Source organism: Nesoenas mayeri, assembly GCF_963082525.1.
Source record: "Nesoenas mayeri genome assembly, chromosome: 2".
Classification (NCBI taxonomy): Eukaryota; Metazoa; Chordata; class Aves; order Columbiformes; family Columbidae; genus Nesoenas; species Nesoenas mayeri.
The window spans coordinates 70,561,799-70,633,887 of NC_137543.1; the positions used below are offsets into that span (position 1 = coordinate 70,561,799).

General features: G+C 37.9%; 1 protein-coding gene across 2 annotated transcripts; it reads left to right on the forward strand.

Annotated features, from left to right (window-relative positions):
- The first annotated feature begins 5,696 nt into the window (after window positions 1-5,696).
- On the forward strand, window positions 5,697-50,314 carry GALNT1 (polypeptide N-acetylgalactosaminyltransferase 1). 2 transcript variants are annotated; one of them, XM_080364286.1, is made up of 11 exons: window positions 5,697-6,211; window positions 13,430-13,604; window positions 27,938-28,104; window positions 33,614-33,821; window positions 35,425-35,595; window positions 37,030-37,147; window positions 38,169-38,349; window positions 45,339-45,478; window positions 46,586-46,684; window positions 47,435-47,569; window positions 50,021-50,314. In XM_080364286.1, exons 1-11 carry the CDS (start codon window positions 6,073-6,075, stop codon window positions 50,165-50,167), a joined length of 1,680 nt encoding a protein of 559 aa, XP_080220412.1. In that variant the 5' UTR covers window positions 5,697-6,072; the 3' UTR covers window positions 50,168-50,314. The 2 variants fall into 2 exon arrangements, with proteins under 2 accessions (XP_080220412.1, XP_080220413.1); XM_080364287.1 differs by having other exon boundaries at window positions 13,436-13,604.
- Window positions 50,315-72,089: the final 21,775 nt, after the last annotated feature.

Consider the following 72,089-nt stretch of genomic DNA (forward strand, 5'->3'; position numbering starts at 1 on the left):
TCTGAATTGCATTTATGCCTGTTTCAGGTAGTATATGTAGTAAATTACTAGACCTGTCTGCTATCATGCTTTGAAGTTTCACATGGCAGGTCTTTCTGGGCCCTACAGAAGGGATCGTACCGGCCATCCTGTTTTTACTAGAGTAGGTAATCTTGGTTTTATTTTGTCTTGGGTTTCATCATTTCAATTTCCTTGTCCCTCCAGCAATTGTTTTTCACATATTTAATCTTTGTTAAATGGGGGTAAACTATATTTCTAGGATAATTAACATTGGGTCCATACTAAGTAGTTATTAATCTGCAAATTATAATTTTTATTTGAATAGTGCTAATTAAGAAGAGAATCAGGAAGGATTGTGAAGTAGTGGGAATTCCTTGAAAGTGATGACCAAATGCTTGGTAGATTTCTTGGAAAGTTTTGAGGAGACTTTATCAAGATAATATATGCTGCTTACAAACTCATTGGAGAAACAGTTAAGTACTCTAATTTGCAAAATTAACTACAATCATTTAACTTTTGGAAACAGGTTTTAAGATGTTTCTGAAAAACATAGGCACCAAAATAACAATGTCTTTTAGTTTTTTTGCAGTAGCTGGAAGAAGAGCTTGCTTTTGAAAGCATTTCTACACAGTTTGGAAATGTTATTTCCTTACTATGTATCTTAGAAGTAATTAGAATTAATCATAAAAGTTTAAAGGTTAAGTAAAGACTAGGTAAGTAAATCAGTAGAATCAGAGGTTCAAGTGCACAGTGACTTAGTTCCATAGAGTTATAAACAGTTTGACAAAACTGTGGGTGGAGTACATACCTGTTGTTCCATTCTTGGCATAGCTTTTCTGTGTGATGAGCCAGATTTTCGTCTCACAAGAGCTTCTACTTTTGTAAGTGTATTTATGCATTCTAGTTTAACTCTAGGAAAGCCTTTAGGAGCACGTAACTTCTGTTTTTCTGTATTAAGTTAATCCTTGTCTTTTCAAGTATAGTCAGCTACTCCTATGTTTCTATTTTATTCTTCCTTCATTCCAAGTTCTACCAGTTTTAGAAACATAATTGATAGGGTTTTTTTCAAATGGTCAATTTAAAACGTTGACTTCTGAATTGAAAATTCACTTCTGATGAATTGAAAGTGTAGTCTTTCTGCACAGAGCAAGAAAAATAGAAATTGATTTTACTGACCCACATTTCTCAGATTTTTTTGAAGAGTAGGTGTACATTTATTGAATTGTTCTCATACTGCTTCAAACTAGAATGAACTGTTTTCTGTCATCATTTCTTCAGAACTTCCTGTTGCTGGATTATACTGAACAGGTGCCTTTTGAATACTGAAACCTTTCAAAATCTGTCACACAAGTGTAGCTCCATGAAGAGTACTACTCTATGTTAACTTCCAAGCAGAAGAGAGTACTGGCATCCTTGAACTTGTGAATATTTTTTTGCCTAGTGAAGTTTACCAGATGTGTCTATGTTTTGGTGAAGACGACATACCATACACCTGTTTGCCACAGACTGACCTTCTGATTAGAATGTTTTTTAGAATGCTTTTTATAACATTAGAATTAGAATGCTTTTTATAACATTGAAACTAGGTAAGACTTTGTTTATCCTCAAACTGACCTATTTACTGAAGAGCTGATGGTGATGAGCTTCCTGGAAGCAAGTACTAAAAACAATTTAACAGAGGGTGGGCCAGTAAAAACACAAAAAAACACACCAGCAGAGTAGCAAAAGTGGTTCTGAAACGTGAGTTTAGTGCTGGCATCACTTCTGTTTTCAAATATAGACATACTCAACTGGATAAGCCTCATTAATAGTTCAGATGTATGGAGTTTTAAGCAATGCTTACATTGACAGCTTGCATTTGCTTCATTTTTTAGGCATTTGCTCAAAAATCCATACATATGCCTAGTATGTTACTTTAGAGTATGCCAGCTTCTTCTCCCTCATTACTAAATAGACTGAGAAGCTGAAAATTCAATTTCATGTAGGCCATCAATCTTTCTTTAGATGCTGTTCAGTTAATCACTTCCCATTTGGTTTAAATTGATATTAGTAGTTTAGAAATAGCAAATGTTGTGTCAGGATTTTGATGAGCCCTTTCTTTGTGCCAACTTCAATCTATTTATATCTGAAGGTTTGGAAGAGAAACTTTACATCAGCTTTGTCTGTTTAGGTGCCACATCTGGTGTAGAATCCTGATTTAGCCGAATAACAGTGATGAAGTCCTTTGTCAAGTCTGTTACAAAGTCATATTGAAGACTGATCACTAGTATAAACAAAAATGAAATTGATCTAAAGATAAAAATGACTGAATGTGTTGTAATGAAAAAATGAAAAAAATAAGTATTCTTTCCCATGCCAACTGTGTTAGTAAAAGAGGTGGTAAAGTGAAACAATGTACTTTATATGAGAAGTAATTTTAAAGATGACCTTTCCTATAGTGTCAAGTGTCTCATTGATTTTTGTCAGGGGAAAAAAAAAATTGCTTGACCTTCAGAAATAATAAGACTTGAACATACCCATTTTTCTTCCTTTCATTTTATTCTTGATAAGTTACAGCCTTCTACTCTTTCCAAGGTGTTTTTAATATTCCTTTTGCTTCCATGGCATACAGGTTTTGTTCTCTATTATCCAATATTTTGAAGGGAGAAAAAATACCTGGCTTTGCAAAAATCTTCAGTTTTATTACTTTGCTCAGTAGCAGAGGCAATTATTAAACCTATGCATTTTGGTATTATTGCTGTGGTTACTGGACTTGTTTATAGGTGCAGCTGACTTTCTTTGCTGTAAGAATGTACTGCTGTTTCATGTGAAAGTTGCCATCAGACTCCAAAGGTTTCTTTCTGCAGAGCAGCTTCCTATCCTGTTGACACCCAGCCTATACAGATAATAAAGTTATTCCATGCTGAGTACAGGACTTTGTACTTGCATTAGTTGAACTTCTTTAGGCTTTCAACCTGCCTGTTTTTGTAGCTGTTGGATATCCCTTGGACTGGCCACCCATGGCTGTTCCAGGGTATTGTCTCGAGGTATCATCTGCATGTTTCACCCCCAGCTGGGTGTCACCAGCAGCTTTGCTGAGCGTGTATTTAGTCCATCTGCCAGGTTCTCGTGAAGACTAAACAGTATCAGCTCCAGTTTTGACCTCTGAAGGACACCACTGGTGAATGTCTGTCAGCTGTACTTTGTACTGCTGGTCAAAACCCATAGAGCCTGGTGGTCCAAGGTAAACAACACTCACTGTTCTCCTATTGTTCATCAAACCGGTCCTCTCCTTAAAGCAATCTGCCAGGTTGGTCAAGTATGATGTGCCCTTGGTGAATCTGGAGAATCTGTTCCCAGTTGCCTTTGTTTTTTGTGTGTGTCTGTAGGTTCCTGGAGGATTTGTTCCACAATCTTCACAAGGGTTGAAGTGAGACTGACTAGCAGATGGCTCTCCAGATCCTCTTTTTTCTTCTTGATGGTAGTTTTGTTTTGTTTTGTTTTTTCTTAGTCCTGATGCAACGCTTGGGATCACCATGACCTTTCAGAGATGATAGAGAATGACCCTGCAGTAAGATCAATCTGTTCCTTCAGCACCCTCAGATGCCTCCCATCTGGTGCCATGGAGTCGCACACATCCGAGTGTCTTAAGAGGTCCCTGACTCAATCTGTCTGTACCGCACATTGATGTTTACTCCCACAGACTCTGCCAGTAGACTAAAATCTGGGACACTCGAGTAAACCTTACCAGTAAAACAAGGAAGGCAAAAAAGTTACCAAGTATTGTAGACTGTTCCACACCTGTTGTTAGCAGGTCTGCTGTCCCACTGAGCAGTGGATCTGTGTGATTCTCAGTCTCTTTTGCCAGAATCTTTATAGTTGCCTTTGCCTTTTTTTTTTTTTTTTCTCTTCCCTTTTTTCCCTGCTCTTGTTTCTTCTGACCTTTAACAGCAGGGTTCCATGCTCAGGATATGTTTTTATATTCTTCCAAAGTAGCTGAGTTTCTACCTTCTGTGTATTTTGCAGAAGTACAAGAGCCTCTTCATGAAACTGCTTGCCTCAGTTTGTCACACAGATTTTGCTCAGCAGCCCTCTTTCCCCAAAGCAGGTCTGTTGGTCCTAGAAACCTGCCTTTGACACTAGCCAGGTGTTGGTAGGCTGTCTGCACCCCTGCCTGAATCTTGCCCTCCCACTGGAGCAATTAAGGAGAGCAGTATCTGGGTCCCATGCCTGTTGCCCTCTACCCTCCTGGGCTCTGCAGTCATTGCTTATGTGCTCAGGTTCATACCTGGCAGTATCATTAGTTCATACATGGATGAATAGCCAAGGGTTGGTAGTCTAAGAGCTGAACTCGGGAAGACTCATCAGTCTTTCAGCAGCATCCCAGATAGTATAACTGTTTTGAAAATGCACATCTGCAGGCTTTCCTTTTGTTGCCACAAGTCACTGATTTCCTGGACCTGTCCATCACGCAGCTCTCATCTTGGGAGTCTCCATCCACCTATTCCTTGAGTGCAGTGCCTAGCTGTTTCTTCTTCCTCACCTCATGGGACTTAGGTTTGTGGTGCTGCAAGGTCTCTATGAAGACCCATTTAACTACTCTTCATTGTTGCTCATGGTGTGCCAGTCTGCTCACTTTGCCCTGCAGCCCCTTCCACTGAAGAACCAATGCTTCAAGCAGAGCAGCCCTCTTGTGGATGAGGCCACCACTACCCATCCAGCACCAGAAAGAGGTGCCTAGCATTTCTTACAGCCCAAGCCCTGGGTGGTGAAGTCTTCTTCCAGAGCTCTGAGTCAAGACTGGTATGCAGAGGGCAGTTACTTCAGCAGAGTTTCTAGGCCCCTTTGCTTCACTGCTCTACTGCCTGAATTCTGCTGGTAAGCACACAGTGGAAGTGCTGTCCTAAAACCAGTGGTAAAAATACAGTGTAATTCATGAGACGGTAAACTGCCCAAGGGAGTGAGAGCCTTTGTGTAAAGGTAGAGGGAAGGGCCTTATTGGTGGTAACCACTGTGGGTTGAACTTTTGCATTGCTGTCTCTTAATCACTTCCCTGAACTGGCGACGGATTCAAAGCATTCACAGTGTCTCTTTGACATTTCACTGAACTCTCAAAGGAATTTTCTTTCATTAGAGGCAGATATAGTGCCAGCCTGTGCATTTTAAAACACTTGATATAGTTGGTATTTTTATGGACAGAAAGTCTAGATTACAATTCTCCTGGTGTTTTGTTAATTTGAGGACCCCTAAGTACTGTGCTCCTGTGTGTTTTACTCTTTCTTTTATAGCCTAATATCTCACAGGTCTGAACTTCAAGAAATATGAGATTATTGACAGCTGGTTGAACAGGAGCCAACAGTGTGCCCAGGTGGCCAGAAAGGCCAACAGCATCCTGGCTTGTATCAGAAATAGCGTGGCCAGCAGGACCAGAGAAGTGATCATGCCACTGTACTTGGTATTGGTGAGGCTGCACCATGAATACAGTTTCAGGGCCCTCATCAGAAGAAGGACACTTCTATATAAAATACAGGCATTTGTAGATCAGCATTCATAGTGATGGGCCCAAGAAGTCAGTGTGTGCTACACAGCAGGAGCATGAGGAATATTAGCCATGGGCTTCATGCAGCACAGATTGATACCTTGCTTCCTGAGATGTTCCTGCTTTTCATTCATTGAGCTTGTTCTGATCTGCAGAGGTTCCAGAGAATTCCTTTTAATTTCATTAGATGCGCATACCCTCTTCTCTAGCAGCTCTACTCTGTTTTGGTCACTTGCAGTTTCCAATGATGACTGTTGACGTGGTAAAAGACTGGAGGAATGCTGCTTTAATATAACCTGTTCCCTAAATCTCTTTGGAGTGCATAAAGCATTCATTTTGATACATAGAGCATTTGGTAAATAAATCATTACCTCTAAAATGTAGTTAAAAATTCTGCTTTTAGCTCCTGTCCTTAAGTAACTTTTTGTGACTTTTTTCTTTTGTTTTCTTTTTTTCCCCAGATATAGAAGAACGTGGTCTCTCAAACTGGATTAAAGAAACCTGTTGATATTTTTATTTATACTTTTTTATTTTTGTATTTGACTTGAAGTGCCATGAAAAAATTTGCATATTGCAAGGTGGTCCTTGCCACCTCTTTGGTTTGGGTCCTTCTGGATATGTTTCTATTGCTGTACTTCAGTGAATGCAACAGATGTGATGAGATAAAAGAACGAGGCCTGCCCGCTGGAGATGGTAAGTTTTCTGCCTGAGTAATCTTTAAATTGTGCTCATTTAAAATTGCACTTCTTTTAAACATTTATTATTTTTTTTTTCCCTAACAATATAGCTTTGCATCAGCATTTAGGTATCGCAGAATGTCCAATCTTTCTTTAAAGAACTAGGGAATAAGCACGTTGCTTGAGCTCTATGTTGCAGACTTAAATGCTTACTTAAGGTGTAGAATTTTAAGCACTGATGTATACGAAAACAAATAATGAAACTATGCAACAAGCAGTTCAGGAATGTAAGCTATGTTAATCTAAAGCATGTTCTAAGTTTCCACCAGTAAGGAAACAAAGGCACTGTCAGCTTCATTAGACTTGGTGGTAAAACAAACCAAAGCTAACCAACAACCAAACTTACTTATCCCCCTTCCCCTGGAAAAAACAACAACAAACTAAAAAACAACACAACACACAAACCAAAACACTCCTCCCAAAGCAACTAACAAAAAAAAAAGCGCAAACAAAAAAACCCCACAAAAACCAACCAAGCAACCAAAAAAATAAAACCTAAGCCAAAATTTGGCCAGTTACTCTAGCAATAAGGGACAGTGAATGTTGTAATGAAAACAAATTTATGAAAATAACTAGAATAAACTTGGATGTAAAAGTGACAAATATCAGAGCATATGTATGTGTGTGTGTATGTACACATGCAACTGTATGTGACTTTTTATTTGAAGGGAGAGCTGTATTACTCAGTACTAAAGCTCTTCAGATAAGCTTTCAGTTTTGTTACTGGCATGTTAGTTTTTGGGAACCAGTTTTATGAGCAGAGTGTGGCTTTTTAAAAGCCCGTACCGTTCATGTTGCCAACTCTGTTTTAAGGACGTCATTGTAGTTGATCACATGGGAGAAAGGGTTGGTGCAGGGAGAATTCCCATCCCTGCAATGTCTCAGTGTGGACATTTAGAACTGCAGGCAGCTGTCACATCCCGTTCATTTGTGAAACATCCAATTTTGTGCTATGGTGTCTCTCCCACCAGAAAGGCTGTGTCTGTATGTTTCGCTGCTGCTGTAGGAAACTTAAGCTGTGATGCTCAATGTTAAGTCTAATCAGCCAACTGTACTTGAGATTAATTCATGGATTCTGTCACAAAAAACTTTTTCACCTATTGACATCTGGTATGGACAAGTTTGAGCTGCCTGGGAAATTTTCTGAAATGTTTTAAGAACAGCGTTGCTTTGTTACAGGATAACACTGGGGAGATGTTGGGGCTAAAACCAGGCAGATAAATCTCCAGAAAGAAGAGCAATGTATAGGAATGTCAGATTTCTGTGCTTAGTACCTCAAAACTGTTGTTTCCACAACTGCATTCAAACATTTTAGAGAGGTTTTAGCTACCTGAGCTTTGCAAAAGATATTTAAATTTTCAGTTGCTTGCATTTCATCGTTTGGGTTTCTTTTTCAATAAGTGGAAAAGAAAGTGATAAAAAAATGGAGGTTATATAGAAAGTATGTCTTCTATAGGAGTTCAGTCTTGTCTTTTTTTGATCTTCAGAAGCTGGGAGGTTTTCTTGAGGATAAAATAATGACTGTTATTGTGGTGTTGAAGAATGGATCCACTGTTTGGATTCCCACAAAGGTTTTAAGCAATACTAAGCCTATAACTTTTGTCAGGCTTCTTTAGGGCTGTCTTGCAAACAGAACTTTTTTATATATATCGTACTTGATTTGATATATTGATGATGTTGAAAGTTCAGATGACTTTACACATAAAGGCATTGGGGGTTCCTTCAGGTGAGGGAAAATCTGCAGTTTTTAAAGATTAGTACTTTAATTTTCCCCATGCAACATTATTTTTACTTAATTTGGTAGCTAAGTACAGTCTTCATTCTGGCTTTTCCCTAACCTGTGTGTGTATTAAAATCCTTAATAACTTTTTCATATCTTATTGACTTGTAAAAAACAAAACAAAACACAAAAGAAAACAAACAAAAAAAACCACCCAAAAACCAAACCAACCATCAAAATCTTTGTATATAGTTTTGTACAATTTTTTTTTCTTTTTTTTTTTTTTTACAGCTGACTTGTAGTAGGGTTTTTGCTGAAATATGTCTGCTAGAAACCATAGTTGTAGTTGACAGTGACACTTCCTTTTAACCTAGTTGCATGCCTGATCTTAAATATTCTCATTTGTTCCAGCAGTGTACCGATTTGGAGTCTATAGTGGCTTTTTTTCCCCACTCAGAATGCCTAGAATCTCCTCAGATAACATTGAGGCTATTTTTCCTGTGAAGCTTTTATCAAAATCTGCTTTATCACTTTTTTTCCCCTATTAATTTCCATAATTGATTTCATTTTCTTGATTCAGCATAAATTATGTAAGTGTTCTGAATTTAATGTCCTTTTTGTCCATGTCACTCTGGTATATAGCTTCTCTTTGAAATTCATGGAAGAATTCTGCGGCAGTTAATGAACCTACTGGACACACAATGAAATTTTTCTGAAGAGTTTGTAAGTTTATTTTAGGCTGTTCTTGCCTAGTTGGAAAAATCAGTCTTCAGATATTTTCAGCAGGATTTTGAGGATAGTTTTGGACAGTCTAGGCTTTCACAAAGTCAGGATGTTAGGTTTTTAATACAGAAAATGGGGGGAGTTTCTTCTTCAGAATAAGTCTTAGAGCCATGCTCTAAATTGCCTTTGAGGAAAAAAAAATCTTTCTCCTTGGTATATAAGATACTAGCATCTTAAATCACAAGCTTCAGCTTATGTGTCTAATGTTATATCGTAAAGATACAGCTGTCCTGTTTTACCAGTGGTTCTGTCATGGTTTAACCTGAGCTAGCAATACAACCACGACAGCCGCTCACTCACTCCCCCACCCCCCCAGTAGGGGAGAGAATCAAAAGGGAAGAGAGAAACTTGGATTGAGAAAAACACAGTTTAATAAAACAACAAAATACTAATACACTACTAGTAAATATATCTATAAAACAGAAATAAAAGATACTCAAGGCAGTTCCTCGTGAACATGCTGAGCAACCAGTCCCAGGAAATGGCACTTGGTCCCAGAGCTGATCCCAAAGAGAAAAGAGAGGAAAAAGGCAGAAAGGCTCAGAGACCTCTGCAAAATGGTAGAAGGACGAACTAAACACCCCGACTGAGCTGCTCTGGCTCCGACAAGAAAGGGCAAAAAGAAAAACCAAAACAAAAACAATGCCCACAAGAGAAAGCACCCGAGAGAGTTAGAAGAAGACCGAACTCGTCTTATATCTCTGAAGCATGACACTAATGGGATGGAATACTCTTATTGATCAGTCTGGATGTCAGTCAAGCTCTGCCCCATTCATGACCCCTTCCTCCATGCCTCACACCTGTGGGCAAAGTGCTCAGAGTGTCCTAGGCTCTCAGATCAGTGCAATTAAAAACATTAACTCTGTGCTGAGGTGTTATCTTCTTGTTCTCAAACTAAGTCCAAATAATGAGCTTGCTATGAAAAAGAAAGGTTTCTAACTGCATGAAGAAAATTAACCCATTTTCAGTCAAACCAGCACAGGTTCAAAAGTGGCACATCTAGGTGGTGCTTCCCTCTTTGTATTAATAATTACTGATTGTTGATCAGTTAAACTCACAAAGGGTAATAGCTGACAATGGAAGGCTGTTGCTGTAAGTTTAAAAGTTTTTTAAGAGTTGGAAGAAAAATCACTGAACCTTAGTAAGCATTATCCATGTTATGAAGTAGTTTTTTTTCCAACCCTGAAATTCATAGGATATCTAGTGGAGCACTACTGTTTCCAGATAGGGATTCAGCATTGCAATTTAGATTTCACAGCCTGGAATAGAACTTACTGGTAAGTGTAAACAACTTCTAGGCTTAAAGAAAAGGTTCAAGCTGTTTTTTTAACAATACAAAAAAGGGGCTAGTCCTATAAATAAAGAAAACAAAACACAAAAAAACCGGGTAATACTCTGGTTTTACTAATAAAGATTTTTTTGTGTGTGTAACTCTGTCTTATTTCTGTAAGAAACCTGTGTGTCAGCTCTTAGGTCTTGACTTAAATGAAGACCAAATAAGTGCTTCCTTACTCTCAGTTAGAGGCTTCTTAAAGGTATGACTGCCAAGGAACTTCCAGCTTTGGCACTTGATGCAGTTTCTAAATAAACTTCCAAACTCCTCCTTTTCCTATTTTTTTTTTTCCTCCAAAGAGCATTCGATTTGTGGAATGATTAGAAGTCCTGCAAAAACAAACAAACAACAACAACAAAACAAAACAAAAAAAACTACACACACACAAAAAAAACCAAACAACTTTAAGACCTAGGACTGGTATTGCAAGAGTCTTGTGATTTCAGCTGCTTGCTGTTTACACTCTTTTCTTGGGGCAATGACAAATTTAAACTAGAACCAGTCATTTTTGTCAAGTGCAAATCAAGGCCTGTGTTCTGAATTTTGAGCTTTTGTAAAGATGGAATATTGGGAAGTTGTGACTCGCTTCTGAATATTCACAGCTGCATAAAAAATTCCTAAGAAAAATGACACAGACCTAATTTTTGAAAATAGGAACTGTTCATCATAAATCAGTCTTGTTCTGTTAAGGCTGAGGTGTATGTAAGAGACAATACTTCTCTAAACTTCTACCTGTTCAAATAGCTTTCTTTTAATTGTGGTAGTTTCTCCAAACATGACTGGACTTGTTGTTTTGGTCAGTTTACCACTGTTGTAGCCCCTAAACACATGCCAGGGAAGAATCCATCCCTTTTTCTGGTTTAGACGGTCTTAGATTTTGAAGTATCTGGTTTTCATCAGACATATTTCCTGGTAAAAAGGAGTTGTAGTCCATAGACATAAAGAGTTCCTGATTTTTTAATGAAGATCTGGAAGAGATCAAGCCCTCCTTGAACAAATGGTTTACTGATACAAACAAGAAATGTCTGGAAAAACATTACTAGATTTCCTGTCGGATCAGGTGATGATTAAGTCATTCATTTAGCTCTGAAACTTGTAGCTGTAAATGAAATTTCTGTTTGTTAGAACTATGTCATCAGTGCATGTCTACAGCCCTTCAAAGGAAACATGTTTTTCATAGTTAACTGACAAAAAAGCACTGTGGTTTGAATTTTTAACAATGCATGTGAGTCATTTTGGGAGGGTGTTGTTGGTTTGTGTTTATACGAAAACTACATGCTTTTGTGGGAAAACAGAAACCTGAGAGAAGATGGTTAATTCTTCTTGGAAAGTCATCTCTGTGCGTGCACCACAAGCTTGCCTGTCTTTGCATTTAGTGAGTTCCGTAAAACATAGGTGGATCGAGTAGTTAGCTGTTGCTGGATTTTTCTGCACAATGGAGTACTTTATGTAAAACTTGTAGTCAAGTAGTATATATTTGCTAATGAAATTTAAAATTCAACTGATGAATCTGTGGAATTTGTACACCCACTTATAACTCACTGATATGCTAAACTAGCCTCTAACAGCAAGATCTGCAAATGGGAAATATAAGTTTTAAGTTAATTTAGCTACTCAGTTTAGCTGGTTTAGTCAAAGTTAAGAAACAACTGAAACTATAAATGAAAGAAGAAATTATTTACTTCTACATAGCAAATATGGTAGGATAAGACATTGACTCTTTATAATGCTGAAAAATACGGCAAATATTTTTGAACATACATTCAGATATCTAATATGCTAATATCTAAAAGCTATGTTGAACACTCATCATTTAATCATTTTCTAAGTCAACCTATATACTAATTGCTAGACATTTAATGAAAAGTTATGTCAGCTCATGTAATAAAATAAAGTATAATATATAAAATTAAGCCCAAATAATTGCCTTACTGTATACCATAGTTTTATGTTGATTGCCTCCCCAAAGGCACAAATTGTAATTTAAAAGGTTATGCAATTGCAAATAAGCAAGCTTTGATGCGGCTTCAACCACACTTTCTTAGGAGGCAAAGATGCACAGCAAACTGCTCAGGATCTGCTTGGACATACTTTATCTGTTTGAAGTGTATGGCTGGCTGGCAGCTTCTAGAAGTCTATAGCTCAAATGGCAGTCAAGGGGAATTTGGTAAAAAGAAAGCTTGTCTGTGGTGGGAGGATTTTCTCTGCTAAATGTCACTGCATTAACGCAACTAGTGCAATTGCCTCAGGTACTTCAAAATGAAAGTTTCTCAAGGAACACATTGTGCTAGTAACCGATTAACGCGAAAAGCAAACTAGCACAATGTTTCAGTTATTAGTATATATGTTAAGTCTTAGTGTTTCAGCAAGGATAGAAGGTTTGAGCTTTTTTAAAAAACTTATTCTTCACATAGCTATTTGCTCTTGGCAAAAGCTTTAATTACACTGTGTTATCCTCAATGCAAATTAAAGATAATTTGAAGCTAGGCTTATTACTGAGAGCTTTTGGTGCTTTTCTTTTAAAATACTTCCTGTTCCTCTGTTTAAATCTTAAATTACTATGTTTTAAATTAAAATTTTTACTAAATTTGATAAATAGTAATGTATTTCAAATTCAGTATTTGAGCATTTGAAACATTTAATTCAGGAGAAAAGTAAACAGGAGTTTTCAAAGAAAATGTAAGAGGGTTTTTTTTATGTTTTAGTTTTACACTTAAAAAACAAAACAAAAAATACAACCAAACAGAAAATAATAATTGAAGGGTTGGGCTCCTTTTCTTTTCCCACTCTCCCTCAGCAGTTTGATCAGTTATTTGATATTTAAACATGTCAAGTATTACTGTTTCTGTCTAGAGTACTAACATTAAACTAAACAAAAACATGTTGACTTAAAATAATGTTGCTAAAACAAATAGAAATTATCTATAAACTGTAAATGTGTCATTTTGTCAAAATAAAAATGTGGAAATAAATGTAAAGTTACATTTTTCCTTTACAGGTATTTTAGTAAAGATTAAATTCAACTTCTACTGTAAAGTTTGTGTGTGCAAGAATAATCTGGGATATAAATGTCGGTTGTTCATGAATTTTAACAGTAAAGACAGTTAGGACCCAATGATGAATAGATCTAAACCTTTACTGTTTTTTCAAATGAATTGTGGTGTCTAAGAGTTTAACTACTTCTGTTTAACTCCCAAATATGAAGATTTGTTTTCACTTCCAGAAGCTGCTGGGTTTAGAACTCTGTTTTAATTAGGAACACTCCTACAGTATAAAATAAAGTATAAACAAACAAAAGCAAGTGTAAAAGTAGTTACCAACGTTTTATTTATTCTTAGTTCCAGAACCCATACAAAAACCACATGAAGGACCTGGAGAGATGGGGAAGCCTGTGGTCATTCCGAAAGAGGAGCAAGAAAAAATGAAAGAGATGTTTAAAATAAATCAATTTAATTTAATGGCAAGTGAAATAATTGCACTCAACAGATCTTTACCTGATGTCAGGTTAGAAGGGTAAGTGCTTTATGTTGTATTAAAAATGTACTCTACTTAAATGAAGAATGTACAAAGAGTGATCCAAAACAAGAGTTCAGTTCTGTAAGATATTACTGTTGAAGTGAAAAAGTAGGAGGATTTCCAGTACATACAGTACTTATTTGTAAAATAAGATTGAACAGTAGAAACCAGTTTTCTCCAGTGTTATTTAACTTTGAATCTGATTACAAGTATGAAGCCTGTTCGGGGAATAGAAATTAATCTGGTTGAAGGAAAACAAAGTTAAGACTTGGCATTTCGGGAAAAAATTACTTATTTGAAAAATTCATGCACTGCTTGTAATGAGATAGACTAAAATTCTGCATTATATGAAATAGAAACAATTTGATGATGAGAAAGAAATACTTTAAAAATTTTCTTATCTAATGAAATGTGCAAGACCTCATTTAGATTGCATTATATATTTTTTTTAATACTAATCTGGTTTATTTTTGATCTTGCCTCTGAAATATTGATTCTTTCAGAGCTATTTGAGTCATAAGTAATTAAAAAGAAAATTGTAGCCTTGTTTTAAATAAAACTAAGATTGCTTTACTCTCCTGGGGCTACTCTGGCACGGTAGCTGATGACTCCCCCTTCCCCTAACCCCTCTTGTTTATGAGAGGGACTCTCAAGTTAAGTCAAGCTCATGAAATAAGATTTTCCTAATCAATTATCTGCATTCTTCTGCAAGAATCAGATCCTATAGAAACCTCATTTCTTTAGCAGCTCTGCTGTGGCTTCTGTATACACAAGGCCTAGCTGTTTAATTTGTTTTCGTTTCCTACTTCAGAAGATAATATTAGAAGAACGAGATGAAGCTCTGACAGCTTTTCATTTTTAATGAGTGATAAAAGAGGTGTTTTGTAGGTGTTATACCTTCATGTATAGTAATGAATGTGATTTTATGTAGCATGTGAGTTCCTGGTAGTGCTGGTGTTCTTACTAATTGAGCCATATATTTTTCAACATATTATTTCATAAGTTTGAATTATGTCACTTTTAAATTGATTTTCAGATATATCATTAATTAGTTTTTATGGTCACTGTGGTCACTACTTGCCTGTATCTCAATTTAGTGGAAGAATGGAAATCATGACCTTGCAGGCTTTTCTTTTAAAACCAGTAAATGTTTTGAGGGGCATTGTATCCTTTTCTCTGACATTATTGCTCTGATTGTGGTTGTAACTTGGCAATGGGATCTCTTGGTACTCGTGCAGATTCATAGATAGTGTCTGTGCCTGTTATACTCTGTATAGCATAAGAAATTGCTCCACTGTAAAGTGCTGACTTCCACCACTTGAGAACTTGTAGTTAACATTTTCAACTTACTTTAGTTGTGAGGAAAATAGTAGGTTTTACAGGAGATTTTTGTCAGTTCTGTGATGCTAACTTGGTGTGATTTCTGTGTGTGTATATATATATATATATATATATATAATTTTTTTAAATTTATTTATTTTTTTTTCTGGAAGAGCTACATGGAAGGAATTAACAAAACTTGGGGGAATTTATATGTACAGTTGGTTATGTGGAAGGTAGACATTGAGTACCTTTTCATTATGGCCCTGGAAGTAGGGGAGAAACTAAGTAACATCATTGGTTTATCAGCATTCGTACTGGAAAGCTTGCATGTATATATTCTACCATTTTTATAGTTTAAGTACAAAGATAAGAAAATAAATTTGTGGATCTAAAAATTGGTTTACCTGTAAGCTTTATGAAGTCTAGACTTTGAATTCATCAAAAATAGAGTAATTCTTAAAAACTATGAAATGCGTTATCTAAGCATCGCTCAAGCTTTTGCAGACAAATGAAATTACAATTATAAAATCAAGGTGAGCTATAGGAATTTGTTGTATTCCACTTCACTATGCTTTGCAGTTATTGTGTTTTGCAGCAAGATATGCATTATACATTTAGTAATGTTGCATTTGATTCTTTTTTTCCATTTGTATGGACACAAATACTATTACTATACTATATGTGTGAAAGTGCAATCTTAGAATAAAATTTTAGGGTAAGGTCTCGGGGCAGAGTTAGATTTTCTGGTTTTGTAAATTGCTGCCAACAGTTTTAACATTTATTTGCTGTGTGCATTTTTAGTAGATTTTGACAGAAAAAATAGTCCCCAAAAACCTCCTCCTTTTGTCATCTTTTCAGTATGTACTGTATAAGGTCATGCTAATTAAGAATTTGGGAAGTGTTTTAACATTTTCCTGGCGAATTTGAGAACAGTACTGTGTTTACAGTGCAAGGGTATTTTAATCTGTATGTGTGGATTAATATTACTTTTCAAGAACACTGTAACCATTTTCAGAATTTTGAAAGCTGTAAATATGCTCTGGTGTTTTATACATAAAATTATTTATCTCATCAGTCAAAATACTCATATGGTCAGAAACATTGTTGTTAGTGGTCTTGCTTCTGTTATAACTTGTTCTTTCTATATCCCTGCTAATATGGAAATAGTTTGAGGCGAAGAATGGGTGATTTCTAGTCATTCATTGCCATGTTTATGTGCTTGCAATATAACTGCAAGTAGCGCTTTCAGTCAAGGCTTTGAAAACGTGGGATATGTTCAAAGGCACATTTAGCTGTTTAACCATGTAATTATTTTCTTCACAGGTTTTGTGGGTTGCTTTCTTTAATGTGGTGTGGGGGGAAGATGTGGCTATTTCAAGTCCTATAATTCTCCAGCATGTTGTTTTTTCTAAAATGCAGAAGTCTGTAAAAGTTTGGCCTAACAGTTAATCATTGAAAGGCCGGTGGAATTAGGTGTGCCAGGACCAATGTGCCACGTGTATTTAATGGGGCTGGCATAACCTGTCAACTGGAAAGCAGCTTTTGAACTACATTATCCTCCACAAGAATTTCTAGTTCTGCCCAACCGTTACCATCTGTGTGAAGCCAAGTGTGTTTGTGTATCTGCTCGGTCCTCAAGGTGGTGAGAATCTCCATGAGTTACGTGTTCCATCTTGCAGTCCTGCTGATGGCTGCTTATAGGTTCATCTCCAGATGACCTTCTCTGGGCATCATGTTTATGTTTTGGTCAATACATTTTGTTTCCTTACTAGATGAACAAAAATTTGAGCTGTTTTAATAACTTCTAGGTACTTCTCCAGCTCAGAGAGCTCCTCAGGACATCTGCAGAAGTTGAAATCTGTGTTCTGCTGAGCTGTGCCCCAGCCATATTAACAGGTTTATATTTATTTTTATTATTTGGCACAAAATTACTGAGGCACGTAGATGCCTTTAAAATAATTGACATATACCTGAATTGCTAGTCATTTTGTGTCTGTAAGCAGCAACATTTTTCTACTTATTCCTCTTGTGATCCAAAATAAATTATTTACTTAACAGAAAAAGCTAAACAAGAAGTAAATTTTTAGCCTGGATTCTTCTCCGAACCTGGACTGGGGCATGTTCGTGTAACTAATTAATATAACTGACAGTGCCACAACCTCTGGAGGGATGTTGTTGTGGGGGAACGAGCAGCTGGGGGTAGCAGATCGGTTTTAAGTTGTTGACAGAGTGATTCTTGTAAGCATGTCTTATTCTGGTCTGTGGATCAGTCATCGAAGTGGGAGCTGATTCATAGTTTCCAGGAAAATATGCAGCTGTGGGCTTGACATGACAGCAAAGAGTAAAAAGATGGGTGATTAGGAACACTGGTGTCTTGCCTTGATTCTGCTGAAGATGAGGCATGCAATGGATAAAATAGGTTGTCAATGACTAAAATAGGTGTTCAGCTGGGCCTGTGTGTCATAGACCAGTATTCAGGCTGGAAAGTGGTGTGGTTCAATGCGTGAAATTTGTATGTGTCGTATGATTTGATTTTGCTCCGAATGCTGTTTGAGGTGCCTTGGAAGCTGCTTTGCAAGACGAAGAGTGAGTCCTGTGTTCTAAAGCCTTCCAGGCTGTATTCATTATTTAAATATTTGTGGAATATATAAAATATGTAAGGAAACATTTGGGTCCCTGGTATGAGAGTTTAAACCCAATTCTGACTTTTTTTTTTACTAGAAAAGAGCATGTTAAAACACTCTTCCAGGCTGGAAAGAATGGAGGCATAGCTGGGACAGAATTATCACAGTATCACAGTATCACAGTATGTTCGGGATTGGAAGGGACCTCAAAAGATCATCTAGTCCAATCCCCCTGCTGGAGCAGGAACGCCTAAGTGAGGTTGCACAGGAACATGTCCAGGTGGGTCTTGAATGTCTCCAGAGAAGGAGACTCCACAACCCCCCTGGGCAGCCTGTTCCAGTGCTCTGTCACCCTTACTGAGAAGAAGTTTCTTCTCAAATTTAAGTGGAACCTCTTGTGTTCCAGCTTGATCCCATTGCCCCTTGTCCTATCATTGTTTGCCAACGAGAAGAGCCTGGCTCCATCCTCATGGCACTCACTTTTTATATATTTATAAACATTAATAAGGTCACCCCTCAGTCTCCTCTTCTCCAAACTAAAGAGACCCAGCTCCCTCAGCCTTTCCTCATAAGGGAGGTGCTCCATTCCCTTAATCATCTTGGTTGCCCTACGCTGGACCCTCTCCAGCAGTTCCTTGTCCTTCTTGAACTGAGGGGCCCAGAACTGGACACAATATTCCAGATGGGGTCTCACCAGGGCAGAGTAGAGGGGAAGGAGGACCTCTCTTGATCTACTAACCACAATTATGTCATGCATGTAAGCTCTGGTTCCCACTGGAACTTATAATGCAACACTAGGAGGGTGTAATTGCAGGTTGTGATTCCATAGAAAGGTGATGGGCTTCCCCAAGCAGACCTGCAGCAAGGAGGAGTGTGGGTCTCTTTTGGGATACCTTAGCAAGACTTTCTCCAGGGCTACAGGTTCTGTAGAACTTGGCATAACAGATCTTCCTTGTGATTCTGTTCCTTAGTTGGTATAATTTTGCCAGAATTAAGGGTATCAGACATCTTACTGTATCTCAGTTTTGCGTAACACTTGAGATCTTTTAACTGTCCTTTTCTCAAACTGTCTGTATTCAGGAAGTAGGGGTGTTGGGTTTTGAGTGGTATTGCTACTGTTAGGACATAAGCAGAGGTTTTTAGCTGGGTGGCCATACATATTTGAGTGAACAGGATTTAAATTCATTCAAACCATGGCTTCAGCTGTGGTTTAGAGAAAAGTAAGTTGCAGATCTGTAACTAAGACCTTAATGTTTACCTAATACACTAATGTGGTCGGTTTAAATTGTCATTGAAGAGGGTTTTTTTGTTGAATCAAACTACCCTTCTCAGTTCCTCGTGCCAAGCTTACTTTCACAATTGGGAAAAAGTAGGCAATTTTTTTTTCCTGGGGTTAAAAGCCATTATTCTAAGTTGAACTTACATGAATGTTGTGGAGTTTATAGCAATTATGCTGGGCTCCTTTCTGAGTACATCATTCATATGACTAATTCTGTCATCTCTTTGCTTAGAAAGAACCATATTTAGATTTAGGCACTGTTAATTATATGATACAACATAACGCTTTTCAGTTATGGGACTAAAATCTGTTTTTCATATGTGTGCTTTAAAAAGGTATTTTTCATTTTAAGCCTGAAATATGCATGTGAGAATACACTGGAATCTGGAGTTTTGACTTTTCAAAACAAATTTATTTCCTGTATACTCTAAGGTACTACAGTTGAATCATATTATGACATATTCATAAAATTTACACAATCCCTGTGTGAGGAAAATAATTTGAGTAAACCTATTCGTAGTAAAACTAGTAAAGGCACACATGCAAGAGCATGTTCTTGGTGCTGAAATGTGTGACATTTTTTGTTTGCTTGGTTTTTTAAATACTTGAAATATTTACTTCTCTGTGAGGCTTGTGAAGGTGTGCTCTCTTTTAATTATTTTAGTTTAGGAGAAGAGCTAAGGGGAGTAGTATTATATTATATATAATCCGCTGTAAATGTGGCCTGCAGCCAAAATAAGTCTTCTCACAGCTGTTGATACTGATCTGATAATTGTGTGGCCTTGGTCTTCACTGACTGGATGGAGGATTACACATCAAAAAGGAGAAAAATGTATATTTTGTTGAATCAGCAAACTGAAGCAGCACACTCAGTAGCTGAATAATTACTAGATCTGGTGCAAAAAAGGGGATGGGGCAAAACTGGAATGGTGAAAAGTGGGATTATTTTGTCAGCAGCCCACAGTTGTACCAGATTAAGTGGAACATGGTGGAGTGGGGCGGCAAACTTTCTCACAGAATGTATATATTGAAGTCCCTGTAAGGTATATAGGGTATTTAATTAGCTCCATAAGTTGCGATATGCGTTGTGAACTTTAGGTATTTGTTTAGCTCAGGTCATAGTGATGTAAAGGATAATAAAAAAAGAGCAAAATTGTCAACACAGGTAGTGAGATACTTTAGAAGTTTATTTGATGTTTTGTTCCAAGCTAAAAATCCAGGCTGCTAAGTAACCTGACATCTGTAAAGGAAATCTGCTGACAGCAGTGTAACTTTGAACAATGTAACACTGAAAGTCTGAAAGCATGTGAGGTATTAAAGACTTTACAATTCTTTCAAGCAGGAATATTTTTTCATCTGGGTTTTGTGGTGCGTATAGCCTGTTACTGGGCCACTGTAGAGCCAATATTTGGAAATGTTCTTGTTCACGTTGACTTAATGAGTCAGCTGGAAGAAATTACCTATAAATTTTAAAAATCAGTTGCTTCCTGTAAACCATTTTTTAAATATATAGACATATACACATGTATATATGCACATGTGTGTGTCTGTATATACACGCAAACATTTGGCAGTCTCATTTTTAGTTGTGAGTGTCTTCTGTTTTGGATGAGCAGCCATATCCTGAACTTTATTCAAATTGATAGGTCGAGTATGGAAAATAATTTGGCTGGAGAACTTAAGGTTCAGTTTCAGTCTTTGAGGACAGAATTGGTTTTGCTTCTGTCAAGACGTATTCCTGTGATCATTTTCAGGATAAGGAAAACAGTCAATTGCAGCTTATTATCTTTCTGAAATTCTGCTTGAATTCTGTAACCACAATGGTTTTAAGGACCATTTTGGATTTTGTTTCCAGGGTCTAAAGAAGATTTCTACTTGACTCATGAGATAATGCGACCTTTCTTATATCCAAATGTTTGAGATCAGAAGAAAGGAAAATTTCATACTCTTGATGTCAGGTAAATTATGTAATACTATTGAAGGCAGACATTAAGCAGGCTGAATGGAAATGCTCAAATAATAAGGGATTTGCCTGCATTCAGGTCAACAGTTCAGAAAGGTTAATTGCAGTTGTGATATGAATTATAGAAGTGAGGACCTCTTTCTAAACCAAATTGTTCTGATTTGATTGGAAGAAGCAACTTAAGGGGTAGTGTGAAGTTTTGTCACAACCTTATCTGCAGTGCTGTCTCTTTGTGCAACCCCAAGATAAAGCTGTGGTTGTGTGCAAAGTCTATGTAGTGCAGAGTGGTTTGGCATGTTGCGATAGTCAGTGATTCCATCTTTCTCATAATTATTGCTTTTAGCCCTTTCAGCTGAGTTGTTTCTGTGTGAAAATGAGATCTCTATCCAGCTTAATTGTCTTCAATTTGGGGGCTTGGAATATTGCTAAAATTTATGTTGGAAGCAGATTTATTAACATCCTTGTTTGTAATGATATCATGAGGCTGCTGCTCCTATCCAGGAAAGACTAAGTCAGTGTTTACCAGAAACACACCACTTGACCTAAGTGCTGCTGGTTCTTGCTGTAGTATTTTGACACTTTCTTTGCCACCCCTGCTACAGGGCGTTATCCTCTGATGAAAATGTAGTCAATTTCAGCAGCTTCAGGGTGACTCTGAGTCTTGTTTCAAAATGTTTTAATCCATGATTTAAGTAGAAGAGTTTTTGCACTGGGCATAGCTCTGCCTCAGCTTTGTTAGATTAGATTAACTGCAGACTATAACTTTTGACAAATGGACAGGTACACAACAGAGTACTGATATTTTATGACACTGCAGTGATATTCAACAGATAGGCATAATTAAAGCCTGAGGTTTCGTGAGGGGAGTTCAAATTTTCTGATTTTCTTCTGTATTGATCTGGCATTAACTTTTGGTAACCTCAGTAGAAAATAAATGTGTATTCTCACGTCTAAAGGTAATGATGCTTACTTCCAGAAGTTCCAGTATAGTTTAATACTGAAGAGTATGCTGTTTGTACTGCGTCAGTAATATTAAACAGATTTATTACAGAGGCTGTGCTGTGTAGCATTTCCTCAAAACTTCAGCTCTAATGTGGTTTTCAGCAAGACTTGGATTATTTGTTTGTCAAATTTGAAGTTCTGGGATGCAGTTTATTTATAACTGCAGCTTTTAGTTATAACTGCTGTTTGTAGCATTCAAAAGAAAAGATTTTACTAGATTTGTAAGATGACTAAATAAGTGTCCTCCCCTGCGCCAGTCTGTTGCTAGTACGGCTTTCAAGAATGAATCAGCTCTGCACTATCACACTGCGCATACGAGGTCCAGTCTGAGCTCCACTGGGATTTCCCAACTGATCCATTTAGTGCACAGGAGACACTTCTGTTTGCGTTTCATCTCTGTCCTTTACCAGGGTGCTCTGAGTTGTGTGCACTGGGCTAGAAAACAAAGGTTGAGTACATGTTTTACTGCTGTTAATGTTTCTGAGCCGCTGACAATTATTGATCATTCCTTGTTCCTATGAAAGGCTGGTAGAATCTGGGAATAAAATTGATATCAAGTATAGCAAGTGTGACTCAGGTAGCATTTAAGTTTATTGGTTTTTATATTTAGGTATGCACGAGTGGCCCCATTTTGAAAATATTATATTTTGAAAAAAATACTCTGTTACTTGTCCTCTCATTGCTCCTCTATGGAGAATAACCTGTTGGCAGCATCCGAAGAGGTCAAGATCTGCCCTGTAGTATTTAGAAATAGAGCATCTGTTTCTAATGGAGACTATAAATAAGACGTCATCTTTCTAGAAAATTACCTAACTTTTTTTTATGTTTTGCCTTAGTGAATGAGAATTTTTGTCATTGTGTCTCACTGCATAAACATTGTGGTAGTGTATAATTGATTTCCTACAAGACCTCTACCTTGTTTGTTACTTTTTTTGAGGGTATGATTCTTTGGCCTGTGAAATAAAAGTATGTATCCCATTTTATTACGTTACTTTCAGAAATGATTTAGCATGAATTTGAAGGGTATGCAAACAGATCACTGCTAACATTGTAAATATTTGTTTTCCAAGATACATTGATATTACACATGTAGCACTCAATCTTGGGTTTTAGGAATAATTTCTAACTAAATTGATCCATGAATACAATTTCATAGCATTGATAAAATGCCAAGTGCTATTCTATGAGATGCCTGCACAGTTGCATTTTTTCAAGGTAATATTTGAGGTGTTTGTGAAAGCCCCAGCGGTAGACAGAAAGAGTTGGCATTAGGACATCGAAGGGCGGTGTCCTGAGCTCCTGGCGCCTCGGTGTCTCGGGTGCCGATGGTTGGAGTGGATGAGACTTGTTGTTCTCAGAGCTGGGCACTGAGAAGAGCAAAGATAGCTATCAGAAGAATTTAACCTTCTGAGGAATTCAAATGAAGGATCTTGTAAGACGACCTAATAGATTTCCTCTGTCCCTGCACTGAAACTTCTTCTCATTCGTTTGCTGACATGAGGAGAGAGAGAGTCTTCCAGTTCTGCCAGGTGTCAAGGAGGTTTGAGAGTATGTGGTTGTGCTGATGTAGGAAGCTCAAGATGAAAAGTTGTCATCTTTCCTTGCCAGATGGTGCTGAAGCAGCATTTAAACTCTGAGATTTAACAGCTTAATTTTATTTGGACTGAATTGCCTTACTTGATGTCTCCTCTAGGTTATTTTTGTAGTATCCCCTGTGAACTATTTGTACTCTGGGCTGAAAGAGAAAATAGGAAGGCAGTTTATTCAGAGGCTCTTCATGTGCATTTGCAGTAGCATCAGGTAGTTTTCAAGTGGCTATACATAATCCATTTAATAAAATTCTCCTTGAGATTTTTTTTTTCGAACCATCTCCCTATCTAAAATGTGCAGAGGTTCTATATAAGATTCAATTAACATCTTCACGAAAAATCATGATAGTGGAGAAGTATAATCCAACTCATAGTTGCTACTGACCTTCAATTTAAAAAAATTTTGTAATGGATTTTAAACTTCAAAATCAGGCTACAGGGTGTTAGGGACAACAACTTGTATGTATTTTGATGTCACTGTTCTTATCCTAGCATGTGTGTATAACAGTGCTAAATATGTCCTCCTTCATTTACTTGTAGTCTGTTAAACTTGAATTCAAGTTCTGAAGGATTTGAATCTGTTACACTGCCTTGTGCTCTTGGGGAGATAGTGGCCTATGAGTAACCATGTAGTAATAAGGGATCAGGCCAAAGTATTTTGAATATATAGTGCAAAATTGCAAAAAGGTGAAATTCCGTGAAAATGTGTATGAGCATCTTACAGAGCTTGGAGCAGTGTCATGTCTTTACAGTCCTGTGGCTACTTTGTAAAACAACTTTTAAAGGTATAGCTTGTTAACCTAGGGGTTTTTTTCTGAAATCTGTTGGGGCATTAAAGATCTTGGATGACTTTGATTTTATTTCATAATGAATTTTGCATTTTCTTTCCCAATTACATGAGAGGAAGAAATCAAATATTAGGGAAGAATACAAGGCTAATGCAGTTGAAGCTGGGAATTTCAGTGCATGAGAGGGAGACTTGCCATCAAATAAAGAACGTTACTCTTTTCAGCACTGGAATGTGTACATCAAGAAATGTAGACTAATGAGGCTTTATGTCCTGATCATATTTTAACAATCTGGCCTGTTCTTTTTCTGTGTGTTTAGGTAATAGGGCAGTAAGTCTCTGCTTGCATTTAAAATGTCTGACATTTTGGGGGAGTTTCCACAATCTAAATAATATATGGAGTGACATTAGCCAAGAGTTTGCATGATGAATGCCATAGATTAAGAAAAAGATGATGCATTCCATGTGAAGTAGAAATTCTCAGCTGCTGTTTGGAGCCTTCATTAAATTACTGGAGATGGTATGCCTTCCTAATATTATGCACTCAATTTTAAAACTGTTTGAGGCATGATTCAACAAAAGGAACATAATGTATTAGTGGTGAATTAAAATTCAAATTATCCTCAATTCATACCCTGTGTGTCATACCCCTCGTGGTTATATTCCACTACTAATGTTGCATAACTGTTGGTTGAAACTAATTCTGTGTTTTAAATTACATAGTAATCCCTTTCTGGGGTAATTTGTCTTCAAATGAAAGACAAGAAGGATTCTTAATTTAAATGTTTTTAGTATAGATAAAACACAAGGTTTACATAGAAAGCTAATGATCTGATCACAGGTGTCAACTGTTCTGTTTTATTTTTCTTATGTTCTGCAGCAATATGTTCCTGGAGGGCAAGACGTGTATGTCAGTGTTTTCAAAATTTAGAAACAGAGGTTTTTATTTTTATGTATTCACAAAAATTTGTACAAGTACAGCTAAAAGGTGTATATAAAAAGGCAGATAAAAAGAGTATTAAAAGTTGGATATTGTGCTATTAATTCTTTCTTTTAGCCTGTCTGCATAAATGAATCTTTCCAGAATAACTTCAAACCAAACACTTTATTAAGACATTTCCAAGCCAGTTTATGTATGGAACACCCTCGTGTTCAGCGTGGCAGCCTTTTTACGTATTGATAAACAAGCCAGTCCAGGGTTGCTCTTAAATTGGTACCCCAGAAAACGTTGATCTCTAGGGGGTGAGAACAGGCAAGTGTCTTGTTCTGGAGTGGAGAATGTTCACTTTCTGCAGGACAGGGCAGTGGAATTGCCTTGTAATGGGGAGAAGTGTCCCAAAAAATCTTGTAAGCTGCCTTCTTAGTGCTAAAATTTTCCTCTTCAAAGACAGATCTTAAACGTTTTGATATATCTATGCTTGGGGCAGTGTGATGGTTTATAAACATGATAGTCCCTGAGCACGTGGCTGGCTTTTATTATACCGATTCATTGATTTGAGCTTAGTAAAATCTTCTGTAAAACCATTAAAAAACAAAAACAAACAAACAAAAAAACCCACCGCAACAACAACAACAAAAAAATGGAGATGAGAGATTTCATATTACAATAGTAGATCTTGTGGGCACCCCAGCAAGATATTCCTGGTGAATGACACATTGTTATTGCTTTTCATGGAGAACTGCCAACAGGCTTCTCTCAACTTTTTTACAAATATTCTGCCAAAAAGTAGAGGAACAATTGATGGATTTGCATTACTACTGTAGCTGACAGTCTACAATCAGACACTTATTTTCTGATCTGGGGAACAGTGCAGCAGAAGGAATAAAACTCTGAGAATTTGTTTTTAAAGTGGCAAAATAGGCTGAACAAGTGACAGACATGGGGGGAAAATTATTTGGCTTATGTATTGAACTTTTCATCTGAAAATCATAGCATCTTCGAAAAGCTGTTTTATTTTCTAAGTGATACCACAGAAAAAACTTTCTCAGTTGGCATCGGGTTTTTTTATACATGAATTAAACAAAAAAAACACAGGGATATATGTCTACTTTCCCTAAGGAATTTATGATGCTCACTTCAGTGTGGTGAATAATTTAATTTAGCCATAATTGTAGATTAATATAATATTGAAGATGGTGCCTGATGCTACAAAGATACCATTTCTGCAGTTCTCAGAAATGAAACATGATTCCACAGAAGCTCTTCCAGATATTTCTTGAATTGTACCTGGATTTACTGATCTTCTGAGGGATCTCGGCGCACACTGGGTTTTTGTCACCACCTCCGAGCTGAAATGCCTGTGTGCTATCAGAGTTACTCTCACTGAGAAGAGCTCTGGCTCATCAACTTATGCAGCAAATGAAATATTCATGCTGGGAGCCTGGTTTTGGCTGACGCTCCTGGTGTCACTGCTTGGGGTGGGATTAGATGCTGACACCATGAATCCTGTATTTGTGAGGCTGCTCCTTCAGACTTGTTCTTATGTATTTAGAGTGGAGGGAATGCTTTATTCACTTCTCAAACCCTCAGACAGCACCGCTGTTAAGATGATAGCCATGCACACTTGTTAATGTATTTTAATAGAATTTAGATCAGATTACATTATAATGAATCGACTCAGTAGTTTGGGATCTAATAAAAACTTGTTGTTTGGAATGAAAGTCCATTGAATGTATCACTTTTTCCACTTCAGTGTTTCCTCGTGTCTAAGATCTGCATGTGTATCTTTAGCTTTGATTCTTAAAGGGTTTAGTGCCATCGAATCTTATGTAAATTTCTGTGTGCGATTTTTGAATGCACAGGAGGAACAGGTCTGTGCAGAGAACACTTAAATTTGTATGGTTATTTTTTAGAGCAGAATTAATTTTCAGAATCGCTGAGAGTACTTTATGTACAGCATATTGATTTTACTAGGAGATACTGAAAATATTACCTTCGTTAAGATATTGCGGAGTGTAAAATGTTGGTTGCATGTGGAGTTCCATTGCATAGATGTTCTATATATACACTACTGAGAGAGCTAAGCCTATAGTCTTCCACTCAAACTTCGATATGTGAATATAATTCGCTTTTAATTTGATGAACCTTTATAGTACTTCCAACATACGTACAATGAGAAGAAAGAAAACCCTCTTTGTATAATAAAAACACATTGTATTATGAAATATACCTAACTCACCAGTATTACAGATAGCCTCCTTATAGTCTTGGCTGTTTCCAAACATGAACTCTTTATCTCTGTTAGTTATTACCTGGTTTTATTAATTATATACTTTTAATTGCATTTACTTCGTAGTTTGCTTGTTGTTTCTTATCTTGTGTCTGTCTCTCTCTGTTGCCCCTCTGTCTGCATTACAGTACTAAAGTTTTCCCCTTGCCCTCAGGGGGAATGCAAGCCTAAATTAGGGGCTTGGATTAGTATATCTGGAGACGCTACTCTTCACAAAATAGGGGCAGTGGAAATAAATAATCTGCCGTCATCTCTGTGTGTTAGCAGTGTGGATGTTTCTTTCATTTGTAGAATAGGTTATTGAATTGAGGTTCTCCTTTCTTAGTGGTAGGATGGAATATATAAATGTATATGTAAAAGTCAGGGTGTTTTTTTGATACAAATATAAATCTGTAGCTTTTACTCCTTTGTCATACTTTGCCTATGATTGGTATATATGAATGTTAGTGTTGATGCCCAGAAATAAACCTCAAAATTGCAGTTCTAACTGAAGGCTTGACCTTTACAAATATATGCCTTATTTTTGTTTATAGGTGTAAAACGAAGGTGTATCCAGACAACCTTCCCACGACAAGCGTTGTCATTGTTTTTCACAATGAGGCTTGGAGCACGCTTCTACGAACTGTTCATAGTGTGATAAACCGGTCACCACGACACATGCTGGAAGAAATCGTCCTCGTTGATGATGCCAGTGAAAGAGGTAATGATAACGTCGATGCCTTAGCTTGCTGCTCTTCTTATTTCAAAAATTGAGACTGACTTTCTACTGTTTTAGTGGTCCTCAGCAAAATAGTAGCTGAGGCAAGGGAAAGCAGAGTGAGCAGTGCTCATTTTGGAATACAGGTGGGTCATTCTCCGCTGAAAACTACTGTAAGTTTATCTGTCTGACTACTTTTCTGTTGACAGTGCAGAGTCTGTGTTTGCTAGTGACTTGATCCTATTACAGCTTTCATGTTGTGTATTTAGAATTTTAACACATTCCTAAAGCTTGAGGGCATTTAATACTTGAATCACCTGGTGGCTAATAGCAAAGACAGCTCTGTTCCTCACACACATCCAACTTTACTGTCATTGCCACCATCAAGCTTGGGTTTAATTTTGGTTATTCAGTTCACAGGAGGTTCAAATTCAGTTTCTATGCTGTAAGAGATTCTGCTTTTTAATAACGAGTGCTCCAGCTGAAAATTCTGTATTACAGAATGAAACTTTCAGTGTGTAATGAGATTGATAGACAAAATAATATCACAGAAATAAAAATAATGTTCTGTATAATACTTGATATTTCAGTTAATAGTTGATATTTGGCTTGTTGCTTAATTGATCTTCCTCAGTGACGTGGGTTATAAAGCATAATTTGGGGGATATTTTTTTCTTTTGTTTGTAAATGGAGATGAGATGTTAAAATGGGGCTTTTTTCATCCAAAACTTTTCTATATTTTTATATTGAATCACGCTTTTTTCTATATTTCTGCATGGAAAATTTTCCACTAGGAATAATAGCTAGTAGGCCGCTACAAAACAGTCTTGGCAGCCATGAGCTGTGGCTGTTACCTGTATCAACAGGAATTCTCATGCTTTATAGAATCATTTCAGTTGGAAGAGCCTCTCAGGATCATCGAGTTGAACCATAACCTAACCTAACTGTACCACTAAACCATGTCCCTAAGAACCTTGTCTAAACACCTTTTAAAGCCCTCCAGGGATGGTGACTCTACCACTTCCCTGGGCAGCCTGTTCCACGGTCTGACAACCCTTCTGTCACAGAAGGGTTTTTACACCCAGCATCCTGACATCTCTGCCTGATGCTTCTGATTCCAGTGGTGCAAAATCTGTGCTCTACTGCTTATGGTAATTCCAGCTTCAGAGCAAGATGGCAGACTGTTGTCCAAACAAGATCTACATATGAAGAGAGAGACCGAATTTCAGATAATATGGTCTAAGTAACATTATAGTGCATGGTTTACAATGGTTTTAACAGGAAGTTTGATCATAGCTAGTAGCCATTATAATGGTTAACAGGAGTTTTGTAGCTGAAGAGCTTCAGGAGTGGATTTTTGCACTTCACATCTAATGCAGTAGAAAGTACAATGAGTTTCTTCTTTAGGTTGCACCTGTGTATGATGCCTTAGTATATTAACTGATCTATTCCAAGCTGTGTCGGTCTAGATAGAGTACAGCTGGTTGTGGAATAGCTGAGTAGACTAAAGAAAGATCATACCAGCTAAACTGAGCTCTGACCAACCTGTTTTCTGAGGGAAGCCTAGCTCGTGCACTCAGGTTGTGTTTGCACTTTGTATCAGTCTGTATTCCTTTCCTCTCTTGGGCACCCTCACTTGCTTATGCTTTCTTACCTGATGCCAACTTCAGCTGCTTCAGCCAATTTCAGTGCAATTTGGAAGAAGGGACAGAGGCCTTAAATACAATTACTCTCTGGCAGCAGAGGAGGAATGCCCATGCAAAGGGCAAGGCTGCTACCTCAATGTGTTCCAGATTGGATGAGAGGTGTGATTAACTTTTGCTTTTAGAAAGACAAAAGATCAAGTGTTCGCTGTTTTCCCTTACAGGGAATTTGTAATTACACCCCTCAATTTTGTATTACTCAGACATCTTTTATTTGTAGTTATTTTCAACAATTACTGAAATCTTTGTTTTGTTTTCCAAAAACTTGTTATGGTTCCAACAAGCATGCTTTTACATTAAACAAAGCAAAAGAGTATGATGCCTGAAAATTTGAAGGATTTAGCATGTGCCACTTAAGCATTCTGTTTGTGTTGAGCTAAAATAGCTGACTTTTCCAGAAAAAGAAACTGTGCAGCCTGAGTAGTATATTTTGAACTCTAGCATCAGAGTCAATTTAATTGGAATAAAGTAAGCGTTCAGTCTGCCTGAAGCACTCTTTGTACCTGCTAGTGTCATGCTCTTAGAAGAATGAATTTGCATAATATCACACACTTATTTACACCGAAAAGAAAAGCTTTGGAGAAACAAGACATATCTGTAACATCGTTCTCTAGTTACTGATCAGAATAGCATGTTTAGTTTTTAAGTATTGAACTTTGGTAACTATTTAAAAAAAAAAAAAAAAAGTTAACAGGAGAGATCAGGATTTGTCAGTATTTAAAACTAGGTCAACATTGAATAGACAAGCATGGTAGCCAGATTGCATCAGGATACACTTAGTTATACAGGTACAGATCAAAGTAATGTAACCAAAACTAAATTCCTGTCAAGAACATCTTGTAAAAGCATTCACACTTCTTAAAACTGTGTTTGTGTGCTTATATGTGATAAATCTATGTTTTACTGTCGTTTAATAGAAAAAGTTTGAAACTTAATTTTCATTTATATTCATTTAAATGTGACTCCGTAATAGAATTGGCAAGTTATTTTTCAACTTATGCACCTACTTGGCTTGAACTCAGTGCATTTGTTATTTTGGCTTTTGTAGTTCTGCTACTGCCAGAGAAGATGCTCTTTAAACTGTCCATAATCCTAGGTAAAATTTTGCACCCTTTTGATACAGAAAAAGTTTGAAAGGAATATCCAGCAGAAAAAGCTAAATGAAACTAAAGTTATACCTCTGAAAATACGTGAATTATTGTTCCAAGTAGAAGTGTTTGTGTGTTGGGTTTGTTTGCTTGTTCATTTGTTTTTAATATTATCAAACCTTATGCTCTGTTTGAAGTGTATGAAGCAATGCTAGAAATGTACTCAGCTATCAGCCTGAGTCACTCATAAGGAACTGACTGTAATGCATAAGACTTTTCATTTGAGAGTTTAATAGAGGATTTAGTATAAATATGATCAATAGGTTTGTATAGAAAATCTCTACAGCTTGATTCTGGCATTTCTTGTAGGCCAAAATATGTTGCATACATTGAAGGACTATTCAGTGCTCTGGAGAGAGAGAAAATATGCTACTTAGATTTGAACGTTTAACCCTAACTGCTGGTAGCAAAGGAACACCAGAAATCTTTATGCCCGAGTTATTTTCCATTCTTTTGTTGGGATGAGACATCAAGCTTTATCTTTTTGCATATTTTGCTGAAGATCTACTCATTTTTTAAGGGCACAGTTACTGAATGTCTGGCACAATGTTTTGTTTCTGGAACTATTCCCTTTTGAAGTTTGGAACAAGGGGGTAGTTCATAAGAATATTTTTATGGACGTGATTAAACATGGGAGAACTGTTCTTAACCATATTCCCTCCATAGTGAAAACACTGCACATATCTGTGATTGTTTCTTAGAGGAAAAAAAAAAAGTTGAAAAGTACTTGAAAAGATCAGTTGAAATTTGTAATACTTTGCAGAGAAAATGTAGGTAGGACTTAAAATTTTTATACGCAGTATGTTGACCAGGACTTTCTGCAATGTAACTTCCTGGTTTATGCTAATTCGTGACTGGTTGCAGCCATATTATTGAAATCATTCTTCCTTCTGGCAGAATTTTATCATCCTGTTAATGTAACTCTGCATTCAGGGGCTGATACCCCAGCCCATATTCACTCAGCTTTAAGTGGTTAGAAATACTTTAAAAGCTTATCATTGCTACACCTTAAATGCGTAGATGAACATCCCGATTTGTGTGACTGGCTCATGAGATGCTTAGCAAAGAGAGAAATGCTTCACTGTTTTATCCTTTTTGTATATATCATGGGAGCCATATACATTAAAACTATAACAATTACCATGATACTACTTTGTTTGTGTGCTTTTTTTAAATTAGTGGCTTTGGAAAGCTACACAGTAAAGAGATGAGATTATGTTTGCTACAGACTCAGCTAAATGATCTCTGTTTGTGCTCAACCCACAAAGGCCTGCAAAATGTTTAGACATGTACACTTGGTTTGTAGTAATAGACATTTATTAATTTGAGTTTCTGTTAATATGCAAAATAAGAATTAACTTGCTCTGAGTTTCTCTGGAGACAAACATTTAGGATCTATCAACATCTTAGGCTCTTTTAGGGCAGTTCAGCTTTCAAGATATGTCAGAACTTATTTCTGTGGGTTTTGGTGACAGTCCAACAATGTGCAGAAAAAAATGAGGAGGCGATTAGAACTCATTCATCCGAGCAGTGCTAAGGAATGGTAATCACCCTCGGGTCAGCTCTGCCTCTTGAGATTTACAAAACAGCCACTAAGAGTTCATGCTGTGCTTCCCCCCCCTCCAGTGTCACACTTGTTCTTGTATGAGTTACTTACCATCTTATGCTAAATCCTACTACAGACTTTGCACTGTTGTAGTACAACTCCCATGTGCTTTGAGTGTATAATCTAATATATTCTGTAGCTGTGTTTTAAGGCTATTTTGCTGTTTTTACAAGTTTGAAATCTGCAAGTTATTGCAGGAGTCTATTTCTGTGACTGTCAATTGCATTCTTCCTCAATTCTTAGTTCTTCTTTCTGCATCATCCATCATAGTCTAATTTTTTATGATGGGCAAAAACTGTGCCTGGCAATGGGAAATTTCTTAATTTGGCAGCTCTTTGTAATGCAAGTAATTATGAGTCTTTAGGCAAATGGTAGTCAGTTATGGCTGTTCTATTTTAAAAAACCTACTCCTCAGCTACACTGAGGTTTGTTGGTGTTGCAGATATTCATTTGTGCATGGCTGATTTTTGTCTTTATTTTTAGGTGATATAGTGATAATTTAATAGAAAAAAATATTAGCCAGATCTAGAGAAAGCACAATTGAAAAATCAATTTGATCATGTTTTAAACTGCTTGTAAAGAAATCATCTGTAAGTTATGTTCCTGTAGGAAGTAATTTCTTATGTTCAGCTAGTCGGGTCACTTTCTACATTTTCTTGGTAGAAAACTGTTATGTCCAAGAGCACTTACGCATATGTTTTTGAAAGCAAGTGTCACATCTACTCCATGATAAAAACTTGCTTATCCTACATGGTTTCTGTGTAAACATTCTACACTCTCTCAATTTTTGTGTTTTCCATAATGAAGAAGAGGAAGAATTTCCTGCTCAAGCAAATGAAACACATGGTGATGTGGAAGGGCATATTGTGAAGTGTAGAATGAGCAGCAGAGGAAACGTAACTGAGAAAGTAGGAAAAGGATAGAAGAGAAATGAGAAAATGTCTCTTGTTTCAAGTCTCTCTATATAAAACAGAAACAAACAAACAAACAAACAAACAAAAAAACCCCTGAGCTATGTAACTGACACTTTCCCTGGTTTTGATTCTTCTTTGCAGACTTCTTGAAAAGACCACTGGAGAATTATGTGAAAAAGTTAAAAGTACCTGTTCATGTGATTCGAATGGAACAGCGTTCTGGTTTGATTAGAGCCAGATTAAAGGGGGCTGCTGCTTCTAAAGGCCAGGTCATCACCTTCTTAGATGCTCATTGTGAATGTACAGTAGGCTGGCTTGAACCTCTGCTGGCAAGGATCAAAGCTGACAGGTAATTATCCATCTATTGGTCCATGTTGTTTTACTTTGTTATTAAGAAATGTTTCAAGTATTACAATATAGACTACAAGCAAATACTTTCTTTCTGAAGGGCTGGATAAATTATGTACTTCTCATTTGTATAAGGATAAAAGGGTAGTTCAGTGGAACTTTCAACAAGTAAAACTTGGTTTAACATGAAGCTCGTATTAGGATGCATGGGATAATGTGTTAAATAGCAGGAGATCTGAGAATGAATGGAGTTGAGAGAACAGTGGAATTTGAGTTTTTCTGTCTTCAGCCTGGCCTGTTCCTTCATGAATTTGGGAAGATATTCTTGAGGAAGAAATGGAAACCCCGATCTCATGTAACACCAACACTGTAAGCAAGAGTTGTCAGGCTTACCGTGTTTCAGGTTCTCATTGTGATTTCTTTATTTAGTAGCATATTTCTATTGTGAAAGTCTGTGCTGTGACTTCATCTTCTGGGATGTGTTTTCTAAAGTTAGAATATTACTGGAGTCATACTCATCTACACTGCAGTATCATAGTTTTCTATTTCTATCATAAGTCACTATTCACAACACTTGTATCCACGATAGTGTGGTGGAAATTGTATTGAGGAGAAAAAAAGTGGGAGAATCGCCTGCTTTATGAACCATTCATACATCTGAGTAGGAACTCTGTAGTTGCACACCAGTCTGTTAGTGACCAGTATATTACATAGATTAGATATTAAGCATTGCAGAGTGTTACAATCTCAGTTTTCTTATGTTTATAGATAAAAATAACTTTTAAAATTTAATGTTACAAAATATAGCGTTACATGGTGAAAAAGCTGCAAGTAATAAAAAAATCATCGTTCAGAACTGTCCAAAGACATAATACTAACCTTTAAGCTACCATTAATACACATTTTTGTGGGACTATGATATAGAAATTGTTACAATTTTTGCAAATGGCCCAACTGAATGAGTCCTTTGAATTTAGTTGAAACCCTTTAATCTTTTTACAGAGTTTTCCTGCTTGAGGACAGTTATTTAAGTGTCTTTAAGATTATTAGAATTAGTTGCTGTGGGCATATGCATTCATAATATCAGGACAGTGACAAGGAGGCCTCTTTCTATCAATTTTGATGCAGTAGTTATACTTTATTAACAGTGACTGTCATTTCTTAGTACTAAGGGCATATAAGAACACTTCCACAGAGCTAATGACAGAGTTTTAATTTCATGTTACTTTGACCGCTTAACTAGAAATGAAAGCTCTTATTTTCTATACTATCACTGTGAAACATTGAAGAAGCTATGATCATTTTTTCCATCTGCAGAGGGATGAATATTTATTACTGATAATAATGCAGATACTATTTAGAAAAAAGAGCTTGTATTGCCAAATTGCATCAGAAAAACAAATTTTTATTTAGATGAACTAACCCTAATTAGCAAGACAGAATCTGAGTATGCTTCATGGTATTAATCTATTAAATACTGTTGTTAAGAGATTAGCTTGAAAACTTAAATTGTATATGTTAAAATAAAATGAAAATGAAAAATAAAAACACTAAAAACCTTTTTTGACACTGACTAGTAGGTTTTGGTTCTTTCTTCTTTCTAGGAGAACAGTAGTGTGTCCCATCATTGATGTAATTAGCGATGACACCTTCGAATATATGGCAGGTTCTGACATGACCTATGGTGGATTCAACTGGAAGTTGAATTTTCGTTGGTATCCTGTTCCTCAGAGGGAGATGGATCGGCGGAAAGGAGATAGAACCCTTCCTGTTAGGTAGTGAGAAATTATTAAATTGGTAAAAATGTTCACCTGATGTTTATTCATATCTTTCCTCTGTTAATCTTGTAATTAATGAACCATGTTGTAGCATCATTTTTGTTTTATTTGAAGGAACAGCATAAAAGTTCTTTTATGTGGATTGGTTGCTGGTAACTTTTGGTGGCTGTGAAAGAAGCAATCAGCTTGTCACTTTAGAAATATTTCTATGTCGATTCCTGCCAATTTGCTGGCTTTTACTGCATTATATGCTGATTCAATGGTTTTTACTGAAGCTTATTTTTATCTTTTATTGACCCTTGGTCTTTTATTTCAACAAAGTAAACCGTATTTTTACAAGATGCATTGGTTTTTGGCATATGTGTGTATATACTTGTGTGTGTGCATACACACAGAAACTGAATGTCTTCAAAGTGCATTGGATAGGAGGCAAATTTATACTTGCATGTCATGTAGATATTACGACAAAGGCAATGAGAAACACAGATCAGTTGTTAAACGCTACATGTTACACACAAGTTAAAACTTATATTTTCTGGCCTTACTGTTCTGAAAAGTGGGAGATGTTTACTTACCATAATGTTGAGGGTATAGCCTTTACTCTTATTTGTTTTTCATTTAAGAAATCCAGAGATCTTGTCAGGATATGGCTAATTTTATTTCCCTCTGCCCTTAGTTTCCCTTTTAGGGGAAAAAAGCCACATACATTTTTAGTTAGATTGTGACCTAACTTATATTTTGTGTATCTCAGAAAAGGTTCAAAGCTTTTCAGGAAAAAGACTAATGTTAGAAAATACTTTATGCTAAAAATGTAAATCACTTGCATACTTGAACTATGAAGTTATATCATCAGCCTAATATATAATTTACCTATTGCGTATTTGTTGACTAAGAGGAAATTTGGGAGCTGTTGCTAATATTAGGAGAAACTAGCAGTTATAATTTTTATACCAGTAAGGAATTTTTGAAGAAAATCCGGATGTAACCCTGACTGTACAATTTTCTTGTATGAAGCAATAACAGTGAACGCAAGCAGGACGCTTCTTGGCCTCCCAGAACTTTTTCAGGAACAGTTGCCAGCAGCATAGATTTTGTGTAACAAACTAGTTTCTTTCTTACGAGTTACCAGCATTGGAGGCAGAAGTCTTTCTCAAGAATGACAGCAGCTTTCTAGGGTCTCTTTCTCTATCCAGACTCCAGTTTGAAGTGAGAAAATAAGCAGAACTGTCACAGACTGCTTCCATCTCTAGAAACTTTTGAGCTAGCAAGTACATCAGTGGTAACTGAATTTGGATGGAAGCCTACTGAACAGGAACATGCTAGTAACTTGAGCAATAAAAAGCCATTTTGTCAGTGTAACTGTGAAGTGTACCTAAGTATATGTTTTCATAGTGACTGATGCCACTCTTTTTCTTCCTACCTCCCCTTCAGGACACCTACAATGGCAGGAGGTCTTTTTTCAATAGACAGAGATTACTTTCAGGAAATCGGAACATATGATGCTGGAATGGATATTTGGGGCGGAGAGAACTTAGAAATTTCCTTCAGGGTAGGTAAAACTCTTCTCTTTTTCATGTTTTGTTACTCAGGGCAGCACATCTTGAGTTCTGTAAAATACAGATCTGCTGCCTGCATCAGTGTCCTCTCTTGTTGCTCTTGGCACTTTGCTTCCTGTCAAGTTCCTCCAATGGAGATATGCAGAGACTGTATCTGTCAGTGAAAAGTGCACGGTGAATAGTTGGCAGAGCTTTTGATTAAAAGATTAGAATGCTCATTCTGAAGAATGAATGTGTGTGTCTGTGTTAAAAGGAGTTCAGTTAGAAAAGCTGACTGGGGAGCATAAGTTAAGGGTGATGTCATCCGTGCACGGTTTAATGTGTCAGTGAAATGTGAGCACCTCTGTTAAAAACTCTCTCTTCTTACTGTTTTCTAGCTTGATGATTGCATGTGTTCATTTGGATGTGGGCCTAACCAGCGTTGTTCTCACTTTTATTCCTACCAAATAGCGCTACTTTCATTTGTTTTGCTTATCAGCTCAGAGTATATACGTGGATACTTCTGAAGTAGTTCAGCTTTCCAAATCTGTCATTTTTAGAGGTCCAAAATAAAACCAAAAATATTTTTAGAAGGTTTATTTGAGAAGTGTGTGTGTGTGTGTGTGGTCGATTGGTTGGTTGTTTTTAGTTGTTTTGGGTTTGTTTGGTTTTTGTATGGAGATTCTATTTTGTAATGGACTTTTTTTGACAGATCGGCCACCTGTTACTTCCCTGTGATTCTTGTGAGATTTTTCCTTCACTGTCAGCTTGCCCAGTTCTCTAAAGCAGTCTCTTGCTGATGCGTTGTTGCTATGAGACCTGACATACTCTTTCTTACGCTACCTTACTTGGGTTTGTGAGCATCTTTATCTGTTGAACAGGAAACAGCCGTACATTTTTCTTCCATGCAGTATGTATTTGTTCAAGAACTCAACAAATGTTGTTTCTCCAACTTGAACAGAAGCAAGTGATTAACATTTTTAAAGTTTTTAAAATAACTTTGAAGCTATGCAGTAATCGTTCTGTCCCTTTCAGATCTGGCAGTGTGGTGGGACTTTGGAAATTGTAACTTGTTCACATGTTGGGCATGTGTTCAGAAAAGCAACACCGTACACTTTTCCAGGAGGTACAGGGCAGATCATCAACAAAAATAACAGGCGGCTTGCAGAAGTCTGGATGGATGAATTCAAAAACTTCTTTTACATCATTTCCCCGGGTGAGCATGGCTTCAGTTATGAGAAATATCTAGTAAGAATTAAAATGTTATTACTACTTGGGAAGAAAATGAGTATTTAAATAAAAATGTTATTGCTTTGAAGATTGTAAGAAAAGGTCACTTAAGATGTACAAAAAAGGTCTTAATTGAAAAATAATTTTCTTAGCCAGAGATGTGCCCTGAAGTCTTTTTTTCTTTAAAAAACAAAACAAAAACCAAAACCAAGACCAACCAAACAAAAGCCACAAACATGATTTATGAATGAGCTTTCTGTGCAATAGAATTAAAGCTCAGTGGAATGTCAAAGTGCTCTGCCATAGTGCTTGAAAACTAGCCATCCAAATACATCTCATAATGTGCTAGAGTTTGGCCTCTGGCTTCTGTGTTGTAGACATTCCAGGTTGAATATATCAGAAGTGATTTAAGTGAAACCTTGTTGTAGGAGTGGCAAATTTAACATCTTCTGGCTTGGTAGAGTTTGCATTTCACTGTCCAGAGTACAGGGGCAAATTGCCAATATACTTGACTGTGATGATATTTATCATGTTTCTTAAAATGGATGTTAACAAAACAAGAGGATGTAAAATATGAGAGCAAATTTCCTATGAACTCAAACTTTAAAAAAAAAAAAGCCTGGGAAATACTGAATTATTACTTTCTACTACAGGATATTTTTGTTGTTGTTGTTTAAAAAGACAAAGAGAGACAAACTTTGGGTAGCAACAGACATCATCTCTAAATACAATACTTGAGACATCAGAGACATTTGATTTTAAATACTGAGTGGTAGTTCTGTATGCCACATCTGCTATTCCATCTTTAAAACTAGTATTTCCTTATGACCTGCTTATTAAACCTGCATTGATATTGAAATTTAAAAGCTGTAATACAATGTGTTATGAGGGTGAACAGTGTCAAATTTTAGATTACAGGTTTTCAGAATACTTGTAATACCAGGTAACTGTGCTGACTTACGGTGGTTTTTTGTCTTAAGATAATGCATTACTTGAATGACTGTATAAGATTTTTTTAATTTAAAAAAGTAGTTCTTGCTACTACTCAAAGCTTTTTAGGTGAAATCAGAAGCTAACAGCTTATGGTTGTTGCCCTGGGTTTTTACTAATGAAGCATTATGAATTCAAACGTGACATATATAGATAGTCAGAAAATTGTCTACAAATAGGTGCAGTCATTTTTGGTTAAGATTGCTTTTATGCATCCACGCCAAGCTAGATTTTAAAATGTATTAAGGAGCTGGAACACCTAACTGTAAAAATAACCTAATTCTTAAAAACAAATGTAAATTGCTGAACACCATGATAAAGCTCCTCTTAGAACATCTGTACCTGCTGACTGGCACATGACCTCTTTAGTGTACCCCATCCGTATTGACACTACACTGAAGTTTGCAGCTAGAGATTGAATGTTTCAATAATAGGATCATATAGTACCTGAATAATTTGGTTTATTCTGAAATTGGTGAGTTCCCTGGGGCTGTGAAGAGGGTTGTTGGTACTGAGGTCATTCTTAGCTGTGATGTTCAGAGAAAGAACACATCAATGTACTCAGTGCCACTCATGTCTCTCACCCCACAAATCCACCTAAGTTATGAGAGCCAGTGGGTGCTAACTAGCAAGGATTACTGTTTTGGGAAGTTCACACTTTATGTTGTTGTTCTGGTATCTCCAACCTTACCTGACTGTTGCAGATCCTGATTTTGCCTGTTGACAGTAAATAACATCAGTGTAAATGTTGGTGAGCCTCTCCGGCGAGGAGTTGTCTTAGGAACTCAGAGAATCTCTGCTATGTAGGCTCATTTAGCCATACTCTGCTTTTCCAGGTATCCTTCTAATATAAAAATGTAAATGTTTAGTTCTTACAGAATGATGGTGTAGTGACCCTGTGGCAGAGTGCAGTACGCAGCCTGTGAAAGCTTTTGCTAGTACAATGTGTACTTTCAATATTACTGTGATAGCGTCACGAGTTCTTGCAAGAAGCAAGGTGAGAATTTTAAAGCTGATGCTGGTTTGCAAGCCTGCATGGAGATGAGTGAAGAAAACAGGCAATCCTCTCTGAACCTGGCTTTTTTTTTGTTGACATGGGTGAGAAAATTGGATTTTGAAGGAGGTAATACACTGTCAGGCATCACTGAGCCTACATAACGAGAAATTTGTTTCCTCCTTTATATCCTTTCTCTTCTGCTCCCCTAAGATAGTGAATTGCAGAGGGATTGGTCCAGGAAAGCAAACCTAAGATTCTCAGGTAGCTTTCCCACTTCATGTAATCTGTGTTGTCTGGAAAAGAAAAAAGGCTTACTGCTTGAATGATAGGAACTCAAGAGACTTTCAACTATTGATGTAATGTAGTTAAATGGAAAACTGCCCTCTTGAAAAGTAAGCCTGTAATCCTTTTTTCTTTAATAAGTACAGCCTGGTAGAAAGTGTTACTTGTCTGTTTTAAGCTTTCATGCATTTTAGAAGCCATCTCTCTGGTTAGGTGCAGCTGCAGATGGAGGCTGGGCAGGAAGGTGTTGCAGCAGGTGCTGCTCAGCCAACATCAGGCCAGTCTCATTGCACACTACAGCTATTCTCCACATCAGAAATGGCACAAGCCGTAGACTTTTTTCATCAGCTGACAGTTTTCCTCACAGCCAGGTGTCACAGCAGGGCGCTTTTTCACAGACCAGTTCCTCTTGGGCTTTCAGAAAACAGATCCAGGATGTGCAGGTGAATAATCTGATTCTTGCCTCCAGTTGTTCTGTTCTGTGGACTCTGCCACTTCTTTATTTCTAGTGCTGTCCTTTCATCACTTTCTTTAGTCTAAAATACTAGGGCTCGATTGTCCAAGCTGAGGCTTCACAAGCTGGTGGTGTCAGTCTGAGATTGCTGTGAGGAGAGTGCCTTGCTTTTCATGGCAGGTGAATGGGCTTTACCTCCCCTCACTTGTTGATTATTCATCTGTGTCAACTGATTTGACTTGCAGAACTTGTCAGGAGTGTTTGCCCTGTGGGCTGGCTCTCTGCTGGTTAGGTTAGCACCTCTGTCAGCACAGGAGGTGCAGCAGGAGTCTGAAGCTGAGCAAGGAAAAGCTGCCCCTTTCTGCACCAGCAGCTGCAAAACATTAGGCTGGCTCACCACAGCTACCTCCTCCTAAGCTTCTCCTAACTAGTAATAAATGGTGAAACTGACAGGGGTAGAATTTGTTGGTATCCTTAATCTAAAGATGAAGCATGGATACTTTGAGGCTGTGTGGTTTCCCCATGCTGCATATCAGTCTGGCTTCCAGTCTGGCTAAGTGAACAGGAAGAAGTCCTGAAAAGGCAGCGTTGCAGAATTACCTGAGCAAGAACCATCTAGGCAGAGGCATAAACATGCTATGCTGAAAACTGGATCAGTAGGCCTCATTTCTAATTGCTGCATGCACTTGGCTGTAGACAAGCATGGCAAGTCCAGGTTCAATATGTACAGACTGGAAATGGATAACATTTTTATTTATGGTTGATAGAGAGGACAGAGAAGGGACTGAGTCCACATCTTGCAATGTAGCCAAGCCAATGAGTGATACCATGTGTTCTTGTTTTCAGCAACTATTCCCTAATAACATTAATTTGGAATGCAAATAATTTAGCTGTTCTAATTAATTTAAAATGATTATTGCTTATTTAGTTTCATAATACTAAATAAAAACAAGTTCCATGATTTGTAACGAGACTAGTTTTAGATGAACCAGTTTTCATATTGCACTTCTGATAATGATTGAGCAGTTTATATTCATGATGAAAAACATCATGTTGCCTTTTTTTTTTCCCCAAGCATTTTAACATAAATATATTGCCATATATTAAACATGACAACCAAATCTTCATCTCTTTTGAAATTTTGAGGATGGTGGAACTGTTGCAACATGGCTGATGGGAAGCTTAAGTATATGAAAATTAAGCTGAAGGAGGGATATTCTACTGATATGCATCATTATATGTATGTTTTTGTAAAGGTATAAGTAAAGACCATTATATATTATTAATCAGAGTTGTCTGGTACTGCATACCAAACTTCTTCAAGAATAGTAATATCACAAGCAAGTGCTGAGTTGAATCTTACATTGGTACAATTTGGTGTGATTTGTATGTTTTGGTGTGAAAAGATGATTTGACGTAGGGTTTTTTGCTTTATCAGTATTTATTTTTGAGTACATCTTTAGGCATACGTGTGGAAAAGAACGTATGTGATTGTCACACAGAAAACAGCAAGCTGTGTGATAAACAGAATCATCAGGGACATCCATGCTTCTAATGTAATTAGGGTTTGGGGGTGGGAGGGAATATGTTGCGTGGTCAAGTAAAGAGAACAGTAGTAACTACTGGTAAATACTTGTGGTTTTTTTTAATGAATCAGAGACAAATATTTGAAAGAACACCTAGTGGACATGATTGTCTCCCTCATGATGCACATACCTGTAAAGTCTGGCTTAATTATCTCCTGGGAGGAAGATTTGATCTAATCTTTTTTCTGTATTCCTGTTTTGTGGGAGTTTGTTGGTCAGTTGGTTTGTTTGTGTTTGCCTTTAAAAACAAATACAGAAACACTGGAAGTTATATGTCACTGTGTGTATATACATTTTACCCATCTATGGAGGAAATAATTTAGACATGTACTTTATTTTGAGATACTTTACATTTTGCAGTTTTCCTGATGAGCTTCCATTTTTTTTTTTTTTTTTTCCCCAAAAGATCTGTTCCCCATGTGTAACTAACACTGCACTCTATAGTGGAAATGTATAGGGACATTCAGGCTGGTTTTGAGTGATACAGATAAGCTACCAGAGAGCAAGGAAACTGAGTAATTCCACGTTGTTAGAGGACACCCTTAAGGCAACTAAACCAGTTCTGCTGTTCAGTCTATCTGCTGACATGATGGTAACTGTGGTCCACATGCCAGTATAGGGGTTCATACAGACATAACTTCAGAGAGGATTTTAAAAAAATCTTTCAGACTAAAAATGGTTAAATGGAATACAATACACACCTTTTATTTCATTGTAACAGAGGGAAAATCAGCTGGCACTCTTTCTTTGTCCGTGGTGACATTTGAAACTACTTTAAGAAACAGCAGGCTTCTATGCTATTAAGTATCACATTGCATTTAATTCTTTAGGGTTGTGGCTTCAGTCCTTGTTGCCATTCAGTGATGTGACAAAGCCTTAACAGTGTTATTTTCTGAAGGTCCATGTAGCAACTGATGAATGAGTTTTGAGTATCATTAAGGTTGTTGTAAGGATGGCATGATAACTGTTTCATCCATGAGCTGCTTTTTCATCATGGAATAATGACGCACTCCATCCTTAGCTGTGGCTGGTACAGCCTTTCTCTTCTTGCTTCATCGTCTCTTGAGAGAGTGCTCCTTTTAGTCTAGAGGAAATATTTGCTTTGCTGATGATAAGGCAGTATTTTGGGGTGGAATTTTTGTTTGTTTTTCTTGTATTTTTTTTTTGCTTTTGGCATTTCTTTTGTGACTGGGAAAGCCCAGACTGAAGTTTTGTGGGGTTCTGTTCCAGGAGATATTAAAATTTCATTCACCTACTCAGAATTTCATTAAAAAACAACCTTATTTTACTTTCATTTCCTTACCACTATAGTTCTCCAGCATATATTTTTTTAAAGTCTTTAGCTAAAAAAAAAAAAAAAAAAAAGGCAGTTTAAAAGCCTGGCTATTGGGTTTTCTAGAATATTGAAATTGCTAATGTTTTTATTGATATTTACAAACATTTAGCTGAAATTATGCAGTTATCTGTCGTAATTGAGTAGAAATACACCATCTGCTGGCAGGTTGGTTTAATAACGCAGCAGGCCAATTTAATGTCTCAAACTCAATTTCAGAAGGTCAACAATTTTAGAGATAATTTACAGTCTTGAAAGTGGAGGGATTTCTGAAAATTGTATGCAGCTGGAGGTCTATAGGTGTAGTGGCCAATTGAGCCATATTTGTGGTCTGTGTGGGGAATTTAAATTGCTTGGACTTGGTTTTGGGTTTTTTTTGGTTTAGGTTTTTGTTTGTTTGGGAGTCTTTTTGTAGTGTATTACTTTTGGCCTTTGTGGTGTGGAAAGTAAGGACAGAATGTGATGTCTGAAAACAAGAAGTTATCCTACCCTTAATTAATATTATTGGAATATTAATGACAACAGTGCTTAATTCTCGTAGAGGCAAAAATGTGTACTGATCATGCACACCTTCTTCACCCTGTTTTGTGGATGGACTTGCACAAGTTAATTTTCAGAAGGAATTAAAACAACCACAAAGGAGTGGGAAGGCACAGGAAGAATGAGCTCTTTGATAAATGAAGAGCAAACGAGAAAAAATGCAAGTAAAATACCACAAAAAGTGATAACAGTACTAATGGTGAACGTACTTCCTGCAAAAGCTGCAGTTATATTGAACAAATACTGAATTATTACAGGATTAGTTGCCTGTATGAAAGCCGCTTCCTGACTGTTTCTTTGTGCAGTTAGATGATGAAGGGGCCAGCAGGTGGTACCTGGCTTACAGAATTAAATTAAAATGGAATTCTCCATACTCCAGAGGAGGAGACTGTTATGTTACGCTGCATAGATGTGCACCCCACTTGCTACTGGGGATAGAATGGCATTTGTGACTATAACAGTTTCAGCCTTTCCCCTGTGATAACTTAGTAAGCAATTGCATTTAAATTGTTCCACAAACCACAGGTAAGAAATTGTCATGTGTAGCACAGATGCAGTGATTCCATCTTTTATATTATCTGGAAAAAGAAGTGACAGATAGTGACTGATGCGTCCTCTCTGAGAATATAAACAGCATAATTATATGCTTTTAAAAAAATTATTTTTGCATAGAGATGACTTCCTAAAGAAAAAGTCTTTTGTGCAAAGTGTATTATACAGATCACTTTTGTATTAAGTGCAATTATATAAAGTTTGCTGGCAGCCGTTAAATAAAACTTGTTTGGTCTTACAGGAGTTACTAAAGTTGATTATGGGGACATATCATCACGACTTGGACTACGACGCAAGCTCCAGTGTAGGCCTTTCTCCTGGTACCTGGAGAACGTTTATCCTGATTCCCAAATTCCACGCCATTACTTTTCTCTAGGAGAGGTAAGATTTTACACTATGTATTTATCTACCCTATATAAAGTATGTTGCACAGTAAGTTGTTTGTATTTGCAACTGACTAGGGCAAATAATTTATCTCCAGCAAAGTTCAAGTATCTTGCACCTGTGTTCCTGTCAACTGTAAAACGATACATGTGGCTTCTCAATGGGGCGGAAAACTGGACTTTGGCATACAGTACTGTAGTTTGAATGTTTTCCCTTTTTACTGCAGTATTAAAAGTCACATAAAGGGCTTCAGAGATACTCCTTCAGAAATGTGTAGTTATCGATAACTTTTTTTATAATATTCTCTGTGCAGAGTATGGGCGGACTTTTGCTTAAAAAAACTAGACAGGGCCAAGCAAGGACTTTACCGAAAAACTGCTCTGAACTTTACCCCCAGAACCCTCTTCAGTGACCAGCAAATTCCAGTGATTCCTAAGCCTTGCTGGGCATTTCTCTGTTTTTCTTTAAACTTCTTAACTCACTGCAGCAGCAGTACAAATGATGCTGTCCTGAATAAGTAGGTACCTATTCTTCCCTACAAGTCATATTGAACCTCTTGTAGGGTGGCTTTTTACTGTTTATTTTTTAAAGAAAAGTTTTTAACAAAATGGAGCAGGCAGTCATGCCACTGCATGAATATCAGGAGACTGATATTTGTGCCTGGTTAACCTATAGGAATACAGGGTTTAAGGCTGTAACTCAATGAGGAAGTGGAACCCAGTCACCCTTGGTTTCAAAAGGAATTAAACCCACTGTGCCTAGGACAATGTTTTAAAACTTCTGACTGCTGGGGCTGGAGGCTCGATTGTGTCTGTTCTTGTTGTAGACGAGTCTTTGCGCAAAAAGAGTCCCCAAGATGGAAAGTTCTCAAGAAAAAAGTGAAGAAACAAATATGATTCTGTAACCTGGTAGCTTGAACACTTGCTTGGGAGTTTGAGTCACAGATAGTGGTCTTTCATTGTAGTATGGTTCCTAGGTTTCATGTTTCATTCACATAATCTCTGGGTGTATAGCAGAGAGAACAGGTGCCGGTGTGGTCTGAGATGGGCAATGCTCTCCTCTAAAAACATCAACCTTTTGTAATGTGCTCTTCTTCACTCCCAGATAAGAAACGTGGAGACAAATCAATGTCTGGATAACATGGCAAGAAAAGAAAACGAGAAAGTTGGAATCTTTAACTGCCACGGAATGGGTGGCAATCAGGTGACTTTTTTTAATGATCTTAATGTATTGAATTATTTGGAACACCTCATCAGAACAATTTTCTGATTATTTCAGTAGTTCTCTTTAAAATATGCTGAAGTTGTAAAGTCGGAGAAACCCTCATTGAAGAAGATCCCTGTAAGAGGAAATGCATGAGACAGTTTGGTGGTGGTTTGTCATTTATAGGTTTTTGAACCTGATTGCAGTAGATTTTGGATCAACTTCCAAGCAATAAATGAAATGAGGGGAGGACAAGACTGTTACAAGATAGGCTTCACCTCCTGTATGTTCTCTGAAACTGTGTCCTGATTAGACCTCCTGATTGGCATCATTATTTAAAAAAATAAAATAAAATAAAGTAAAGTAAAATAAAATGGCAGCTGTGCCTGAAAAGCTGGTTTTAATGTACATTTTTCTGAGTGTCAGTTCTGGAATTTATTTTACATCTGGTTTTTCATTCTACTTTGTTAATAATTCTTGATTGTATACCAGAAAACAATCAAAGGTTACCTGTGTTGGGGATCCTCCTGTTTCTATGCAGGAAGCAGTTTGCAGTTAGAAAATGGCAGTTTTGTCTGAAGAGCTTGTCCATATAGTGTTTATACCCTAGAAAAACCCCAAAAATTCTTTCTATGCATGGTGAAGGGGAGAAAAAAAAAAGTTAGTGGACAAGTGTTCCCCTTTCCCCCATCCTAGGAATCTTTTAGTTGCAGTTTTTGCTTGAGTTCCTCTCATTCTTTTTCTGCCTAGGTTTTCTCATATACTGCCAACAAAGAAATTCGAACTGATGATCTGTGTTTAGATGTGTCCAAACTTAATGGCCCAGTAACAATGCTCAAGTGCCACCATCTAAAAGGAAATCAGCTTTGGGAATATGATCCAGTGGTAAGTCTTCTAATGACACGTGACATTAAAAAGAGGCAACTTGTGTTTTTACGTGAGCCTACAGAACAACATATACCAGTGTGGGACCACTATTTAACATGTCAAAACAGGAGAAAAAGTCAGGACTGCGTTCCCTCTGTCATTAATTCATGGTGTAGTCACTCAGTGGCCATATGTATTGTTTTAATTATCTGGTAAGTTTTGGGGGAGCTTTTATAAGAATATTTTCATTGTATTTTGGATTCTCTGGAGAAAGTTGGTCTGTCAGTGTAGTGTTATGTTACAAGGAGATCAACAATAGAAAAGTATTCCAGGGTTTTACCGGCCAGTAAAAGCTAATGCTAACAATGTCTTACCTTGCACAAAGTTAAAAGGAAATAGTTTTTTAATTAAAAAAAATCAGCATCCCAAAATTATAAGGAAGATTTTACATTTCTAATCTTGGGATATTTAAGGCTTAAAACAGCTTTATTTTAATCGTTCTCTTTCTTGTATATAATGTTCAAATTTATTTTGAAATCCATGTGTTGAACTGCCACATCTAGAAATCATTGACTGTTGATCCGTTCATCCTTAATTTGATTTGCAAGCTCGAAGCACAATTTTGTGATTGAGTGATGCAGTCAAGAACTCTGACTTATGGCTTGGCTAGTTAGAAAGAAATAGTTCTCAAGCTTCTTAATTTAGAATCAGTTATTGCAAAAGGCAGTAACAAGACAATTTGTGGAAGCACAATCTTGCCAGTCTAATCACAATGATTATTTTATAACAAGAACATGTAGATATTTAAGTACTAAAAAGAAATTTCATTGATTTTAAAAAAAAAAAAAAAAGAGTATTTCTAACTAAATAGGCTTGTTATAGGTTTTAGTAGGTCAGATGTTAACGAAACCTACAGCCTTTAATACCATAAGGAAGGATGAATGAATGACGTGGGTTGTTCTCTTATTATGATGGCAATTAATGTGGAAGACAGTGAATCTCTGCTAGGATGTCTGCACATTGCTAGCAGCTGCTGATAGGAGACTGAAGAAAGATGCTGAAGGATTTCAGGATTATATGTTATTTGAAATGATTAAATTTGAGTCTCGGGAACCATTCATTCTTGTTTTTAATATACTTACTTTACCTGACTTAAGTAAATAGCATGAGTAGTATTACTACATGCAGTGATTCACCAAACAGCAAGTGCTTTTTATTTTATTTCTGCCTTATCAATGGTAAGAACATTGAATCTTTAGACACCTAATTGCTTTAGTGTGGAATCCTCAGCCATTAATTTGGTTGTACGTGATTTTTCTCTTTATTTTGTCAATGGAAAAATGTAGATATAATCTTCAGATCTTCACTTAAAGCTGGCTAATAAAGCTCAAAAATAAGTTAGCTAGAACTCCTGCCCGCAAAATTGAGTGATTTTTTTAATAGTTTCTTTTCCTTCGGCCTCTGTTCCGGAGGCACCTAAGAAAATGTCTGCCAGGAAGAAAAAGAAAGGAGCAGGGGGAAAGCTTTGTGTTATTTATTTGTCTGCTTAAGTCTGTTCCAACTGCCTCCTTCATTCTCTTGCTGCTGTATGAGTGTAGGAGATTGTGCTCATTTTTTTTTGGTGTAGGTGTGTTTGTGTTGGGATTTTTTTTTGTTTGTGTTTGTTTTGGTTTGGGTTTTTTTCATTTTGCTGCTTGTGCACATAAAGCCTGCCTGTTCTGCCACTTTTCAATCAGTCCAGTGTCCTGGTTATGCTGCTGGGTGAGAGAAGAAATACTGATAGTAATGCCAGTCAGTACCATAGACAAGTTGATGCACTGATGAGTATCCGTAGTACAGTGGCAGGAAATGCAACTTCCGAAGATCTCTTCTCTGGGAGGATAGTGTCAAGATAGATGGAGTGGTGTATGGAAGATTGCATAAGTAAGATTAGTAGGTACTGGAAAAAAAATATATATATATGTGAATTTGTACACATCTTTTTTTTTTTATTTTTTTAAGAGAACATAGTACTATAAGAACATAGTGTAAGGTCAATTTTGTGTCCTCAAGTAAGACGAAAAGCATTTTTTGAATACATATTCAATATGTTTATTCTAATCTGATCAAAACTACTATTATAACTAATAGTTGAATTTGTATATCTTGTTGTATATCTTAATTTCTGACTCCTCAAAGATCCCTAGCCGTATAGTCCTATTTAAAGGATGGTGAACATTTCTTGATAAAGAACATCATTTTGAAAGTTCAAACTGTTCTGTTTTTTATGAAGCAATGTGTTTAGTATCTACATCACCAAATAGCATATATAAGTTTTCTCTAGAATTGGGATCTGGAGTTGGTAACCAAGGGGTCTCGTCTAGTTCCTGTTTACCTATGGAAGAACTTAAATGGCCCCTAGAGACTTTTTGGTTAGCTTATGCCTGGTGATTTTTGTAAAACTAATTAGTTTTTTATTTTGTCTTCAAGAAATTAACCCTGTTGCATGTGAACAGTAACCAGTGCCTGGACAAAGCGACCGAGGAGGACAGCCAGGTACCCAGCATCAGAGACTGCAACGGCAGCCGCTCCCAGCAGTGGCTGCTTCGCAACGTCACCCTTCCAGAAATATTCTGAGAGGTTCTAAAGAAGAGCAAGGATTGACTGGGCTACCTCGGCTGATACTTTGGCTACACTGTTAAGCAGCAACAGAAGAAACTTCTGCTCAGCAGAATCCACAGTTCGTCAGCTGTTAGAACTCCCGCAGCTTTTCAGTAGCTGTGAACCAGCCTTCCTGTGTAAGGATGTGAAACTACCACACGTACCAGTGAAACTGCGCCCACTGATGTTTACAAGATTGAAGGAGTTTCTTCCAGCAAATAATGTAGAGAACGTTTGAACAGCGGAAACATAATCAATGAAATAGTCTCTCTGAAGAGCTGCATATCATTGTAGTTTGCTTGCACATCGGTAACCTCTGCTGAAAGTGCTGTTGTAATGAAGAAAGTTCCATGAGTTTTTTTTTTTTCCTGGTTAGTGGTAACCAGACTACTAAATATAGATCCACAAATGAATGAAAGAGAGAGCTGGAAACCAGATTCAGTAACGTGAAATAAGAATTCTGTGGTTTAAGGAAAAATGTAAACAGGGTTTAATGGAAACTAAATCAGAACTATGAAAAGTACAATTTGTTATAGTGGAGTATCAAATTTATATGTAGATTTTATACCTCACTGGGGGAAAATAACCAAGTCAAAATGCAATGTTTCTCTTTTTCAATTGTGTGATAGTCCATAAATGCTATTTTTTTCTGGTGGGTCTAAAATTATTTTGGGTGCAAACAAAATGAGCTTAAGAATAAACTTAGCTCTTGAATGTCAGATCAACTTTTTTCATTTTTTTTCATTTTAATTTCTTGGCTGTTGGAAATGTATCTTTTTATTACTGTCTGAAAACTGGAGGTTAACATGCTGTCTAACTTCTTTTCTGTTCAGACCTGCCGTTTCAGTTTATACTTGGGTCAGTCAGCTTATGGACTTTCATGGCCAAACAAAAGATTTAAGTACACTTGGAAATTATTAAGTTAACTCGATGGAATACGTGTAGCGCCCAAGACTCATACTACTGTACTACGGTTTTGTTTTCATAGCAATAAATCTTTTGTTCCTTGTTTGATTTCAGTCATCAGAAAGCCAGAAGAAAAGATACATGATTTGGATTGCAGGAGACTGGCAAAACTGAAGGTTTTCTGGAATCCTTTTTCACTTCATATTCAGATGTGCTTCATTGTCAAGTGCATATTTAGATTAGACTCTGAATTGTAATGTTGATCTGCTGCTTTTTTCTAATAAAACCTAAAGAAAAATAGCTAAATTGGCATGGTTTTTAAAGTTGACGTAGCCAAAAGCAATATGGCTGTGTCATTACATCAGTCTGCATTTTTTAACTGAATTGCTTTGTTTTGTTAAGAAAAATCTGTGTGGGCTGATCTTTAAAATGACCCACTGAACGTTCAGAGTATACTTTTCTTTTGGAAAGAGAAATGCAATTTGCTTAATGAAGAGGATATTTTTATGATAAATGTCATTGTTTGGCCAACTGTCCTGTAAAGCAAATTAAACCTAGACTCATGCAAAAGTTGTGTGGAATTATATTTGGCTGTTATGGCTGTTTTAGATTTGCTGTTCCAAGTTACTTTAGTCAGTGTTTTCTCCGTTACTTCTGCAGCAGTAGACAAGAGTTTTCATACACAAAGTGGGGGAAATGTTAACAAATTGAAGTGTTACGTTGCTACTTTACATAGGATGAGATAATGTGGGGTTACTATCAGATAAAGCATCCAAATTTCTAACTGTCTTTCATTGAGCCCTCTTTTTGGATAGCCCTGCAAATCTTTTGAGGTTGAAGTGAATTTATGAAGGCAATGGCATGGTACATTTATTAGCAAGATCTTGAAGTGTGTCAAGATGACAGTCTATATTAGTGGTTGTGTGGTAAGACTTAGTCCTCTGGTATGGTCAGTGAAGAGGATGGGATGGGTGACAGTGCCATCATTTGAAATTGATACATTTCCTTTCTCCTTACATACTCTGTGGTCCCCCTGGATTTTGTACCGTTTCTGAAGTACAGTTTGTGGTTGTCTGACATTGCATCTTAGCCACCAAAATACTGTTTTCAGTTTTCTGCTGTGTACCAGTGAACGATGTTTTGGTAATGGTTTGGATTTAATTTATCTTAGCAAACTAACACTTTTTTTGGGACAGAGGGGCATGTGTTGTGTAAAAATAAGGTTATGTATTAATTCAGAAACCATTTTGCACACTCAAGATACATCCGTTTTAAAACATTGCCAGCAAAGAGGCTCTGGATCAGAGCTGGGTAACCTTTTATGGAAGAAAAAGCAGCAGGATCAGAAGTGCTGTGTAGAAGTCCTGTAAGTTTTCAAAATTTCTTATATTAGTGTTTCAGATTTCATAAGTGTGTGGCTCACCATTGAACACACAAAGCCAAACAGATTTTCACTTTTTAACTCTTACAATTACTGCAGTGATATCCTGTTCACAGAACTTAAGTGCCATGGCTTATAATGCAAATAAACCTGTAAACAGGTCTCAGCATTACGATGGTTTTGACCCTTGTTAATTCAACATGTCATTTTATATGTTGGTCACATAAAAGTGCAGTATAAATCATCGCATAACTGAAAACCCACATATCAAGTTGTCAAAGTAGCAATCTGATTTCCAGCCGATCCCTTACCGATTTTTAACCTGCAGAAGTCACCCTCTTCTGCTGAAGGTGGGGAGGGGAAGCAGCAGATTGCAGAGCTGTCTGCAGCCCCAAGTTGTTTGGCTCAGAACCCCTTAGCTCAGCCCATCCCATGTGGGGTAACTGGTGGTGGTTGTTTGCCATGGGCTGCGCTCGGCTTGCTAATCTCAGCACAGCTTCTGTGCCATGTTGGTGAGCAGCATGAGGCTTCTGCAAACATTCCCACCCAGTCCCTCTAGTAAAGGGCATTTCACATGCTCCGTCGTACTATGCACCTTTCAAACGTGGCCACAGAATAGCTTCCCACACACAGTTTTCTTCTGGCTTCTCTTACCATAAATGTGGTGGCTGTCATCAGAGCTCCCTGCTGAAAGTGAGCTTCCTTGGCGTCTCTGCTTAGCTGTTGTCTCCCAGTGGTGGTCCTCCACTTACAGGCGCACTTCTTCTGTGTCTCAGCTTTGAATAGGAACATTGACACTGTCCTTTCAGAGTTACAGGCACACTCAATTCCTTTCCATCTGATCTGTCTTTCCATACTTATATTTTTGGTTGGCATTTTTAGAACCTGTGTGGCTATTTTTATTTAACTGTTCTGAGAAAGACTTTTTCTTACTGTGTGACATACCTGCGTTGTTAAGCATATGAATAATTTTTAGTGGAAATCCCACTCTCCTCTCCAGTGCCTCTGCATTTATGACAGCTTTGTTCAGATCAAATGTAGAAGGAAAAAACAAACGGACCACTGCTATCTTATTTGACATTGATAGCACATACAAACAGAGTAAGTAAAAAAAAAATAGATCAGTAGTTGTGTTTTGAAGACAATCAGTAAACTTTTTGTCATTTTTCTGTCCTGCGCTCAGTTTGTTCAGCATAAATTTCCTATGCGTGCTCTAAAGACAGTGTTCTGTTCTCCATCTCTTCTCATTTGCTTGCATGAAGACTTTTATTGAGAAATACCAGTGCCTTTTAACTGAGTTGAAATGTATTACGTATTATGGTGCAAACTTAGGATAACTAGGTTGTGCCAGGTCTAATTAGGTCATCTTGAGCCTGTTTAGATACTGGAAGGCACAAAACAGTTATCTGTGTGTACACACAACTGTGAATGTTTTTCTCTCAGTCTGCCAGTTTGTTTTATCAGTATGAAATGAAGTTGTATTTTAGTAGCTTTATTTTTATGGTAGTACTATAGAAAAGGGTTTAGCAGTCACTTTGCATTTCATCACAGCAATGGTCCTAATCTGAGTTATGTACTGTAAGCAACAGAGAGAATCTCTGTCACAAGTTAGCAGAAGTAAGATAATGTTTCTAATTCTTACTGTGCAGAATACTTCTTATTTGCTCTATTTTTTCAAGTAATGTAATGCATTGGAGAGCTGAGCAAAACCTTATTCTGCTATATTTCCCCTTCAAGCTAAGGAGATGCAAATATGCTTCAGAAGATTAACCGATAAATAGTTACTCAAAGCTTTCCTTCACTACATTAACAATTCCTCCAAGTAAATAGCTCCCAAGTTTGTGCCTTGCTCTAATAACTGAAAATTATTCAACTAAACATAGTTACGATATTATGAGAATGTGATACATATGGTATTAAAGTACTTTGAATAAACAAAATAACACTTTCTGTGTAATAAAAGTTGGGCATGTAGCTAGTAGGTTATCTAGAGACTAGAAATTATGACATTGAGATGAAAACTAATGATGTTGTTCACTTTGTTTTGGATCTTGGAGAATGCATTTGTAGCATTCTGTTTGCATTTCATGCAGGGTCAGCTGATCCTTACCATGCCAAGCCATTCAGCCAGGTGATGCTACTCCATCTCAAAATCAAACTCAGAGATTAAAACAAGCTGCTACTTCTGAAAATAAACCGAGTAATTGTCATAGCACCGGTTCAGGGCATAGACAGTAACCTCCATCTGAAATGATCATTCCTGGTTTCCTTGCCTCTGAAGTAACTAATAAAACACAGAAGAACTCTCAATTTTAAATGCATCATCTTTCTTTCAGTAGATGGATGTCTTTAAGAGTTCTTAAATAACCTTGATATTACTCATGCTTTGGATTCTTCTAAAAAGCTTTTTGGTCTTTCCTCTTATGGAATTCTGTCTCATTTTTATCACCTTTCTCCGAGTCTTCTTTTTTATGCTTTCAAAGGTTGGATTGTGGTGTTTAAAGTACTGATGAGTTCATATGTTGACATTAGAGGTGTGCATTATTTCTGTTATCCATTATGCATTCTCATAGTGCATTAAGTAAATGTTCTCATGAAGTGATCCTCAGTGACATTTTAGTCTTCTGAACATTTAGCTTTTAGAAGTAGTTCTTCGTTCAATTTTGTATTAAGTTGAATTTATAGATTTTTGCTTTCTTTCCTTGTGTACTGTTTAATCACCTAGCTTTGTTTATTTCGCTATCTTAAAACAACTTGGCTTGCTTTCTCAGTACTTAATGATACTGGTTCAGTCACAAGGTTTGGACGCTCCCACTTTTGCCTTTCTTTTGGGTTGGAATGGGCCTCTTCAGGTCGTCTGGTCCAAACCTCTGCAAAAACAGGGTTGACTTCCAAGGTAGGTCAGATTGCTCAGCGTCTCATCTAGTCAAATTCTCAGTATCTTGAAGGACACAACCTTCTGGCGAGCCTGGTTGTTTGTCACCTCTCATGGTGAAGATTTTTTTTGTTCTAATACCTAATTGGGATTTCCTTTCCTGTAGATTGTGTGTTGCCTCTCATCCTTTCACTATGCTTTTCAAAGTTGATCATAGATCTTTACTCTTCAGATACTGTCTGCCACATCACTTCTGTTTCTAACACTAACCAGTTGACCGTGTATAGTTTATATACTGACAGTGAACAGCTAATAGAAAGGAGGTTAAAACAGTGTTTTAAGATACTTCACTACTGCTTCCTCTAAATTCTAGAAATATGCCTTTCCTACAAACTTTCCTTTGGCAAAGGAAAGCACCTATCCTGTGACATGGTCCAAGAAAAACTGTTCACTCCATACCCAGTCCACAGGAACTGGGAAAGGAGCCCAGCCCTTCTTTGCTGTGGCAACTTCAGCATTGGAAATATTCAGACCAAGGAATCTCAGAAAAAGTTTTGTAGTTGCCTTGGCTGCTGCTGAGACGATCTGACTTGTTTCAGAGCAGAAACCTTGTTTCAGGTTCAGTGAAAACAAGAAGAATTTTCTAGCTTCTGTTTTCTGTCATGGTTTTGATGTATGTGAATTGTTTAATCAAGGTATCCATGTCTCTAATGCGTCTTTTTGGTCTGAAAATGTTTTCAGGTAGCTAACTGGATTAGTAGGGTGGTAGTTTCAGATGCATGCCAGTTAGATGGACACAGTTCAAGTGACAAGTTCCTGGTAAGTATTCTAGGATCTCGGGGATATAACAGCTGTCACTATAGATGATGATTGCCATGGCATGGTAAGCGATGGCTTGTTGAATGCCAATGTACCCTTTGCTTGCAATTTTTCCTGTAGTCTTTTAAATCAGGGAAATGCTGGGAGTGGAAAGCGTCATTTCCATTGCCAGTGTAAAGAATCCCTCCCCATGTGAAATGAAAAAAGAAATGCATCCTTGAGATGGTGAGATCAAGTTGCATATTTAATTCCATTCAGATGTGGCTATACTAATATGGTGAAGGAACAAGAGACAAATAAGACAAATACCAAACCCAAAAATTTTCTGTGTCATTCACAGATGCTGAAAACCACAGGAACCAACTCCGTACTGCCTATATTCATGGTTTGCTTGAATGCAGTAGCTCTCAAAAATCACCCTTTGTAGTCAAAGCCAGTCATTCTTCTGATCTGGCCTGGGCTTTTTGTGAATACCTAAAATAAAAAGCAAAGAATTCTTTAATTACAGATTGTGCATTTGTACGTATTTATGTCAAGTAGTTTAGACAAAGCACATTAAACCACTTCAACTGGTTACAACTGAAGTTCAGCCCCACAGCAGGAGCATGTACACCCTGTCACTCGAGAGGCTGTTTTACTGCTGTGTTATCTGTCAAAGGCATGGCCGGCCCTGCTTGTCAGGTTTGCTGCATAAGTTGTAGTCAGTGCCATCTTAAGTCTGCTCAGTGAGGTCCCTGGTGCGATGAAATGCTTCATTGTTCTCTTTCCTTTGCCTGGTTCTGGACCGCTAGGAGGCATTCTGTGCCATTTCCAGTTTTCTGTCTTGTATTCTTGCCTTGAAAAGTGCATTTCATCCCTGTGAAGCACTGAAACAAATCTTGAAGGAAACTCTATCTCCTTCTGAGTCATGGGGTTTGTAGAAACCAGACCCCAGAGGTCTGTTTTTTTTTTTTTCTGGCGAAGGACTTGCCAGAGACTGGATCTATTTATTGTGTCACAGTCAGTCCCCTAAGACAGGCTTTGTTTCTCTGGTGCTTCAGTCCAATTGGATCAGTGATCTTCAGCCTCGTGAAAGCTTAAGAGGCCATTTGAGTATAATCCATAAACTCAGTTGGTTCCTGCAGTCAAATTTATGACAAATGTTAGAAGTGATCTTAAGTAATCACTGACATCACTACAAATACCAAAAATCCCACCTACACCAGCACTTGGTCATTAGTGAAGGGATTTTTTTTTTTTGCTTGGTCAAGACAGTAACTAGAGAGAACTCTTCAACTGTGCTTAGACGTAGACATTTTAGAGCTACCAATTCAGTCCAGCACACCTGGGCTGCTTTGTAGTTGGTGTTGGAAGCCACTTGCCTGTGAGCACCTCTCTGCTCCTGCCACTGCAGTGCTGCCACCAAGCAACACATAATGGACTGGTGGCAGTGTCCACCCTCCCTTCACCTAATCCCTCAAAAGGTGCCTCAAGATTGCAGACCTGGTGTGCAGCAGCTTGGATTGATGGGTGGTTTAGTTTCGAAGATCACAGGCTGCTGAGTGAAATGTTTTGGGTTTTGGTGGTTGAACTGATTTAATACTTGGTAAGGTGGGAGCCTCTGACCCGTTTTTGCTGGGATAGTTAGTTAAAAATGCTTCCATATGAAGCATTTGCTTAGAGGAGAAGGGAGAAGAGGACACATTATTCTGAACAGTGAACCGGCAGTGCCTTTTGCATGGTGTTTCATCAATATCTGCTGGGATGCTACATGTAGCTGATACCACACTGCAACCAGCTGGTATAATATCCATAACAGAGCAAAATGTTGTGTTTTGGTGTAGAAGCAGTTGACCAATGATACTGGTGTACTGAGCCTTAGATTTGATTGTGGCTCATTTACTGCATACTCTGAATATTCTGGTGCATGGGCTTAATTGGTCCCAGTTCCTATATCTTGTGTAGGAAATATCAGAGGAATGCGTAATGGACTTTCTTCGGGAAATGGGGCCATTTGAGTCTGCCTGTTAATTGTGTGTTTGACTTGGACATCAACAAGACACATTAATTGCTCTCGTCCTGTCAATGATGTGTGGGAAATTAAAAAGGAAAAAAATAAACAAAAAAGATCCATTAGATGCAATTCTGGCTGTAGGACCGGAAAGGCTGATTTAAAAGTTTCCTTCATTTTTCAGAGAGATGGCAGAACTAGAGGCATAGGAATGATGGCAATGTGGTAATAATCAGTGTGATTTGTTGGGGAATGTCCTTATCACTCTCTCAAAGCTGTTAAGTGATGTCCCTTCTCCCTGACAGAGAACTGTGGAGCACTGTGCCTAACAACTCTCCTTTGTTTGATCTTGGGCATGGAGGTGAGATGGCTCTTCCAAGAACCTACATCTCTTCTGCCTTGCAAGATATTCTCATCAATGGCAAAAAGAATTACACAGCATATGCCTATGTATGATTTTCAAAGTGTTGTTCTTACAGTCCTTACTATTGCTGGTTAGACCCAGGGGAACTGTCCTTCAGTTTTGCAGACAGCATGTTGTAAGGGGTTTTGGTTTTGTTTTGTGGGTTTTGGATTTTTTCTTTTTTTTTTGCTTGTTTGTGTATGGTCCTTTGCTGTGTTCACATTCCATAATATTACAGTTCCATAAGGAAGTTAGATGAATCCTGCCTGTCTCCTGATGGAACTTGGCTGTGAAGATGTCTGCAAGAAGGACAAATTCTGCCAGAAATACAGAGTAGATAAAAACATGGATAATAACACCCATACCCTGCACCAACCTTTACCCAAGCTTTTTTGAGATAAATTAGTTCAGCTTAAATTTCTTCCTGTAGTAATCTCAGATCCAGTTTAATTGTAACACAAAGGTACCCAGGTTTTTCATGAAACTTCTCACCTCAAAAGGTTTGCCTTTGTCAATGGTATGAGGCTCTTTAGACAAGACCAGCCCAGGTTGTTTGTAGTATTAGTTGACAAAGGTAGAGGAAAGGTCACCTCTGTGTATACACCGTGTCCACCTCCTTTGCCAAGTGCTTCACTACAGTTGGGGTTATGTTAAGTGTTCTTCCTGCCGCTTCCCAAGTAGATAATGTGAGCAACCGGGGCTAACGTAGTGTCGGTAAAGTGTTTGTGAAATTGCTGTTGGTGAGAAGAAACCCTCTGATAAGTAGTCACGGATGTGTTTGGTACTTCATGTTAACACTATAGATGACTCCATGCATCATTTTTTTGATAACAGAATAGTTAAAAACCCAGAACTGGAATTAATTCATTTGTGTGCTCACTTTCCTCCTTTCTTTCCCTTTCTGTAAGAGCCTGTATTATCTTTACTTTGTGGCTACCAGTCAAGTGGTTGTGAAGGAGCTGAGATGGTGCTGGGCACATCCGTGCTCAAATATGAAGAGCAGAAGAGTTACTTTCCCTGTCATGGTTACCAGAAATATAGAATTGTGGTGTATGTACAACCAAGATGCATATGTGCAAGTAGACTGCAACTTGGGGAACTCCAGTTACAGGCAATCTCACACAAACTTGTGTATGGTTGTGGGGTTTTTGTTGTGTTTTGTTTGTATGGTTGATTGGTTTGGTTTTGTCTCTTTTGGGATTTGTTTTGTTTGGGGGGTTTTTGTTGGTTTGGTTTTTTTTGGGGTTTTTTTTTTGGTTGGTTTGGGTTTTTTTGTTTGTTTTGTGGTTTTGTTTTTTTTTAAAAAAAAACAAACCTGATGAAGTGGGGCTTGACTTCTGCCTATCTTGATTATTCAGAGCATGAAGCTTATTGAAAACTAAGCTGTTGCAAACGGCTAATGAAGTGATTGTTCCTGCATCCTGTGGATGTAGCTTGATGACTGCAAATTTCAGTTTAGTTTTTTTTTTAGTGTGTGCCTGGACTAGGAATGTTAACTAGCTAAAATAGATTTAATACAGCTGTATATAATGCAGGAGAGAAGGAACAGGAGCTCATTTTCTACTTGATGGGGGTTGGATTAAAATGCGATGGGTTAAATGTGGCCTGGAACAGACTTTTTCCTTGCTGGCAAAACAACAACAAACAAGCAAACAAAAACCCACCACCAAAAAAAAGGACAGTCCTGCTAGTGACCATACTATGTTTTGATAATTTCTTACAGTTAGGGAGAGAGTAAAATAATTCAATGAATATTTGAATATGTTGCTTCTCTGAATGTCTCAAAGATTAATTTCAAATGCTCCTCTACTTACTGAAAGCAGGATTTCTTTTCTTTAGAAGTACAAGATAGTGTATCTTCTTAACCAGTTTTTGTTGTATATGCAACCACTGTAAATGTTTAGGGAAATGTTAAGGGTCAACACAGGGGCAGGCTGTGCTTTCCCAGGAGTCATTCTGTTACGATAAATACATATAGCTGAGTAGTAGGAAAGATAAATTATTTTTCTTTTAAGTTAGGAGAGCAAAAAATAGCATCTGGATCTCTACTGGAAAAAGAGACATCTTCACAAGTCTTAGCTAAACTTTAACCTATTACTTTACAATTCTTCCTCTGAAACAGGTGACTGAGCTTACATTCTTCTTATAGGCAGGTAACTAATTCCTGTCATGTCCATGAGGAACTACCAGCCCAGTGAGAAAGCCCAGCTCTTCGTGTTGCCACCATAGAGATGCAGAGGGCAGTTTTGTTTTGGGATGCAGCCAGGGATCTGGGCTCCAGAATGTTGTGGGAGGCACAGAGGCAGGTTATGGACAGATAAGAGCAGAGCTCTTAAAATATGATGACAACTAGACTCAACCATGAAACACTGTGAACTGAAGAAGCATCCTTCTGAAGATTTGTTCATCATGACTTGTCACTCTCATGGCATCACTCGTGTCTGCTTCACAGGAGGAACTTCTGGATAACCTGAAAGAGGTGCCGAGGTTGGTGGAATGTTTTCTCAAGGGTCAAAGCAGCACCAGTCCCAGGACTGGAATTTCAGTACTGGGGACTTTCTCTGAAGCACAGCAGTGCCGGCTGGGTCAGAATGGCCATTGCAGTTGCTCCATGCCCTGTTCAGTTTTCATTTGCAAAACAACTTTGCAAAAAAGATCCTCCCTTTCCCCCCTCATGCATAGAATAGATTAATTTTCAAAGAAAATGAAGCTTTGCTTAACAGTTAAAGGAAAAACAACTTAGATTTCCCTTTTTGTGGAAAGGGAGGGTACAGTTATAGAGAAGCAGAGAATCTAAGACACTGTGTTTAACCTTAAATATCTCCACTGAGCTGCCGAGAAAGGCTAGCAAAGTAGGATTCTGCAGCTGTCAGCATGACTATCTAGTTCGAGGGAAGGCAAAAAAGTAAAGCCATTTTTTAAAGGAAAGAAAAAAACAATCAAAACCAAACCCACAAATTTCTGTGGCTGAACATTTTGAAGTGTTTACCCTTAAAGAAGAATAAACAACACATCATTTGTGAAGAATTGGCAAATATTTGAAAGGTGATGATAGCTAAAAGAGCTGACTTCTTCCTTTTTGGGTCTAGTCCCATTTTCCTGGCATTGCAACATGCCTTTTCAATTTTTTTCCATTTTTCTTTAATCCCCCTTCACTCTTGTCTTGAATGCCAAAAATGTAGCTCTGTGGTTATATCAGAGGTGTAATCTTGGGGCAGGGGAGGAGGTCGGCAAGCGTGGTGTTTTGCTGCTCTTGCATTGCTCTGCACTTTCCTTGGTTGTAATTATTCTCGCAATTCTGCCTCCCACTGTTTATGCTGTTACAGACAGTTGCTTCATGTGGCTTTTACTCACCAAATCAGAGCAACCACCCACCCTTCCCCTTCTGATCTCAAACCAGTGACCAAAGACACCTTTAAATTTCAAAACCTTCCCTCCCATCGGTATATCTCCCTGACATTATCTCCTCTCTGCTTTCCCTCCCCGTTGCGCAAGTATCCCATATCTAAAGCTGGAGCCCTGTTCAGAGGGGCGATCGGATCCATGGATTCATTCGACTGCCTTTTTGACTGAATCGCTGTGGCAGATGCAGCTAAATCAGCACTAACACCGGCCCTGGTGTGCGGCGGCTGCCGCTGGCTGCCCAGCTCATTCTGTCCCCACCGCCTCCCACAAGGGACCCCCCTGTTCACCCTGGATCGTTTGGCTGCTCTTGGCCTAAGTGGCTTCTGCTGAACCAACCCGAAAAGTGCAACCTTAAAGCTGGTGGCAGAGACAAAACAGGTTGATGGCAGTGTTGGTTCTGGATGGCGTAAAAATTGCCTGTGAGCGTTTTGATTTTTGACCATGTTTTAAAGGTGGGGAAAAATAAAGTTTTCTTTTGGTTTTGTTCTATGAAGGATGCTGGTGATCTCACTGGTGGCTGTTACCATCACCATGGTTTTTGTCCAGCTTAGTAGTACCCGTGAAAAACAAACTCAGACCAGCCGAAACAAGGTCTCTTTCTTCAGCAACCTCTTTGCTTGTGAGTTGCGTTGTGAGTTTCTCCCAAGATAAGCAGTCTTGTTTTTCTCTGTGTAACTAAAACCTTTCAGAAAACTTCTGAGCATTACAAGCAAAATCTTTTGCATGGCAGCAAGTGATCAAATCTTAGAGAAAACCATTTTGCAATTGTTTTAAACAGATCTGAAGTGTTTGTATGGAACTGGGTTTTTTTTGTGGGGTTTTTTTGGTTTTTTTTTGTCATTCCCTTTTTCGTTCTTAAAGCCAGGAGCATCAGTTACTATGAACACAACTGTGCAAGGCCAGAGGCAGCTATAAAAACATGTGAAAGGAATTAAAACCTCTCTACCTAATAATGCTGGAAGTTCTGTGATCTGAAATTTTAGGATCTTGTAGGGTTAAGGGTAATTATCAACTGTCCTGTCAAACTTTGTCACAGCTGGCTTAAAATGCTGGTGTAAGTGTGGAATTACCTCTGTCTGCATTACTCAGCTCCAGTCCCTTTATAGAAAGTGGAGGAATACAAAGAATGAGGCAGCAAATAATTCCAGCTCATGTCAGACAGCTTTCTAGATGCCACTGAAACTGTCCACAGCTGACCGTGTAAAACCGACCGGCTATTGGCACCACATTTTGATTCACAACGCAATGGTTAAAAATTTCCAGACAGTTATCTGTGACTTTTATCTAGTTTGCAGATTTTGCTTCAACAGACAGCAAGTGCACTAATTCAAAAAGCAGAAGTGGCTCCAGTTATTAGTTTGCACTGCTGATAAATGGTCTCTCCTGTGCTTGTCTGGATAAGTAAATTGAAAGTATCTGTGATGGTTGTTTTTGCTGTTGTTGTTTATTTTTGTTTTGTGGGGTGGGTTGTTGTTTTGATTGTGATTTGGGTTTGGTTGTTTGGTTGGTTGTTTTTTCCTCCTTCCCAGGGTGTCAGGAATGCAAGAACTACAGCTTCCCTGTGATTTTTAAAAAGTCATCTGCTTCTTTGCTCTTCTGCTTAACTACATATGGCTGAACTTTCAGTCCTGAAGATCAGGATGCGTGCAAGTATTGCACTTTAACCCTAAGACTTGTTTGTTCTAAAACTAAAATTTGCAGAATCTTATGTGATTTCCACCCTGCTTTGCAGGATGAAAAATGTGATTGTTCCTGGGAATTTTCATTTCTGTGCTTATATTTTATTGTACCTCAAGAACCAGCCTAGACTTGATCTTTCTTATTGCTTAGCTGAAGACAAGTAAGTCTTCAATTATTTCTAATAAACTGAGAATACTGAAATGAGAGAGGAGGAGAGGATTTGGATAAAATAACATGGTCTGCTTTTAACTTACAGGTCTAGAGCAGTATTTTTATTTGTAAGTGGAGACTAAATAAACCCCTTAAGTTTTCTACTATGATACAGTAGGACTTCTTGCCTGATGCACAGGTTGACCAGACAAGTTTCTCTGGGCTATAAATGCACCATGTGCTAAGGAGTTAAAGAGACCAAACTGGTTTAGACCATGAGTTTGACTTTTTTAAAGTTAGATCAGGCCTTTTTTGCATAAAATTTCTGAACCGCATTAGGATGACACCAGAGTTAAAAGGGGAAAAGTGAGGGAGAAGGAGCAGAGCATGTGCTGTGCTACCAGCCAACTGCGCCTCCGAGGCTGCACTGAGATGCATGAGTCTTTAGTCTTCTTGCTTTTGTTTTCTCAATGCAAATATGTGGATTATTGGTTTGTTGTGTTTATTTGTGGGTTTTTTTATTGGTTGGTTTGTTTTTTGCCTTTTTTTTTTTTTAAAGTTGTTTAAAATAATTACATTTCAGAGTCCATTACTCAGTATTTTTTACTCGTTTGCTTCACATAATGGTTGTCATCTGTTTGAAATTAAGGCTTGATATGGAAAGAATCTGGAGTGCAATGGCTCTGTTCTTATTTAGAGAGTTTTCTATTTATTTTTTTTTTAATATTATAGATCTAAATCTGACTAAAATGAAAGAGTGTTTACAGGAGTTTTTGGGTTATTTCAGCCTCAAGAGCCTCTCACAGAGTAGCGAACTTCCCAATAAAAGCCTGACCTGCAGCGACCAAATAAACTTGCGTTATTGTTCCTCTGTTAGAGCAGCGCTTTCACTGAACTTTTCTTTCATCTATTTGCATTGTGCTGATACCAGCAGATTTCTCCCTGTGAGCCTCCTGAATTCTGTCAGGTGGTGTTTCCATCAGACTGCAGATGGTTTTGCATGAGGGGTTTGGTGGGGGAGTACATCAGTATTGTCTCCTTCTAACAGGCAGGATGTGTTAGCTGACCCTTTTCTCTCTCCTTGCCTTGTCTCCTGTGTTTTCTTATAAGGAAGAAAATACTGTATAACTCAAAGGGAAGGTGTAAGCAAAATTACCTCTGGGCTTTGAAGGAGAGGGGTAGGCAGGCTGCTGGGGATGGTGGTCCTCATAGCACATCCATCTTTTCTCAGCTAAACCCAACTTTGCTGACCACTCTTGTACAACACAAGCTCCTGAGCTTGCATCTGGATTTACCATCCATGTTCATGTAAGTTGTGAGCTGCTTCGCGTGGCTGCCTGAGATTGCAACTGAAACGTCTTTATCTGTTTATTGTAGCACTCTTCTGAGCTGAGACACTCGTTTAATTTTCTTTGGCTGTTGCCTGAAGCCTTTTAGGGGAGCAGGAGTCCTGTCCTTGGCTTCTTTTGGAGTCCTGTCCTTGGCTTCTTTTGGAGTCCTGTCCTTGGCTTCTTTTGGAGTCCTTCTGCCCGGACACTGGGGGTGGCGTTACCTCTTATCTCCCAATGCACGTTCTTCTGGAGTAGCAAGCTGGTATGATGACTGTTGTCTGCAGTCATTGATGTCCCCGGCAGATGTGGGCTTGTGTTGCAGAAAGTGGAGGTGGAACTTAGAATCAAAAATCAGAGAGCTTTCTATGAAGTTTTATCTACCTCTTATATAACCATAAAAACTGATACCGGTTTTCAGCATCACAGCCACCCGCTTCTTGATATGAAACCACTTTGTTTACAGAAACCTGTGTTATATTGTAGATCTGCTCTAAATGCAGCTGTACTAGAAGCAGTTTAGCCTAACATCCATTGTCAGTCGCTGCTTTGTTACTTAATACAGTTCCTGTTATATGATATTTGCCTTGGTTTGTGTTTGCTCTGGCTCTTTGCTGAGGTGCCAGTCATCACTGTTTGTGCTTCCTGATATTTGTTTTTTAACCAAACCAAATGGTCATTGTAGCAGGAAAGTATTTGCAAGGTGAAGCTTTGTAAAATGTAATTTTGTAGCTGTCTTAACCGGGTCTTCGGGGTTCATATATATTAGCACTTCGAATTTTGCTTCTGTGCTGCAGCGATGAGCAAGTACTCCCTTTCTTTATTTGATAAAGGCAAGGAAGTGTTTTCCTGAGCACTGCTACAAATATATTTTTCTTAATATTGATGGTGGCTCGCTCACCAAGCGTGTGCAGTTTCCTTTCTCCTCCTGCAGGACAAACTCCTCACAATACACTGTGGACTCCCTGACAAGTTTTCAGTTCTTGGAACTTCTTTTTCCAAGTAATACTGTTGTTTCTGGCAACTGACTTGTAACTGCCTAACAGTGTACAGTTGAAAGTTAATAATCTGATTTTCTTTTCAGAGTGCCTTGCAGCAGGCTATGGACAGATTGTCAATTCCCTTTAGCCAGCAGTGCTTGAGGTGATCATTTCTGTCCACCATGTGTTTGCTAAAAATGAGGCAATTCCTTGCATGCTTCCCCCTCCCCCCTTACCATGTGGTAATACTGTCTTGACCTGTGGAGCTCATCACAGCTTGCTTGACTGGTTTTAAGCTTGGCAAGAATTCCCCTTGCAGGATTTTGACTCTGCAGTTGGGACTGTCTGCTTCCAGAGTCTGAGCTTCATTTTAGGCTGTGCACAATCTGCAGAAAGTGAATTGAGGTATCAAAGGTTAAGTACAGGCCGCCTGGTGGTATCTCTAGGGCCACTGCTCTGAGTGTCCACTGCAGTCTGATTTCTTTTCAGGTCCTGACAGTGTCAGGGGGGCTGGTCAAGATCAGCCCTGGATCAATCACAAACTCAAAAACATGTCGTACTGCTCATCTTCTCATCACAAACCCTTCCTATTCTCTTCCTCTTCCTAACCCATCTGACATGATTTATTTTGCAAGATCCAAACCCATTTTTGTGTGTACTAAAGCCTAATGGGTAGATATGGTGACAAATGGCTGGAGAACAATTTTGAGTATAATCTTCTTCCGTGCGCATATGAAATATGCCTATATGCACATATAAAAATAACAAAAAGTATTTGCATGTATCTATACGGTAATTTTGTGGACTATGTTTTTCCTTCAGGAAAAAAAAAAAATGAATCACTGTCCATATTTATTGATGGGAATTGTATGCTTGTAAGTAAAGTTATTTTAAGGGTGTAGATAAATGGCCTGCAAAATGAAGTATATCCAAACAGGCAAACTGCTGTGTATTCACTGAATGCATTTATTATGTTTAGTTGCCATCTTTATTAGTCCATTTGTATATGTTGCACAGATTAAATGGGCACCTTCATGTTTCATTGCTGCTCCACGCACGTGCAAGTGAACACACATGCACATGAGCAGATTGAGCATAATCTTTTTGTCATTTACTTTGCTATTTTACTGTTAACCAACACTGTGTGTAGCTGATTCATCTGTAGATTTGAGCAGTGACATTTTACGAGTCTGGCAGAGGGAGGTGCATGGTTTTGAAGAGCCAGCTGGCTGGGCTGTGACCAGCAGCTGAATGCTGCAGAGTCCAGCTGGGCACCACCGCAGCAGCCAGGCCAGGACGCAAACAGCCCTCTGCTTGTGGGCTGGGCTGCTTCTCTGATCAACGTGTGTCTTCCAGCACCTGGAACTCACCCATCACAGACCTTTATCTCTACAGTGTATATATTCACCAAGCTGGATGGTGTTTTTCGTTGTCTATCCAGATAGATCTAAGTTTTTTCAATAAGATAATGGATTAATAAATTGTGATTTATTGTACCTAAGGAATACAAGACAGGAACTGAATTTCTCAAAGTCTGAGTTAAGACAGTGGTGAGCTCTGAAAGACCCTCACTGTTTCTAGAAGAGACCTGTATTTTACATAATCACACTGAAGAGAAAAAAGGGTGAGGGAGGTTGATGGGTCCTCTGGGGTCTAGCAACAATAAAGGGTATTATAGATGAACAGACCTATTTGCATCATTGGAGTCCTAATTTGTGTTCTCTGAGCTTCTTTTTAGTTTGTGTGCAACTTGCAGTAAATGAATTGATTACCAAGGGATAAATATAGGTGTCCTGGCAGTCTCTCTAGGTAGTCCCTGTCAATAAAGGGCCTGATGAGCCTCATTGCTCTGATGCCATTTATGCTGCCTTTGTTCTTCTCCATGCTCTGGCATTTGCAGCTCCTACCATGCAGTTCATTTGTTGGTGGGATATAAGGAGCCAGGAGGTGAGAGCACCCAGGAGTGAAGGCAGGGGAATGGCCTGAAGGCTTAAAACTTGGCTTGTCCTGGAATTGGTATCACTTTGTTTTGTTTTGTTTTCTATTTGTGGGTAACTAATGCCAAGTCAGGAATGGTGTTATAACTTTGCCAGGATTATATACGGTCCTTCAAAAATCAGGCAAAGCAAAATCCTGGATTAAATCAGGTTTGTTCATGTATCGGTTTCTCAGTGTTTGTTCTCTTTGCTTATGTGTTTAAGTTAAGATGTTTATTGGTTTGAACTGAAATCAAGTCTTTCCTTTGCTGCCTTTCCTGACTGATTATAACAATATCACTACCTCCGAAGATATGCTGCTTATTGGAGGTGGGCACTGGACCTGGACAGGCTTTTCTTCCTTATTGTGCCCTGAAGCTGCAGTTGCTGCCTCTGGTTACATGTCAGAGACAAGTGGATGTGTTGTACATTGCATTGCCATTATCAGGGTTTTGTTGACAGGGCCCAGCAGGAAGACTTGCAGCTCAAGAAGCAGTTGCTGAAAGATGTTGGGGATGAAATTCAAATGAGAGAATCACCTGGTGTCTTAATATTGTGTGATTGCAGGAATGTGGAAAGAGGAGGAATCTGTAATTAAATGCTTTCAGAAGTCTTAATGAAATCAGATATTTAATCCTGGAGGTAGAGCTTCTTTTAACTAGATGAGGCATATTGGCCTCCCATGAAGAGAATGAGCTCAGCTCTGGTGTCACATTAAATGAAAGTCTGCAGAGATGGCAAGAGTTTTGAATAATAACAACACTCAAAGTTATCAATAGGTTTTTAGAAAGTACGGTTTCATTATTAAAGCACAATTTGATTATATTGCCTCCATCAAGGCAAGGTCTGTGAGTAGGAGTTATACGCGTGTCAAACATGTCGACAAGTGAAGCATGTCTCAAATGCATATCCTCTGCTTCATGCAGACTCTATGTACGAATGTATGTGATGGTCAATGTGCATTTCTGTTTAGCTAATGTGCACATTTTCTTTCATTTCCTCCTACTCAAACAGCCTCCATGATTCTTAGAATGTTGGCAACAGAAGTTATAGGGCAAAAATATCATTTCTTTGTCTGTTGTTCTTCCTGTGCTCCTCTCTCAGGCCTTAATCTACATTTTGCAAATTCTTCCCCCTGCTCAGGTATTCCTTCAGTTGACTGGAAGTGCACATTTGTGTAGCCAAGTATTTGGACAAGTCCTTCAGAGGGTAAGAGGCATAAAAGGGAGAAGAAAGCTTAGCAAACAGGGAAATACAGCACTTGTAGGAACAGAAAAAGAGTTAACATGTGGGGAGCAGGTATAGTGCCACACTTTGAGTTGTGTTTTGTTTAAGCAGGCCAGGCTTTAAGTTCATGTCTTCTGAAGCAGTACTGTACAGCATGCTGGAAGTAATAAAATACCCATATGATTGCATGAAGAGAACATATAACACCTATTTGCCCTGGTATGGTGTGATGAAGAGATGGGAAGTTTCATAAAGTTTGAAGGTAGCTCAGTTTCATGGTGGAAGAAGGAGATGGGTTCCAAGCTGACCTTCAGCCAGACACTTCCAAGGGCACAAAGGCAGATGGGATGTCTGGTCTGAGCAAGAAGGGAGCAGAGGTTAGAAGCGAGCACCAGACATGAACTCATATTTTTGTAAATGAAGTGGAGAGGGCAACCAAAATCTGGGAGGAGTTGATGTTATCACACAGGCTTCTAAAAAGCAGTTGTTAATCAGAACTAATCTGTTTAAGGAAGTATTATAAAATTATGAAGAGACTCTTGGCTTCTGGGTGGAAAATGTCTGTTATCACAGATGTAACTTTTTTAATTTAGCAATTCTCACTCTTTCACCTCCAACAAAACCCATGGATCCAAATTTTCATCAGAGTAGAAAGTTACGGCTCAGCTTTTCCTCTTCTGATGATTTGGAATAGGGAGTGTTCAGGATGCCCTGATGCACAAGCACATCAAAAAGCCGTGATTATATGAACAGATCCTTCCTATCTAGGTTTCTATGTAAGTATATACATCAGGGTTTATCTAGGATGGCACTGGGTAGCAACCTGTTTTGACCTGTTCTTTCATTCTCCTAAGAAATTCCTCAGAAACTATCTTGGCTGCTGAGTAAAGAGGGATTTTGTGTAATCTGAACCTGAAAGAGGAATGATGATATTTCTCCCACACAAATGCATTGTAGTGGTAAGGAGGTGAGGCAGTTTGCAGCCAACCATTAATACTAACTTATGCATAAAAAAATAATGTTGGAAGGAAGCAAACAGTTGTGGGTTTGGGTGTTTTATTTTGTTTGTTTTCGAAGGTCATAAGTTCATGTGGAGTAAAAGGTTTCTGTATGTCTTGGTAAAAAGTTACAGCTTCTGGAACTAAACATCAATACAATTTTACAGGTACCCAGTACCTGTGATTAGTGTTTCAGATATCTGAGAAGTAGCTATTTCTATCTCTAACTCCCAAAACTAAAGTTAATCTACAGGACTCTAAACAGACTTGGTGGTACAAGACATTAACTGGGACACACCAGTCAGTTTAGCAGAATCATGGGAGTGATCATTTGTGTTGCAATAAGAAACAGGCTTTATAAATGGATTAAGTGTGTAATTTTAGCTCTGATTCTTGAGATATAATGCTCATTTGCATTCCTTCAAGCCTCCTCTTAGATCTCCTTACCAACATAGGTTGGTGGTGAATCGTAGGCTAGCACACATAAATTAGACCTAGAAAATTCCTGCAACTCTCTCACAGGTTCTGGGACAGCAAAACCAAAGCCAGTAGTTTCCAGTTAACCGAACTGCATTATAGAAGACTCAGAATTGCCTGCTAAGTGTCTGAGACTGACATACCTTAGTGAGCAGAGTATAATATACCATGGTCCTTAGGTGCTGCCTTAGGCTTCTTGGAGGTTTTACCTGAGGTGATTCTTGGTGTCCTCTCACTGTTAGATGTCCATTTTCCCATCAGAAACCTGGGACTTCTGTCTCACCAGTAGTTGCAAAGGTCAATGTTTCCCTTGTGTGTTATCTTTGATGTTATCAACTGACATCCAGGGCATGATTTAGGCTCTTTTCTGTGACCAGTATTACCCTTCCTACTGAAAACTGGCATAGGGGAGAGATTTAGTAAATCATCATAAATGACCTCTTCCTTCAGTTTTGCTCATTCTCTGTGAGAGGGTCAACTCAAACCAGATGAATAAGCTATCACATGGTCTGGGATTTTGGAAGAGCTGAGTATGCAAATTTTTTTCCTTGTAGTCTAGATTTCCCACTGTTTAAAAATATGTGATATAAAGAGATTGAGGTTAGAGGCTAGTTTGCAGATACTTTAAAAAGAGAATGTTGCTCTTGAGAGTGTCCTTATGCTGCACTCCCAAACAATCCTCTAAATCAGGGGTGTCAAACTCATTTTCACCAGGGGCCACATCAGCCTTACAGTTGCCTTCAAAGTCCTGAATATAATTTTAGGACTGTTTAACTGTAGGAGTAGTTACATTTCTGCAGTCCCAAAATTACATTCAGACCTTTGAAGGCAACCGCAAGGCTGATGTGGCCCCTGGTGAAAATGAGTTTGACAGCCATGCTCCAAATCAAGAAAAGAAAAAGCACAGATAAACCTTGATGCAGCCCAACAAATCCCTGTTTGTTCATGGCTCTTGCACAAATGAGTTGTTTTGTCTGTCTCTGTCCTAAAAGTTGTCGGTCATACAATATGCTGTATCTTTAGGATGTTAACAGAAAAATGTACAGCTTCACAGTATTCAATTACAATGAAGTGCACTCTCGAGTATCAACAACATATTTCTTGTACTTTGGTAAGCAATATGTCATAATGTTTGCATTCAGATTTTGCTTAGGATCTGATGAGGTCCACTCTGGCCATGTATGATGAAACTGGATTATCCAGTCAAAACTGTAGCAGTCCATTAAAGTTTCTGGTCTTGAAAGTGATCCTCCTTACCAAGCAGATTTTAATCCATTACAGCCTTTAGCTACAGGGTTACCAA

Coding starts and splice junctions, on each gene's coding strand:
- GALNT1 (XM_080364286.1), top strand. CDS start 6,073: ATGAAAAAATTTGCATATTGCAAGGTGGTCCTTGCCACCTCTTTGGTT. Junction 6,212..13,429: donor AGGCCTGCCCGCTGGAGATG/GTAAGTTTTCTG, acceptor ATTTATTCTTAG/TTCCAGAACCCATACAAAAA. Junction 37,148..38,168: donor ACTTAGAAATTTCCTTCAGG/GTAGGTAAAACT, acceptor TGTCCCTTTCAG/ATCTGGCAGTGTGGTGGGAC.